This window comes from Amblyomma mixtum, chromosome 8, assembly GCF_055824585.1.
Source record: "Amblyomma mixtum isolate Tamu chromosome 8, ASM5582458v1, whole genome shotgun sequence".
Classification (NCBI taxonomy): Eukaryota; Metazoa; Arthropoda; class Arachnida; order Ixodida; family Ixodidae; genus Amblyomma; species Amblyomma mixtum.
In genome coordinates this window covers 143512378-143584466 of record NC_143019.1, presented here as the reverse complement: position 1 = coordinate 143584466, position 72089 = coordinate 143512378, and the positions used below count along the sequence as shown (strand labels likewise).

The window sequence follows — 72089 nt, the reverse complement described above, 5'->3', positions numbered from 1 at the left end:
AGCTGCATCAATTTATCCAAAAGTCTTTTGTTTGGTAATAAGAGTAGTGATACCTCCGGTTTAACGTGTCGAGTAGAAACGGGGGCTATATAATGGACACTGTAGTGGAGGACTCCAGATTAACTCAGATCAGCTGAGGTTTTCGAGCGAGCCATGTTCAAGCCATGTTTCGCCATGGCCGTCGGGCGTTGCATTTCGACCTTCAGCAGGAGGAGCGCCGGAGGTGTGGCTTTGACGTAAGAGCGCGTGACGCGCCGCAGCTGCAGCCGTGACTCACGGCAGCTGCACAAAATTGTTTGGTCGTTGAGCTAATGTTTCATATATTTGTGGCAAATGGCGCAAAGAAAGGGAAGGTATTCTCAATCGGTGCTTAAAGAGCGACACACAACAAATTTTATTGCGCGTTTTCTTTTTCAAATGATGCCCTAGATATTATAATACATGGACCACCGTGTGGTATTCGCCTACGGCCGCGAGGGTCTTCCTCGAGTGTCGACGAGAGCAGACGTGCTTCGCATGGGCTCTGTGAATTTCGGCCTCTGGACCCGGAACACCTTATCCCGCGTTCTTTGTTGCGGTCTCGCAAAATCTGTGAATGCGCCGGGACCCGGCAGAGCCAGAATGTGTGAGCGTGCTAACTTTTCAGACCATTTGACACCACTTTTTGTGTCGACCACGTGCGTGCTACGCTACGGCTAACGCTCAAATGCGAGGAACGCGGCGCGACCATCCCGTCGTCGTCGACTTTCCGGGCCTGCAGCGGAACTCGTCACTATGGAAGTAACAGTGGAGGAACAACCCGTTGGCCCCGAAGAGCTGAACGACGGTGCCTGGATTACTCCGTTCATGTAGCATGAGATCTACCGTATAAGCCTAACGCCTCAAGCCCGAATGGCGGTGGCGTCCCCGACGAACGCGGCACCTCGACAGCGCTGGGGAAAGGTGCCAGCGGAAACGCAGGCCCCAACAACAACGGTGAGGGAGGAAAACGGCAGAAAAAAGTCAGGCCGCCACTCATGAAGAAGCTACAGCTTCCGCCGCTGCCGACCGACCATTTTAAGTTGTTCTCAGACCGCAAGTTCCACTCGGCTCCCCTCTCAAGGGAGGAGCCGACCTAATTCAGGCCCTCAGCAATGCCTCTGGCATCAAGGACGGCCAAGATATCGCCCAGCGGTACCCAATAAACAAAACTATTACAGCCAGCACCCCTAAAAGTGCTCGAGCAGAAGCCTACAGACGCCGCGAGGCCTTCACCATCAACCTCAAGACGTATCCCGTCAAAAATGTACGTACCGGCCCCGGATCTCCCTATCAAAGGTCTTGTGCTCAACGAATACAGCGGAGAATCCGACGAGCAGCTAAAACTGAACAAACATATCAACCCGGATGTAGATATCATATCCGGAAGAAGACACGGCAAGTACAACCACGTTGTGGCCACTGTGGCTGGTGCGACGTTCCCCAGAGTGCTGCGGTATCCGGGAGCCTTACATAAAATGGCCCTGCTTCTCAACAGGGCAGAAGCATGCTTCAATTGCAGGAGAACAGGGCATAAACACAGGACGTATGTCCTCAAGCCAAAAAAAGTGATATGCCACTGATGAGGAGATAATCACCCGCACCACCGAAAGGCCAGAAGCCGACCTACCATCGTATGCAAAGGGCCCCACAACACAGGCAGCAGCAACTGCAAATTCCGCTTTGTCAAAGGCCAGACACCAGAGACAAGTACCAAGAAGGCCGCCACCGATGACTCCCAGAAGTCAAAGAGAAATGTCAAAGACCCGGAACGAAGACGGCTACCAAAGATACACCTCACCTTCCTTCCCGCATTTGCAAAGGAAAAGGAGCGAGTCCAACCAAAGAAGAATCCAATCTGGAGCAAGGTCAAGGGAGCCCAGCCAAAAGAGGGACCCAAGTAACCCCTTGAACACCTCGAAGGACAAGACCATCTCCTGAAAGAAGACAACGATTATAAGGTGAGAGATGAGGCGAGAGTAATCGAGAGGCTTCTTTCACGCCGAGATAAGCTAGAAAAATTGGTAAAATCCCAAACACAACTCATCGAAACACGCAGAAATCAGCGCTCTCAAAAGGACCTCGTTGCACGCACTCAACGAAACTCACCTATAGAAACAGATAATTTCTCTCCAGGAAAACGACCGGCTCCCAGGGAAGAGTCGGAGACCCCTACCCCTAAGAAAAAAAATTGGAGGCTTATCAAGGTTAAGCCCAGTGGATGCGAAGCATGTCCTTAGCGTTTGGAGGCATCTTGACCGCATACACGCCCGGCGCAAAGACGCTGGCGCGGTTGCGGGCACAGAGACTGACGTGACGGCGGCGCGCGTCGCCTCATCCCTGGCGTGACGTCACATATCACGTGATGCAGTGATGGTGGCGCCGCCGCCGCTTCGCGCGCGACGGCGCGAACCGAAGCGTGGAGGCCTCCGCCAGGCGACGTCCGACGGCGCGATATGAGGCCCCATCTGCAGCCGGTGTGACGTCATCACGTGCCGTCACATCATGTGATCTCACTTCAAGGTCAATGGTGGCCACCGCCGGGAGGCGACCGACGGCGCAATATGAGGCCCCATCTACAGCCGGTGTGACGTCAGCACGTGACGTCATGTCACGTGACCTACTTGAAGGTCACTTGAAGGTCAATGGTGGCCACCGCCGGGCGTCGCGCGAAGGCCCGAAACCTACGTTAATATGCTTCGCATAAAAAAATGAGGCTAGGTCCTCGGAAGGTGTACCAAAAGGCCCACTCTCTAAAAGAATGACCGAGATAGAAGAGCGCTGAGGAGTCGCACCCAGATCCTACGAGAACTTATGATTGCGCATGAGAGCACAGAGCAGCAGATTAAGCAGATCGGATCGGTCCTAGCCGGCATGATGGGCCACCAGCAGATTACCGCAACATCCAACGCGGCAGGTACAGACCGCGGTAAAACATGGATTCCGCCAACCGGAAACTAATTACACTCTGGCAGTGGAACTGTAGGGGGTACGCACGCAACAAGGTCAACCTGCAGATCAACATCCAGAACACCGAAGTCAAACTAGACTTTAGGAGAGTTTCAAATTGGGCTAGTTGGTGGTTGTTATTCTCGTGCATTGTTGCGCTTACGAAGGAACTTGGACGCAATCAGGGACGACACAGAACAGATGTGCGCAAACTATCAACTGCAAGTTTATTTCTAGTGCATGTATATATAGGCATTGTCAAGACAAAAAACAAAAACAAAAACAAATCCGTGATCACATCGTCATGGCAAGATATCTTTTAACGTCCTGTCCAGCAGTAAAAAACATGCATTATCTTTCTGACTTAGCTGTTTGTTTTTATTTTTCCAAAAATTCTTTTTCCTGATTTGAGAGCTCGATAGAAGGCACGCTTACACATGGCCCTTCTTTTCCTGATTGTATGCAGTATGCTTCCCAAAGTTCCCTGATTAGCTTCTCTCTTGAACCGAGCAGTATTGCTGTCTGCTTAAAGTGAGGTGTGCAATTTTTGCATCTGGCGCAAAGCGCTGCCAGATTTCCCGGTGAGTTGACAAGACTGCAGTTGCGCCTATGTTCTCTGAGCCTCTCATTGAGGCACCTACTGGTCTGGCCAACGTACGTTTGCCCGCATGATAGCGGTATCTTATACACAACACCTTCGCGGCATTCCACGAACTTTGTCTCATGTTTGACGCCACATGACACCTCTTTCTCGGCATTGTCTTCGTCGTTTACTTTCGCGCACATTGCTTTCAATTTTTTGGGTGCTGAAAAAACAACTTTTACGTCGTGTCTTTGTGCAACCTTTTTCAGGTTGTGGGAAAGTGCATGGACGTATGGGATAACCACAGACCTCTTCTTTTCTTTGGCATTGCCTTGGTCCTTTGTTCGGACTGTCCTTCTTAGCACTTTCTCTGCCACAGAAACGAGCAAAGGTGTCGGATAGCCTGCTTTTCTCAGGCGTGTTGCCTGCAGATGGAAGCTTTCTTGCATCTTGTGGCTGCATGATTTCTTTATGGCCTGCTCAAAACATGACATGGCCATATTTCGTTTGATCAGCTTGGAATGGGCAGAGTCATACGGTAGTAGGCCTTTCTCATTGCGCGTTTTGTACTGCCAGCATATATGTGGTTCAAGAGTGAGAGCTAGATCAAGGAACTGTAGGTTGTTGTTTGCAGGTAGCTCGTGGGTAAATGTGAGCCCCTTGTGGGCTCTTTTGAACTGCTCCAAAGTTTCTTCCAACACGTTGGGCGTGGCAAAGGTTTTATCTGCACAAACCAAAAAGTCGTCTACATAACGGAAGCACTTTGTAACACCAAGCGGTACCAATGTTTTTTCCAACTCTCTGTCCCCTCTGGCAAGGAAGATGTCACAGAGAACGGGGGCTATAGCAGATCCTATGCAAATTCCGTCATTTTGAGAGAAAACAGCACCATTGAACTCGACACACAATGATGAAAGGTATGCTTTCAGCAGAGCAAGGAAATCTGTGGTACTAATGGCGCTCTCATTCATAAACTTCACGCAGCCATATTCTCCAATGCACTCTTCTACGCACTCAAGCACCTGCTCCCGCGGTACACAGTAGAAAAGGTCTGTCACGTCAATGGAGAAACAAGTCACACTGGGATCATTCTTCAGGTATTCGATGACTTCGTTCGAATTTCTGATGACGAACGGGTCTTTCACCGGAAGCTTGTTCAGATGGCACTGGAGGTATCCCGCTATGTTCCTTTGCCATGTGCCCTTATCCTCAACTATAGTTCGGAATGGTGCTCCTGGTTTTTGCGTCTTAATTGAGAAGAATGGCCTCAGAGTAAGCTTCTTGCTGTCCTTAACTGCTTTAGCGAGTTTTTCCAGGCCTGCGCTCTCGCATAGCTTTGCCGCTTGGTTGCGGTTTTTCTTCAGGGTTCTTTCTTTGAGTTGCTCTTGCCTGGTGAAATTTTTTGAGATTGCATCCAGAGCTTTTGCGTGGTAGTCACCTGCTTCCACTACGGCAAAGCCTCCTGTCTTGTCTGCCATCAAAAGTTTCAGTCTGTTATTACGTAGAAAATCGACAGTTTTCTTTGGAACCACTCTGGCATCCTTTTGCTTGCTTCTTTCATTTATGCACAATAATGCCTCTTTGACGCATGCATTCTTTTCTTCTGATTGAGCTCGGTTTGCAATGGAGCGAATCAAGCCTAGAACTTCCAATGGCTTGAGGGTTGGCTGAACGGCATATTTGGGTCCCTTTTTCAACGTGTCGAGAATCGCAGACGGCATTTCGCGTCCCGAGTAGTTGAACACGTTAGGCACGTCTGAGTCGTATTTCTTTTTCTTCTTTCTTGGCAGATTTCTAAAAGACTCAGCCCACTTACGTTCCGCCAACCCTTCCGCCCAGTCTACAAAGTATTTAATCATGTGCTTACTTTGTCCTTTTCCTAGCGTCGAAGAGCAGATCAATTTGATGTGGTCGCGGTAGATCCTGACTTGCCTCCATGTCTCTGCTCGCAATACCTTGCAAAGGCGTCGACACGTTGCTTCTGTCGGGGTCATCCAGCCAAAGAGTGCTGAAATAACTTGGGTTGTCAATCCATGGGAGACAGCGTAGGTGAGAGTTCTTGTTCGGCATCTTGCCTCGGCGATGAGTTCGATGAAAAACCTTATAGGGGTGAGCGGGGACACTTGTGGTATGTTAAGGCCCGATGTACACGAAATAAACATTAGGAGAGTTTCAAATTGGGCTAGTTGGTGGTTGTTATTCTCGTGCATTGTTGCGCTTACGAAGGAACTTGGACACAATCAGGGACGACACAGAACAGATGTGCGCAAACTATCAATTGCAAGTTTATTTCTGAGTGCATGTATATATAGGCATTGTCAAGACAAAAAACAAAAACAAAAACAAATCCGTGATCACATCGTCATGGCAAGATATCTTTTAACGTCCTGTCCAGCAGTAAAAAACATGCATTATCTTTCTGACTTAGCTGTTTGTTTTTATTTTTCCAAAAATTCTTTTTCCTGATTTGAGAGCTCGATAGAAGGCACGCTTACACATGGCCCTTCTTTTCCTGATTGTATGCAGTATGCTTCCCAAAGTTCCCTGATTAGCTTCTCTCTTGAACCGAGCAGTATTGCTGTCTGCTTAAAGTGAGGTGTGCAATTTTTGCATCTGGCGCAATGCGCTGCCAGATTTCCCGGTGAGTTGACAAGACTGCAGTTGCGCCTATGTTCTCTGAGCCTCTCATTGAGGCACCTACTGGTCTGGCCAACGTACGTTTGCCCGCATGATAGCGGTATCTTATACACAACACCTTCGCGGCATTCCACGAACTTTGTCTCATGTTTGACGCCACATGACACCTCTTTCTCGGCATTGTCTTCGTCGTTTACTTTCGCGCACATTGCTTTCAATTTTTTGGGTGCTGAAAAAACAACTTTTACGTCGTGTCTTTGTGCAACCTTTTTCAGGTTGTGGGAAAGTGCATGGACGTATGGGATAACCACAGGCCTCTTCTTTTCTTTGGCATTGCCTTGGTCCTTTGTTCGGACTGTCCTTCTTAGCACTTTCTCTGCCACAGAAACGAGCAAAGGTGTCGGATAGCCTGCTTTTCTCAGGCGTGTTGCCTGCAGATGGAAGCTTTCTTGCATCTTGTGGCTGCATGATTTCTTTATGGCCTGCTCAAAACATGACATGGCCATATTTCGTTTGATCAGCTTGGAATGGGCAGAGTCATACGGTAGTAGGCCTTTCTCATTGCGCGTTTTGTACTGCCAGCATATATGTGGTTCAAGAGTGAGAGCTAGATCAAGGAACTGTAGGTTGTTGTTTGCAGGTAGCTCGTGGGTAAATGTGAGCCCCTTGTGGGCTCTTTTGAACTGCTCCAAAGTTTCTTCCAACACGTTGGGCGTGGCAAAGGCGTGGCAAAGGGCGTGGCAAAGGTGTTGTGTATAAGATACCGCTATCATGCGGGCAAACGTACGTTGGCCAGACCAGTAGGTGCCTCAATGAGAGGCTCAGAGAACATAGGCGCAACTGCAGTCTTGTCAACTCACCGGGAAATCTGGCAGCGCATTGCGCCAGATGCAAAAATTGCACACCTCACTTTAAGCAGACAGCAATACTGCTCGGTTCAAGAGAGAAGCTAATCAGGGAACTTTGGGAAGCATACTGCATACAATCAGGAAAAGAAGGGCCATGTGTAAGCGTGCCTTCTATCGAGCTCTCAAATCAGGAAAAAGAAATTTTGGAAAAATAAAAACAAACAGCTAAGTCAGAAAGATAATGCATGTTTTTTACTGCTGGACAGGACGTTAAAAGATATCTTGCCATGACGATGTGATCACGGATTTGTTTTTGTTTTTGTTTTTTGTCTTGACAATGCCTATATATACATGCACTCAGAAATAAACTTGCAGTTGATAGTTTGCGCACATCTGTTCTGTGTCGTCCCTGATTGTGTCCAAGTTCCTTCGTAAGCGCAACAATGCACGAGAATCAAACTAGACATTAACGCGCTGCAAGAACGCTCCAGAGTGGCCACTCTTCCAGGATACATACAGTTATGCAACTGCGAACTAGCCGCAGATACCCAGCAACAACTATTCTAGTCAGAAGGCACACTAGCTACGTGCAGCACGAAATTGAGGACAAACACCTAGATTATACACTCATAGAAATTATCCCAGGGTAGAAGGGACAGAGGAGCACCTGCATCCTTAATGTCTAGAGCTCTCCCAAGGTTCACACTCAGGAAACCACTAAACTCATATACAAAACCATGAGGAAGACGAGAAGGAACCAACTTATCATAGTCTGGGATTTCAACGCCCATCACCCGGAATGGGGCTACCCGAAAACAAACGGTAAAGGCACGGCAATGTTAGGGAAGATTCAGGAGCTCATCCTCACGCCGCTGAACGACACTACCAAACGCATGAGAACCGGCAATAGTATATCGACTCAACAGTATCAACTCAAGACGTAATCTGCAGCCGGGCCAGATAAAATCAACAATGAGATGCTGCGGAACGTATATCAGAAATTGGCGACCGCACTCACGGACTGTTTGAATCAGTGCTGGGAGACAGGTAGCATACCCCTATCCAGAAAGCATGCAAAGATGACATTTATCCCCAAACCCAACAAGAAAATAAGGCTTGGTAACTTCAGGTCAATCTCGCTTACTTCCTGTTTAGGCAAGGTAATGGAGCACGTTGCACTTAACAGATTACCAGCCTAAGCCGAAGCCTACTCTTTCCTACCGCACACCATGGTAGGCTTCAGAAGGGGGCTCTGTACAAAGGACGTCATGCTGCAGTTATCTCATGACATTATTAACAGATATATAAGGCAAATACCCAGGCCGTCCTGGATATCGACCTAAAGAAAGCCTTTCATAATGTCTTCCGTTACACTATACTGGAGCAACTATACGAAATTAACCCTGGCAGAAAGGCTTACAATTGTATCAGGGCCTTTCTTAGCTCACGGTAGAACTCCACTTCGGCACTCTCAAATCCAACACAATAAAATTGGGAGGTAGGGGCACTCCACAGGGGGCTATCCTGTCTCCGTTTCTCTTTAATATGGCACCAATCAAGGTCCCAGATAGACTGGACAATAACCCTAGAGTGCAGCACAACCTATACGCAGACGATATCACCATAGGGGCAATGGAGGGCTCCCAGGGTGAAATCGAGGCCGCTCTCCTAGCGGCCGCAGACGTCATCGATGAAGAGGCCAGGGAGGCAGGCCTCGAATGCTCCCCTGAAAAATCGGAGCTTATGGTCTACAACAAACTCAAATTAAACGCGCCCTTGACGACAGTCATTATACAAGGCATGGAAATCATAGGAGTCCAGGAGATTAGGATCCTGGTGATCAGGCTGCAAACAGACTCGTGCAACGCCTCCATGATCAATAAACTTAAATGGGTAGTCCACCAAACTGCCAGACTAATTACTAATATAATTACACAGTTACTAATAGAAAAAGATGCATGAAAGAACACGACCACTTCAAGCTAATATACACCTTTACCATTAGCAAGATTACATACTCGCTTCCCTACCTAAGACTAAGAAGAGGCGAGGTGGAAACAGTCTACGCCATCATCAGAATGGCTTATAAAACAGCCATGGGCCTGGCTCGCTCGGCTCGCAACGAGGAGCTACTCAAACTCGGGGTCCACGATACCTACAAGGGACTCAAGGAAGCGGAACAAACTGCCCAAATTAGGCGCCTGTCTAGTACTTGCGCCGGCAGGAGAATACACGACAGGCTGGGGATTGAAGGTGAATCCTGACAAGTTCTCCCCAAGGTTATCCCAAGGAACATCCGAAAGAGGATCACCGTCAAACCGCTCCTCCGAAATGTGAACCCTCACGCGCGCCAAGGCCGAAGAGAAGCAAGATCGAAGAGCGTGCACAAGACACTGAGCCGGCTGGAGGATGTCCTCTACGTCGACGCCGCAGAGGACGCGGAGAACCAGAACAAGTGCTCTGTATGCGGGGTAACAAACCCCGGCAGTCAACCAGCAAGACTGGCTATGGCGGAGGTGGTTTCACCTCTAGACCGCTAGTGGTGGAGGAGGCGACCATCGCTGCGGCCATCGCCTTTACAGACGATACTACAAAAGTAATGGACTCGAAGTTGGCGATCAGCAACTTCGCTAAAGGTGAGGTCTCCGGTCGCAAAAATATGAGAAATACTCCCAGAAATAACAGACTACCATCTCTTGAGAGATACTGAGCTCATATGGACCCCAACTTACGCGGGGAAGCCAGGAAATGAGGCTGCCCATCAACACGCTCGACAGTTAGCCGGCCGAGCGGGGACGCAGTCAGGAACCAGAACCTTTCGGTGAGCCACTCATATCATACCCCGAACTCACTCCACACTACAAAACATTAAGAAGAACACTACCACCACCACCCCACAAAACACTGACTGGAGAACAACAGGTCACGTGGAGACAACTACAAACGGGGACCCTCCGCAACAAAAAGTACATATCTAAATTCAGAACTAAGGATATCAATCCCTGCTGCAGCTTTTGTGGTGAGAAAGATAACTTCGACCACATAATCTTCGCGTGCCTGTCCGTAAGCCTCCCCGAGAACTCTTGTCTGATCCCTCCAAAGAAGCATGGGATAGGCTATGTTTCACCGATGACCCCGACATTCAGTCCAAGGCCGTAGAATGGGCTGGCGTCGCCAAAGGTCTCCATGGACTGCGGCACGCCAGCTAACTTGCCTTAATCATCTACGCTTACGCGCAATAAAGTTTTGTCAGCCTCAGCCTACAGCCGCTGAATAAATAACACATGAATTTATTTTCCCAAGCTGTTCTGTTTTGGTTTCATCAATCGAACGATGGTTGTGACGTGTAGTTGAATTTTAGTTCACGTGAGGCTCGAGAAAACATAGATATAAGCACGGATACGTTGTTTTCACTCACTACTGCCCATAAACCAGCCTGCTTTAAAGGCTAGAATTACAAACGACGCATTAGCAGTTATATTGCCGTTTTTTTCGTTTCTCCCGTAACCTAAATACATCGACACGTCGCAGCCATCGTTCTGTTAAAAAAACCGAAAAAGCGTCAGGAAGAAATTCAAATGTAAATTATTTCTTGGTCGTAGGCGAATACCACGGGGGGCTCCATGTATGCGAATGTCGAAAGCACCGTTTGAAAAAACAAAACACGCAAGACAAAATTTGCTGGAGAAGAAGAAGAAAAATTTGGTGTCTCTAGTCTTTCATTGAGTTAGAGCAGTGCTAACAATTTGATTAAAGCCATACGCAAGCATGTAAAAAGGGAGGAGCAATAACTCAAGATTTCACATAAACCTGGCGTACAATGCTTTAGAATGCGCTTTAGTACTCTGCAGGAGAGTCAGTTAGGTTTCTTCCCAGACACCAGACATCATTCAATTTTGTTGTCACACATACTCGGTGCCATCTTCGTACTTCCCAGCGTAGACAGCTTCGGATGGGTAAACCTATGCACTAGACCATCTCATTTTGTTTAGAAAAAAAAAAGTATGCCGGGTTGCAAAAAAGTTGGGGCTGAACCGAGTCCCGAACCGGTTCGCAACGGTTCCTTTGAATCGTTCCGGTTCGAGTTCAGTTCTAAGATAGCGAAAAAATATGGGTTCGGATCGCAACGATTCCCGTTCCGGTCTAGGGTTTAGGTTCGGTTCCGTTTTGATATCCTGGACACAACGGCTTGTCACCTGCTATCTATGGCTTTCCTAAGGTGCACAAACCGGACGTACCACTACGCCCTATCGTAGACTTAGCGGGCTGTCCATTGCATGCGCTCTCCGGCTACCTGCGTCAAATGCTTCGCCCTCTGGTTGGAAGAACAATGACGTATGTAAAGGACTCCTCCCACTTCGTCAAGAAGCTGAAGGACGTCGCTGTAGACGACAAGGATGTCCTAGTGTCTTTTGGCGTGAAGTCAGTGTTTACGTCAGTCCGGGTAGACTGCAAACGCCTTCTAGAAAACGACGCCTTGCTGCCTTCACATAGCCTTTTGAGGTTGTTGACATGTGTCGTGTGCTCGAATGCTGCTTGCGCAACACACATTGTGTCTTCAGGAAGCAGCACTACAACTGTTTGGTACAACCATGGGTGCTGGGTCGGAAGACAACGCAAAAAACGACAACCACAGGAGAGGAAAAGACACAAAAGAACTATATTACCAACTGATTTATTTGTCATCAAGTCACATTTGTATAACCAGACAGTCACATCACATGTCACATTTTGCGGTGCCAGCTATCTTGGACTAAAAGATATAAAACGTGTTACCACTAGGGCGTCGAACCGGAATTTTTGCGGGTTCGGTTCAGGTTCACGACTTTTTGGTTCAGTTCCGGGTTCGGCTCCAGATCGACATTTCGTTCCGGTTCGAACCGGTTCGGGCCGCATCAAACCGGTCCAAACGGGTTTCAATGGGTTCAGGGCAAAAAAATGAAACAAAAGAAAAAATGAAACAAAAAATGCAAAATTTCCTCAATGCGAGATCTTTCACCGACTTTAATTTAGTGTCCGCCCCGCAGAAGATCGAAATTTAAGGTAAGAGCCGCAAAATAAAATGCACTAAAATTAATCTAAATCGGGTATGTATACGCTAGAATTCATACGGTGAAAAGCTGATGGATTTTGCATCTACAAAGCGCTCCAGCTTCAGCAGGTTTAAGTACCCTGTCGAGGCAAGTTATAGGTCTCCCCTGAGGCTAGTGTCCGTCGAGAATTTCTCCTCCGCAGTGTACTTGAGCGGGCGCCATCTACGTTACGGCACAATATTGCAGCTATATAAAGACAGATACCTTTCCTTCGCCATAAAATATACTTGCCAGTCATACCCACGGCACACTTCCAACATGTATCTTTCGAGCAGCTCCCTCACCACTGTCCCCCCGACCCTCTGTCATATTGTATGCGAATAGGCGAGACCCCCTTACCCGCCCATCTTCCACCCAGCAAAAGCCTCGTGGGAACACTGGCTCCTCCTAACACCCAAGAGATTTCCAAACATTTTACTTAACTCGTGTTACTCGTGTTACACGAGTTGTATCTCATGTAACACGAGTTACAAGGATATGTTAGAAAGATACGTTACACGAGTTGTAACTCGTGTAACGTATCTTTTTAACCTATTTTGATAACTCGTGCTGCACGTCTTAAGGTCGTATATAGCAGTATCTTCAAAAACACATCTAATTGTTGCTTATCGCTAGTATAGTGTTAAACTGAGATCTTCTCCTGTGCTGACGACATCGCACTCGTTTGTTCTGATCGAAAGAGTCACAAAAAAAAAGCATTCTTGAATGAGTTGGGGGCATTTCGTGCCGCACAATCTCCGTTTGTGGCACTGCGCTGCGACACTGTTGCAACTGCTGTATTTTGCGAGGAATAAGTTACATACGCTACATAAAATTTTTATTATTTCCCTTTCGCGATATCAAAGGAAGCCTATGCATTGACAGAATTTTTTGCTCTCTTAATAAAGTTTGGTAATTATGTCGTTCACTTTTTGCGCACCAACTTGTTTCAGGGCTTTTGTTTTTCAACACTACAAACCACCCCTTTCTGGCAGTGCTCACCTGTCTTTTCTGGACATGGTTGTCAGAGAATTTTGTGCTGATATGTTTGGTTTCCTCACTCCTCGCTTTTCTTTTAAAAAAGTCATGTTGTGTTCGTGTTCGCATTTTGCGAAGAGATTTCAATGATGTGGAGTCATAGTGTTATGCATGGAAAATGCGCCTCAGCACACAGAAGCGTTGTTATGTGCAGTTCACAAGAAAAAGGACAGCTTTCCCCGTCCCAATACCACATTAATGAAAACTTTCTTGGCCGTGTTGAAAACTTTAAGTATTCAGGCGTATATTTATAGTCTGACTGGTCGGGAAAAAGCATGTAAGCTATTTGACTAACAAAGCTAGTGCAGTATTAAATTTCTTTAAGCGAAAGTTCCGAAGTGCTCCGCGGACGCTCAAAGAAACATTGCATCTCACTAATATACGCACTATTCTAGAATATGCATGCCTAATGTGGGACCCTCATACAAACTTCTTGATGAAAAACTAAAGCGTATTTAGAACCGCGCTGCGCGTTTCTTCACTTACAATTACAAATTCGGCTCCAGCAAAGTAAACGTTGGAACCGAACTTGGGTGCCAACCCCTGTACCAAAGCAGAAAATTCCTGGGGTTGGAAATTTTTCCATAGTGTAGTTAGTGGTGACACTGGTATAGAAAAAGGTATTTACCTGCAGGCCCCGCACTATATTTCCCTTCGAACCGATCGCTGGAAATTAGTCCGGAAGATTGGATGACATACTACTGCTCATTCATCCTTTCCTTTCACGATAACTGAATGGAATCGTTTGGTCCAAACAGTAATCAATGTTCCACCCACCATGTTCCCTCGGCTTTGCTAAACGTCTTTTTTTTCTGAGTTTCATTGTATATTAGTTGCATAATATTTTCCTGTTTGTTTTTTGTTGTCGTTGACTTTTCTTTTTTACGGATGGCACACAATGTTTGTAATCCCCCCGCAATTGCGTCCCATGGCCGGTCCACGCAGGTATATACAAAAATAAAAATAAATGAACACCTGTACGGCCTCTCCAGAAGGCAGGTGACAAAGGTTGTACTCCTGTGCCTGAACCCTTACTTAGCCTTTCTTTACACCAGTGTTTGGAGCTCGTTGGAACTTTACATTTTGCTGGTACCACATTATAGCCCCTTTAAAAAGAAGAGCCCTGGCGTGTGTCTGCGTGGGTGCGCTTGTGCGTGTGCATGTGCAACCTCCCCCCTTGATGCACACTCCGGTGGATGAACGTCCGAGCACTCACTGATAAAAATGCATCTTAACCCACCTGTAGCCGATGCAGACGAAGGAATTGCTGTGAATGCCCCAAGCATAACGTCGCCCAAACAAAGAAAGCCAACAAGCATCAACCTTTCGACGCAGACACGAAGAACCCGAAGTGCGACAGTGAGAGGTTGATATAAGCCACCCGACAAAGAATTCAAGATCCAGCAGTCCTAGAAAAGCTTGACGAGCAACCCACTATCGTTTGGCATCTACTTTTTTTTTTAGGCAGAAGAATTTCTGCGCATGGGCATAAAAGAAAATTATTTATTCGCAGCTACATTTCATTCCTGCGGCATCTATCTGGGCATAATCATTGTCGCATGCCATCGAGCGCAATACCTTTGTGCAATCGTTTTGAGCTCATGCCGCATTTCCCCTTTCTGTAATCGCTATTTTTTTCTTCTCTTAAATGTCTCTACAGCTGTCACAAGCCCATGTTTCCTTACTTATTTCCGTCGTGTGCAAAAACATAAGTTCAGATTATGAAAAAAAAAACTGCACCAGTCCTTTACTTTGTACTAATAGTCTACAATAATATTTGGAGTTTAACGTGTCGAAGCGACACGGGGGCTGTCAGGAACGCTCTAGCGGAGGACTCCAAATTAACGTGGACCAGCTGAAGTTCCTGAACATGCGCTGCCGTCACAGAGCACAGGCGTATTTTTGCATTTCGCCGCAAACGAAATGCGGCCCCCACGCCCACGATCGAACCCGCAGCCTTGCGATTAACAGCCGATCGCCACAGCCGCTGAGTCGTTTTGTGGGTTTTATTTAGTATTTGCTGTGTGAGACAACGAATTCCTCCGAAAGTAAATGTTGTGTAACGTGATAGGGTCGTTGCGCCTATGTTTCGCATATTTATGGTGCATGACATAAAGAAAAGGAAACTTTTTGACTCGGCGTTCAATAAGTTAAAACAGTGCTAACTGCTCGAACTCTAATAAAAACTGTAATAATTAACTCAAGATTTCCCATCAGTCCGGACACAATACTTTAGATTTGCCCAAAGCACATTACAGAAACACCATTTAGGTTTCTTTCTATACAACAGACCCCCTCCAATTTTGTTGCCGTTACACTGGCTGCCATTTAAGCACTGCCTAGCGCAGACAGCTTTCGGGGGGAGCTCTACGCACTAACATATATCATAATGTCGAAAAAAAGAAAAACAAGCCGTGTTGCAAAGAAATGGCTGAGGCTTAGCTAAGGTTAAGCCTTGTCAGATGCGAAGCATATTGATTGCTAGGCTTGGCAATACATGGCTTTCCTTGGTTGACGTTCATCCCGCTCTTCATCGGTCTCTGTGGCACGCTGAAGCTTTCGCTTCTCGTTCAAATCAGCCCTGCTTCTAGGCGGCATCCCAACACCTGGCCGCCTCGTAAGTGCCCGGAGAGCGAGGCAAGCTCAGCTTTATACCGCTGCTGTAGCGTCACGTGGTCAGCTGTAGCGCCTCTGATGTGGAGCCTCCACCGCCGCGGCCGACCGCGCGAGCCGGCAGCCCATATCTCCTCTGCTGTGACGTCATGTTGTCACGTGGTCAGCCGCCGCGCCTCTGATGTGGAGCCTCCACCGCCGCGGCCGACCGCGCGAGCCGGCAGCCCATCTCTCCTCTGCTGTGACGTCATGTTGTCACGTGGTGTCACGTGGTCACGCTAAAGGTCAATGGTAGCTCCACCGCCGCGCTCGACGGGCTGTAGTGTAGCTCTAGTAATATGCTTCGCATAAAAAGTGGGGTCGAACCTAGTTTCGAACCGGTTGGGAGCGGTTCCTTTGAACCGTTCCGGTTCGGGTTCAGTTCCAAGATGGCAAAAAAAAATACGGGTCCGGTTCAGTTCCGGTTCCGGCCAAAAATACGGGTTCGGTTCCGGTTCCGGGTTCAGGTTCGGTTCCGGTTCGACACCCTGGTTATCACCTCTTCAGCTGTAAAAGTATCTATAGTCAGATACAGATTGCGAAAAAGAAAAAGAATATGGTTGGTTGGTTGGTTGGTTGGTTTAACGTCCCAAAGCGACTAAGGCTATGAGAGACGCCGTAGTGGAGGGCTCCGGAAATTTCGACCACCAGGGGTTCTTTAACGTGCACTGACATCGCACAGTACACGGGCCTCGAATTTCTCCTCCAAAGAAATTCAGCCGCCGCGGCCGGGATCGAACCCGCGTCTTTTGGGCCAGCAGCCGAGCACCATAGCCACTGAGCCACCGCGGCGGCTCAAAAAAAGAATAAGAATATGAAAGAACCGCGCATGACATAGGACCAGGCAAGTAAGAAAACTGCTGCAAAGATTGTTATAAAAATTCCTCCAAAAAACCGCTCTCCTCTGAGTACAGGCTTATAGACGAATCGCTAACGCAGTGGTCCGCCTTCTTGTCGATATGGAAAGCTTCAAGCAAAAGTCTTGCTTTTGTGGATGAACTCCTGCCCAGAATCTTCGGCCCTTTGAAGTCGGGTACGCATTTGCATGCGAAAACATGCTTCATTAAAGTGGCGAGCTTATCTTGTTTTATTATATTTAGAGAATGCTCCCTTAAGCGGTCATTAAGGCAACGCCCTGTCTGCCCGATATAGCATTTTCTGCAGGACAAGGGGATCAAGTAAACCACTCCTATGGCACATCTAAAAAATGCTTCATCATGTTGCTTTTTGCAACCGCGCTCGCCCTCAGCGCATATGCGGGGGCACAGCTTAGCCAACTTGTTTGGCGCACAGAAAACAAGCGGAACATTGTGCCTGCTGGCCACTTTCTTCAGGTTGTGACACACCTTATGAATGTAAGGCATCACCTCAGGTATGGCTTTCGCGCCTTCAGAAGCAGCCGCCTTTTGACGGGTACCATGTTTCTTGAGGAGTGTTTCAGCCACAGCCGTTAAGACCGAGCAAGGGAAACCAGCAGATAAAAACGTGATAGTCAAAGCCATCGCCCACTTTATGCGGACACGACTTCAGAAGCGCCGACTCCAAACCGAGTGAAGCAACAGCTCTTTTTACAGTCTTAGAATGCGACGAGTCATAGGGAAACAGTTCTTTTTTTGTACGTGGGAAATACGACCAGTAAGTGTGTTCCTTTGAGACCCTCAGCCTCAAGTCTAAAAAGCGCAATGCACCATTGTGGGGGAGTTCGTAAGTGAAGATGAGGCCTTCACCATGCTCATTAAACTTGCATAAAACCTGTTGAACAGTATTTTCAAAACAAACTTCGCTGCCATCCTTTAAAAAGATAAAAAAAATCTACGAACCTAAATACCTTTAAAACCGGACCTCCAATAAAAGATTGATCCAAAAGACGCTCAACATGAGCTAAAAATATATCGCATGTAATGGGCGCCACACATGAATCTATACATATACCATTACGCAGCATAAAAGGCTGCTAGTCAAAAAGGATAAAAGTAACGCCCAAATAGAATTCTAAAAGCTTTAAAAAGTTGTCGAGAGACCTGTTGAAGACCGAAACGAAAGCTCTCCCGAAACCTCGACAGATTCTTTCACGGCAGCTAAAAATTCAGTTTGGAGAATGGAATAAAATAAATCCTCAACATCGACAGAGAAGGCATATCCCATGTTGTGGCGATATGCCTATGGGTGCTGTGGGAGCGATATGGGTGCTCCCGTCTCTGTCGTATGCGCAAACATTGCTCTGGTACGTATTGAAGCAGAAGCACTTGGCTCTTTTCATCCAGCCCCTAAAGTGTTTCTCCGGTAGGTCGATGACTGTTCCTGTGTGATTTGTCGACAGGGTGCAAGCCGTTTCCTTGAACACCTCAACTCCTTTCAGCCGACAATACAATTCACCAAAGAAAAATTGAGATATTATCTCCCGGCGTCCATAAAGCGGCAAATATGCCATTCATTAATACATTCCCCTTTAAGCTACTGTTCATTTATATGGTTAACGACGACACAGACAAATCCAGATTCCCTCCTTGTAATTCAAAAGCGGGCATTACGAGCTATTGGGAAAATACAGTTATTGCACAGCTGCCGGCATTTATTTAGGTCTTATGGAATACTAGAAATAAGTAAATTGCACACATACAAACTATGTCTCGAAATATTACGTCAGTACAAACTAGACAAAATAAACTTCGAGACCACCTATCACACTGAACTTAGCGCATACGAATTTCGGAAACAATGTAGGGAAACACCTCGTGTACGCACATATTAATTATGGTATTCAGAGGTTAGGATGGCAAATTCCTGACCTAATTAATCAATACCCTATTATTCTGGATACTGCACGCAGCACCCCTTCTATACGTCAATACAAAATGTTAATTAAAGGGAGACTGAAGCACTTTTTTTGAAAATCAGGCTGGCAGCGGCGTGCTATAGTTTTTCATGCTGTATACTGGAATATCGCATCTAAATAAGGCAAAAACAAGCGCGGATGGCCTTTTTTAGCAGAAATATGCGGCCTGTGCCGCGGGGCAAGCCGTGCGGCGCGCCGCCGCCCGTGATTGGTCAAGAGAGGTCGTGACGTCACTTTGAGGACTGGAGAAGCTGCCGTTGCGGATCCGGCGCTGCGTTGAGTGCAGATCGCCGCTTTCCCTGGGGTTGTAAAAGCGAATATGGCGACTATTTTTTTACTGACCTCAAAAGAAAAGTATACTACAGTTTGTTCATTCCACGTATCACCTTAAACCAAGGCGCAAGCAAAAAATTCTACGCCTAGCACAAGCATACGCAAGCGTGAAAGACGCGTATGTAGACCATGCGTAAAAGGTGCCACTACAACCTCGGCTCGTATTCTCGGAAAGGAGGGGGTGCGAACAATACTCAAGTCAATACCACCACCGGACGCCTCCTGGCTGGCTCGAAATAGCGTCATCCTAAAGAAAAGGCCCAAAGCGCTGGGTAGAAAAAATCCTGTTCTCAGTACCCGGCGTTGTAGGTTGGGGCAAGAAGGTATTTCAAGGAAACGATGAAGCAGCACAAAATTGATGTCAAATTAGCGAAGCGCAGTGGCCGAGCACTGCGAGGCATGTGACCAAAGGATAGTGGCGCAATCTTTGTGCGCTGGAAACCAAGCCAAATACGCGTACAAGGCTGCTGCTTCACTCGTGGCGCGTTTAGCAGATGCCAGAAAATATTAATCGCTCCCTCGGAAACGTTCGCCCTTCCTAGATTTGCAGTTTAGGTTCAGTGAAGTGGTGGCCAACTATATGTGCGTTTAAAAGCCAAGCTAGCTGCAACTCGCCCGCTGCCACAACTTGATGAAGATACCGAGTAAGGTTGCGAAACATGGTGTTTTTTTTTGTTTTGCAAAAACTTGGTTGGCATTCATTTCTTTATTAAATTTGCATCCGAAATCGGAACGTCGAACGCTGTCGAATGCTTTCATTTTAATCGCTTAGCTACGATTAAACGAGATGCCGCATATGAAGAGCTTCGATGCTTGCTTGCTTTGCTTTATTGTGCTTTGCTTGTTTCCTTGCTTGCTTGGACACGTCGAACCGAGTATAAAATCACTAACTGAGGGTTGCTGAGCACGCCTCAGGTGGTCTGGCCGCGCCTAAGCTGAGGAGAGCGACACATGCTTGAGCCTCTATAAGGTTTCTGTAGGGGCGAAGTGAGCATGTTTCTACTTATAGAAGAGGCGCTTCTTCCGAATGGTGACACGCCTCTCATGCGCGAGAAAATCGAAGGAACTGTGTCATGGTTAAGCCGCGCCTTTTCGACAGAAATCTCCAGAGAGCACATTAGGGACAAGCTCTGCATGTAGCCGCTCTTACGAAAGTGCTTCGAGCAGAGCACGCTTGCTTTGGTCAGCTTGAATTCGTTGTCACAGCAGCGAGCGCTTGCGCTGCGAGCTTATGGCGGAAAACAGTGGAAGACGACACAGTCGCGGCCGTAGTTGTTCGTGGACACGAACGCAGAGTAGTACCTTGCGTTGAACCTGATTCTCAAGATCAGCTGACTCGCTTTGTACGTCACAACACACACAGTATACGAGGAACAACGCATTCAGCACGAGAAACAACGCGCGCTGAAAGCTCGCTCGGGTGCGCCGAAGTATCCCCGGCTCCTCAACATGACGTCACGTTGGCCGACATCCCTCTCCGCTGTTCTCCTCAACGTTTTTCGATCCCTTTCAGTTTGCAAGCTCCCCCGAGCCGCGCCCGAGAAAGCGGCCCCCGTCCGCTTCCACTGACCACGCGGCGCTGCTGTCGCTGTCGGCCCGCAGCCGCCGGAGCGCTCGCGCTTGGCAGTTGCTGTGACAGCCTGTTCTCATCCGCGATAACATTGGGAGCGAAGACGTCGAACTCAAATTTGCGGTACTTTTGGAGCTGTCATGTTGAAACTTCAGTCTCATGGTTAAAGAACTGTTTCAAGGGTGAGATAAAGAGCAGGCTGATGCCAGTTCGCAAAAAAACAATGGTATGCATTGCGTCTTAGCGCATCGCGTTTGCAACGTTTATCCTGGACGTTTTAGTGTGCGTGTGTATGTGTGTGTGTGTGAGGGGGGGGGGGAATCATGTGACTGCCCGTGAACATAGCCTGTGCCTCGCACCAACCTTCTTGAACCATAAAATCAATTTTCACACACCCGTGTGCGGCAAATTCAGCGCTGCAAATCACGAGGAAGACCTAGCGCTGATGATGTGCGTATGTTGGAGTAAAGCTATCAGTATTTCTTCGGGAGAATGCTGGAAACATTAATGAAAGGTTAAAACTAGCGATGTTCCGCTTCTAGATCAGTCACGAAATTCCGCGCTATGTTATCAACGAAGCACCGCCCATTCGAGCAGCGTTTTGCACGGTTTTTAGAATGCCAATTTCAGTGAACACATGTATAAATGCAGACACACTTAGCTGGATGCAGGGAGGGAATAACTATAGAAGAGCTTTTTATTTGCAATGATCGCACAGACGGGAGCAGCGTCCTCCACTTTCATTTTTAGGATGTTAATTTAATTGAACAAAGACAAGCATTAAATTCAGACACACTAAGTCGGAAGCATGGAAGGAATGGCAACAGAAGGCGAGCTTTGTTATTTGCGATGACAACCTTTTCTCCGTTCTCCAGCCGGCGGTTCACGTCTCTCGCATAGAAGTGCAAGCGTGTCACTATGACAAAATGGCATGTAAAAGTGGCCATATGCTCTGCACATCCAAGCCGAGCAAGGTTTTGCAATTCCAGCTCGTCTAGCACCTCCCAAAAAATGTCCCCAAAAACGGGACCTCCTTTCAAAGAAATCGAGATTGTTTTGTTTACAATGTTGGTAAACTCTAGCATGTTTTTGGTGGGATGCTTTAAGCACCCTTGTTTGAAGCTTTTTCATACTGTACGATACGCGTCACTGCCAACAAATGGCAGAGGAAAGCTGATATCTTCCATGCTGATATCTGCTGGCTGCTCCAAATCAGGCGGCGACGACGACGATGGCGCAGACGCGAAGGACCACGCTGGTCGGGCAAACAGCGTGGCAAGCGCCACCGCGCCCCAGTAAACGGAAAGGCGACAATCCGTGCGCCGCAGCTTTCAAACTGAAAGGGATCTAAAAACGTTGGTTCTCCTCTCCTGCGGTCGCGCTCGGCGCGGGAGATTTAAACATCGCGCTTTCAATTGGTGATTGCGCCATTGTTTTAGCCAAAATCTAAAAAATAATTACACAGACGTGATCAGCAATGACACTGCTTCAAAATAGTAAAAAATTAACTGATTCGAAAACCGCCTCAGTATCCCTTTAAAGCAATGCTCATAAATGAACCTTAAAGATGAAAACTAAACGTATACTTGTGTATGTTTTGTGAAATTTACTATGGTCGAATTGCGGTTAAAGTATGCTGTTTGTTTTTCCGCCGAAATCCAGCGTTTTCTAAGGATGTCTTAATACAATGCGTAAAAACAATGAATGTGTGTTCGGTCATGTAATGCTTTTGTTGATTTTTGTAGCCTGTGATGCCGCCTGTCATCCGGGTGGCGTGGCTTCGTCAGGCAATGTATGCCTTTTGCCACGTCGCCCTGGACAACCTCTCTGTTGTCTGAAATAAATTCTGAATGAATGAAAGAATGAATGAATGAACCAAAGAACAAGAACAGAAAAGCGCCATTCCCTTCCTGGACGTACTTGTGCAAAGAACAAGCAATGGGTTCGCAATGTGCGTGTCCCGCAAGCCTACTCACACTGTAAAAAAAGTCCGTGACTTTACGGAGACTTACTACGTGGAAAAAAAGGACCATTTGCATTTTTAGAAAACACGGAGGAGGAGACCGTACTTCAGTTCAATAACGGAGGAGTCGTCATTATTCACCCGTAGACGTTGCAGGGAAGAAAACTTGAACATTCTGTTAGGCAGCAAAGCTTAACACTACACAGCGGTTGACTCCTTCGGCATTGTGTTACCGCCAAACGCATTAATAACTTAATTAACGACAACAGAAAAAGAGCAAAGGTTGTCATGATTTGACGCCGCTGCTTACTTTCATGCCTGCATGATCAATAATAATTTGTTATTGGAAAGGGGGAAATATCTGTCTCACTGTTTCAGTGGGCCCCTGAGCCGTCCCAGCTAATACGGGAACCATCACAGCAGCGTTACGTTCTTGTTTTGGTCAAACGTTAATGACATTGCTGTTAAATTCTTTTTTTAGAGCATTTGTCAAATGCTGCAAATGAGTGGAGAGAAGTCAATGGCGCGCTTTTTTAATATTAGCTTCGGTTCAGGGCTGCCCACAGAGCCGAAATACTCCAGGCATCTACTAAGACTTTGGAAAAGTGGTGTTTGGGTTACAACACATTCAATTCAATTTCAATTCTATTTTGCATATGCAATATTGCCTCTGAAATCGATAATTACAACTTGAAGCATTTTTGTTAACTGACAGCCTTTTTTTGCACGGTGCCACATTTCCAAGGGGTGCCAAGCGTTACGGTCTGACAGCTGATGTGAAAATGGGCTTACGCAGCACCCTTTCTTTGAAAAATTGGTGCTGAAAAAAAATTTCATGTCTGCTACATTTGCGATCTCTGGGAACGAAATGGGGGAGGCCAGGGGCATGTGCGCAGCCAAGCAAGTTGTGCTGGTGCTCATACACCTTTCATCCTACTCCCTCCTCCTCCCACGAAATTTTAGAGATACTCGCTTTGAACTCGGTAGGTGCCTTGGGGTCACCTTTATACCCCTACGCCACTGAGTGCGCTGCTGTGGTGGCGGCTCCACTTTGCTTCTCTTTTCAACGACAATTTGCGTTCTTGTGGACGCAGTGGCGCAAGTACGCTTTGACGCACGGAAGACCGATGTGTGAAAGGTAAGTGTAACTTCACTGCTCTGCATCAAACAATTTGTCGTGCCGGAGTCATATTTCACCTTTCGCTGCGAAGACAAGTGCTGTCTCAAGCGCGCACAGCTCGGTGTTCTTGCGTAATCAACATTCCAGGTCACAGGTATGCAAAAGCGTTGTCACTAGCCCAAACGAATCTCGCGTTCATTTAGTACTTACTACGGAATGCCCTAATGCGTGGCGTAGATTACCGAGCAGAGTGCAGCAGCTTCCACAGAGAGAGAAAACTTTATTTTGCAGCCGCTTCCAGCAACCTTCGAAAAACGACCTTTTTTTTCGTAACGCAAAGATGTTTCGTTCGCTTTTGGTGAATTATAAATACGACTAAACTTTAACAAACTGATTTAATTAACGCATTGGAAAACAAGAAAGCAGTACGCAGAGAATTGCTCACTACAACTGCTCTTTGAGGCGTCTCGCAGTAGTTACATGCTACTGCTTTGGAGGGTGCGCGTACAGTTCCGTTCTGCTTCTCCTTGGGTAAAGCTTTCTTTTTTTCGCAGGGGTAGAGGCAGCAGAAACGGAGGAATGAGCCCATTGTGAAAAGGAACCTTTCCTACCAGAGAGCAGGGGGCACGCCGCGCCGTTCGGGAGAAGGCATCCTCCTCTCCACCTCGGCGTGAATGCCTTCCCCTGCATTCCAAGGTTGACCGTACCATGCGACTTCCTCTATTGTCGACTGTCGCGTTCTTTGAACAAGCCAAGCTAAGCCAAGCACGTTTGGCTGGCGGTGGCCTCCATGGGCGGTGGACGGTGGTTCATTTTGGCCGTTGTGGTCCACGCCGGCGTACGCCAGCCATTGCGCCACTGTCGTCTTTCCAGTCTTCGTTCTACGCGCAACCAGAGTAACCCTCAACTGTTTTTGCGCTCGTCTTACGCCGACAACGTTTCACCGCAGCTCCTGTAGTGGCCCGAGTGGCTCGTCTTCCTGACGGGTGTGCGGTGCCCGACACAACGTCGGCCATGGCGGTACGTCTCTCGAAGCGCTTGCCTCCCTCCCCATGCTCTGCCGCGCTTCTTCTCTCTTCTCGACATGTTCTCAGCGCACTCTTCTGCGTCGTCGGATTTTGTCCGTGCTGTGCTCCGCGCGCACCTTAGCGTGCCAGCTCGAGCTTCTGCCTGCTTCAGCCATCGTCGCCTGGATTATCGCCGTGCTGTATTGTTTTCAGGAGGGACCTTTGGCGTGCGCGCCTTTCGCGCTCCTTTCCATTTCACGCGCGCCTTAGTGCGCCCGTTTTCATAATCTAGGTTGCTTGCTCATCGGCTGCTCCATGTGCTTGGCTACATCTGCTTTGCGCTCACTTGGATACACTGCTTGCTCGTGTTTTTTGGTAGCGTCGCACACTCGGTGCAACCTATCATGTACCGCATCAAGGCAGTACGTGATCAAAGAGTTGGCGTTTACTGGCGGCCTGGTGCAGAGCGCGTGTGAATCGTTTACGTTATAATGACGACGTGGTAAATTAACTCATATCCTTGGCATTCGAACCTCCGTGTATTTGTGTCGCTGCACTGGCGGGGAGGCTTGCATTCCAAATGCTTAAAGGCTGTCTTCGTAAAAGGAATGACGAGAGGCTGCATGACTAGCATTGCTTATTTCATTGTTTGCTCAGAGAAAGCGTTTGTTGTAAGTGAGCAGTAGCCGCTATTTTTCATTGTTAAGTAGCAACATCAGCCAGCATGCATTATCATTTTTACACTTGAATGACTGAAAGAGTATCACAGCATTGCCTTCATTTTTTTTTCTTGTTGCTTGCACAGCATCAATTGTTGTGCCTGCAGATTGCACTTTTGCATGCGTTTTGCATTTTCGCGAGCAAATTTTAGGCAAGAAGTTTCAAAGGCACCGTGTATTGACCTGAAGTGCTCGCTATTAATGTAGCAGTATTTGCCATGCTGAATATCAAATCTACATACTTCAAAGCGTGTTTAGCATCTTGTCTGCATAGACTCTTGTCTTCAAGGAGAGCTTGGAGGTTTCACTTATCTGCTTAGTGTTCGAAGTAACAGCCATCACTGATAATAATACTTATTACAGACATGTTCTGCATGTACAGTCAGGGCGGAATGAAATGCAAACACATATATGTCGTACTTTTCTACTTTACAGCGAGATATTCATTTAGAAAAGGCTTGTAAATGAGTACTTCAGTAGATTCTTTACCCTGAAACATGAATTAGGCTAGCTGTATACTGCATTTGAAAGCACACAGGCAAAATAATTTGTCTTGTTCATCCGCGTGGCTCATATTTCATTCCAGCCTGACTGTACACTACTCTCCCAGCAGGTACCCCAACTGAAGCATGCACTGTCTTGTGAAAAATGCTGCACATATGTTTTAGAAGGGTGCGTGAAACAATGTGCAGCTGCTAATATTGAACTATTAGTATCTGAGACCTGATACTCAACTGAATCGTCAATCTGTCTCCTGCTAGGAAGGCACAAGCATCACGCCCATGGCTAATTGACTGCCCTTCACCCCTGTATTGGTTTCACTCCTTGAGTTATGGTATTAATTACCAATTTTACTACAAGGATAAATGAGAGCACATTGTGAGCTAAATATAGTTAATGAAGGTCTTACACTCTGTACAGTGATGTGGTTGTTCTTGTACATCTTTACTAATGTCTTAATTTTGCTTTATGCAAGCCTTGCCTTCCTATTGTATCCTATGTCCTGCTATGCTACTGCCTTCCTCCTGGTCCTCTCTTCGGCCATTTCTCCTGTTTCCTTTGCACTAGCTATTGGTCCGGTGCCTGCTGTGAAAATGACAGCCAACACTAAGTCCCTTCCTTTATTTCCATGAAATCTTCACTGCTACTACTAATGCTGATAGTACTATATCACTATTTTTGTGATAATAATGTACAAGATAGTAGCTAAGCCAATGGTAGCTGAGTTGAATATCATGCATATCTTGCATGCGATATATTAACATATTCACTATTACAATACCCTCAATTTCTTTCAGTTCAGACATTTGGGCATAGATATTTTATGCTTTTTTTTCTAGTTTAGTCCACTCAAACAAACTTTGCTTTTTGCATTGCAGGTAGAATCTACAATGAGTGCTGCTCTGTGTTATGAGCAGGAAGCAGTATTTATGGATCCTTTTCTTGGAAATGACAAACCTTCTGTCGCCTTATTATGTGCTGAGCCTTCATCATGGGGGAAGCAAATGTCATGACTTGGATTTGGATTTGGATGACTTGGATTTCAACAGAGGTGAGACATCATACCCAGCCTCATTTTTTCTGCAACGTGCTTAGGGGATTAGCAAACCTTCGTTTAGTACTTCTTTCACCTTTTTTCAGTGCTCCAGCATGGTGAATAGATATGGTACTCTGGCTATAACATAATGATATATGGCCACATTATAAAGGCGTATGAATTGCTGCACTTATACTATTTTGCATGGCCCTCTTTTAATGCTTTTTCAGCCTTGGTTTGTTGAAACGAGTAGCAAAAATGAACACAAGAACGAGAAAGAACTAGGACTTTCTATATTTTACACACATTTTCTGGCTTCAGCGAATTAATGCCAAATAGCCTAGTTCTGCACAATAGTTCTTTCAGTTAAGCACAGCTATATCTGTATTAACAATTCTATGCAGGGACAAAAGGCATTTTGCATTTATATTTTGTACCTCCTCAGTAGCTCAGGCAATATGAAAAATTAATTTCATTTTTTTTGTTTTATACTACAAGACGTCATATAAAGAGCAAAGCTATCAAAACTGAATGCAAAACGTGCACAGTTCGCGTGTACTTGCAGAGGCTTGTGAACAGAGCCCATAGGATTTTTTCCTTTTTACAGAATGGAAGGTCGAAAATTTTTTTGCATAATTAGATCGTGATTGGAGCATGAAGTTACATGTTAGAAGATGAAACCTGCCATATTGTACAGGGTCGTCCACTCTTAGTGCAAACACGCGAGCGCATGGCTGTGCTCTTTGAAAGGCTCATTGGAAGGCCATCGAAACGAAGTGGCAGATGAGGCGAAACACCACATTCAGCTCCTTCTCCAGCGCCACACTGCTGCGATGAGCGGCTGTGTCACTTGCAGTGGCTGTCTGAAAAGAGCGGCCATGTGTTCGCAGTAAGAGTGGATGACCCTTTACATTTTGTATGCTAGAGTGCCGACTCTTGCATCCATCTAAAAACATTCATGCAGGTTATCTGGTTAGCCTCCTTCCTTGATACCACATTTCTAGAAATGATACTTAACTATGTCAGCTTTATTTTGATCAGAATTTATAAGAATGTATCGCATACACCAAATATTGTGATCATATATGACAAAATTCAAAATGTGATTCATGATTGGTATTGTTTAGTCTAGGGCAGTAAAATGCCATGTACCTAGTGCAAAGTAAAATTAAATATGACCAGTCTAACAAAACAAACTCCTTTTTTTTAGAGGGAAATCGTTCGACTGAAATGCTGGAGTGGCTTGACATGATGAAGACATTGACAGGAGTGCACTCAAAAGTACCCATATTTGGGATGGCACGAGAACTGGCAGACAGCTCTTCAAGCAATTGGTGAGTACCTTGGTGCTCTGCTTCTGCTGTTTAGTATGTGACCAGCTTTTATTTTTCACCTAATAAGAGTGCGTATCCTTAAAAATATCAGCACAAATTGAAGAGAATTTCGATATTCTTGCATGAGATGCCACTGCGAGAACTTGGAAATAATGATATCTCGCATGTACACTTCACTGCTGAATACAGTAAGCACTGCTTGATAGCTAAGTGCCTCTGACGTATGAGAAAATAGGTTGCTGCACAACATGTGGAACTGCCCTGTCGAGCACTTTGTCTTCAGGAAGTGGAGGATTAAGTAGTAATTTCTTAAAGAATTTCTAGAAGATAGCGCAAACCACACGACCGGGAAGAAATAGCTGATGCAACACACTGACTCGAATGACACCATGTGCATGAAGGACCTTATGGAGTTCGCTGCTATGTTGCACGAGAAGAAGGTCACGCAGGATAGGTGTCAAAGACGAGCTGATTCAGGTGCCTTGTTTCTGTCCCTAGTACTCACTGCAGAACTCAATGAACAAGCAGCAAAGGTTACAGCTGAGCATGGCCAGACTCTTGCGCTTCCCTCCACAAGCAAGCTGGAAGCACAGTCCTTTGATACCTTTAATGCGTTTGCTCACAACATACATTGTTGTAGCACGTGGCGAGGAAAGGTACACATCCTTGATTTTAGTGCCAGTGCACTCACAGACCCCAGTAACGGATGATTGAGGTATCCTGTCATATCGACAGGCATCTCATGAGGAATGAATTCTCAGGCTTCAGAACTTATAGTGCTCTTTGCAGAAAATGTCCCAAAGTTTGTTGCCACATGGACCTTTTCAAAATAATGGCCCAGAAAGGCGAGCCTTCCTTATGTATTTTGTGAAAAAATGCCTAAGACATGGGTATTTCTGCTTCTTCATGGGTGCTGAAATGTTTTTGAGGGAGAAGTTTTGCTGATATAGAACGGTTTTGAAAAAGACAAAAAGAGACTTTGAGGCTGTGCAAAGAAGCAGGAATAACATTTCATAGCTGATGAAGAAGCAGAAAGACTCATGTTTTAACCCTTTTTTGCACCAGACACATGAGGACACTTCATCTTTTTGGGTCATTTCGATAAGATCCACATGGCAACAGCATTTGGTTAGATTCCTGCAAAGAGCCCATTCTGAAAGCATGAGGATACGCTCCTTGTAAGGCGTACTGCACACTTATTGGAATATCTCAATGGGCAGTGACCGGTATTTATGACTGCATTTTCATTCGAAATCGGAGATCTGTACATTTTCTTGCCCGTGCTGAGATAATTGAAGCTGTGAGCGAGCATAAGATTTGGGGAAGTGCACTTGCACATTGCTTGTGGGCAAGTTTTCGGCCATACTAAGATGTTGCCATGGTTCCTTGCTCACTAAGGTTTGCAGTGAGTACTATGGACAGCAAGAAGGTATCTGCATTGAATTGTTTTTGGCACCCAACCTGAGCTACCTTCTTTTCGGCAGCTCAGGGCATTCATGCACACAGTGTTGTCCAGGTAAGCGCATTGTGTGTTTTTTCCTGGTCCTGTGGATTTTAGTTTCTTTCCTGTAAAGAAAAAATGAATTTGGTCAATGAAATGTAATGGTTTTGTTCTCATTAAATATTTTTGCAAGACCCTACAAAAGCCAGTTGGTCAATAGTGAATAGTTTGATTGTGTTTGCTAAGTGAGGTCTTTCTTATGCTTTTCAGATGAATCTGACAGCAATATGCAGAAGTACAATGTATGCAATTTGTCATGAAAATAAAACGTATGTGCCTTTACTCACCCAAACACTCTTCTTTCATTCTAAGCCACATGCTTTGTATGTACGCAATGCACAACATGCATAAAGGAAGAGCTTGTGTGTAATAGTACTTCATTTCTTCTCCACCTGGACGGCTATTGTACATGATTGAACGTGAGTCAAGACACGTTGATCAGTTACACAAATTAGGAATCTGGATGCAGTTGACAGCTTATATTCAACTTAACACTCCACGCCATCATTCTGGCCGCACCATGCATCAGCAGTGTCAGTATGACTTCAGAGGGCTTGCCAGTATGGTAGTCTGGCTTTAAAGATTTGTTCAAGCCATTGGCGACAAGCCACATCACTTGAGTACACGGAAAAAGGTCCAAGAGAGGTTAAACGTAAGAATACGTAAACAAATTTTTTTACGTTGGCTTACGTATGAGTATACGGAGAAGGGTCCGAAAGAGTTAAACGTAGGAATACGTAAACTAATTTCTTTTTACGGTTGATGTACGTACTGAGTCCTTTTTAAGGACTTGCCGTGTTTCTCAAAGTGTCCGTTTATGAATTGCGGAAAGTGCTCGGCAACGCATTGCCTCCAGGTTTCTACGTAAACTTGAGCAAATTTTTTTACAGTGCACACTGGTCGGTACCTGAGTTTTCATTCGGCGCACCCTGTCGCGCATAAACGCTCCGTTGCACCCGTACTTTTCGGCCGCGCTTTCCGCCTTTGTTCAAGCCCGAAAGAACTCAGATCCACACTAAAAATCGCGAGGAAGAATCTTGCCAACAACGGGTACCCTCAAAGTATGATAAGAACCGCCGAACGCCGTTGTTCACCTCAAAACGTGAAAACAACGTCCACCGTAGAAAGCAAGCGGGCAAGCATCCCCTGCGCTCCAGGAGTCAGCGAAGCCTTGGCCAGGGTCTTCAAGGACTGCAATGTCCATATCGCCCACTTGCCACCAAGTAAGCTGATGCAAAAACTTGTCAAAGTGAACGACCCGGCTGAACGAAGCAGATTTCCCGGAGTGGTGTACAAAATTCCTTGCAAGGACTGCAACGCTTCATACATCGGCGAATCATGCAATTTCATTAGGCGCTTGAAACAACATCAAAAATGACGTCGCCAATGGCCACACGAAAGAAAATGCCTTGGCTGAACACTACCAAGCTGCATCACATGCCATCGATTGGGACAACGCCTCAGTCATCGCGACGGAGAAGTACAAGGTCATCCTAAAATTAAGGTCTCCACTTCATTTATAAATCGAGAGAAGTGTTTCTTTTAAGCAATTTACAAATAACTTAAAAGGCAGGCCATTCTTCTACTTTTCCACCTAATCGTCGTTGTGGTCTATCCATTTTTACAGACGCTGGGGCAGTTTTTGTACGCCCATGTCATACCAGCTCGCCGCCATGCCGTTGAGGAAGCGTTTGACCGCATCTTTCACTTCGTCGTCATCGGTGAAGCGCCTCCCAGCGAGATGTTCTTTTAGTTTTGGAAACAAGTGGTAGTCACTTGGTGCCAAGTCCGGACTGTAGGGTGGGTGGCCGATGACGTCCCATTCAAACTGTTGCAGGAGAGCGATGGTTTACAAGGGTGGAAGAGCGGGCTGGTTGGTAGTTCATCTTGAGGAAAAAACACAGCGCACTCCTAAGACACGGACAAAGAAAGGCAAGACGATACAGCGCTGTATCGTCTTGCCTTTCTTTGTCCGTGTCTTAGGAGTGCGCTGTGTTTTTCTTCAAAGCGATGGTTTAGCAGGCAACGTGGGGGCGAGCGTTGTCGTGGAGAAGACTCACGCCTTTGCTCAGCATTCTTCATCTGCGATTTGGAATCGCCCGTCTGAGTTTCTTAAGGGTCTCACAATATCTGTACGCGTTTACTGTGGTGCCAGGAGTCATGAAGTCTGCCAACAATGCCCCTTTTCGATCCCAAAACACAGTTGCCATGATTTTGCCGGCAGTCTGTGTTCGCTTGAGTTTTCGCGGCTCGGGCGAACAGGAGTGCCGCCACTCAAGTGGTTCTTGTATGGCCTCAGGTGTGAAGTGGAATGCCCAGGTTTCGTCACCCGTATCAATGGAATCTAAAAAGGTCTCCTTTTCATACCCTTAACGACGAAGAAATTCGCGGGAGGAGTCAACGCGTTGCCGTTGATGGTCGTCTGTGAGCTTTCGCGGAACCCATCTTGCGCACACCTCCCGATATTTGAACTTTGCTGTCAGAATCTTATGAATAGCGCTTCCAGAAACACCAAGAACCACAATTCAGAGTTCGTCGATTGTGATACTCCGATCTTGCCGCATCATTTCTTCGACCTTCGCGACTGTCTCATCAGAAATTGACGGTCTCCCGCTTCTTTCTTCGTCGCGAATTTCAATGCGACCAGCTGCGGACTCCCTACACCACTTGCTTACGTCTTTAACATCCATGTACGACTCTCCGCACACTTCCGTCAACTTGCGATGAATTTCGATTGGTTGAACGCGTTCAAAAATCGAATAACTGCGCGAACTTCGCACCTGGCGGTAGCGACAAGCGGGAGCTCCATTACAAATGATTGCCGTGCCAAGACTGACGGTCCCTTTCGCACTGAGTCATGGCTTGTTTGGAAGACGAGGAACAATGAACAGAGCAGTGCGGCGAGCAGCCACGCAAATAGTTTCCCTGCGGCCGCAGCCCTTTGGAGACCTTACTTTTGGGATTACCCTCGTATTTATCTTCCCGCCTACTTCTAGAATCCCTTCACATCCAAATGGCACCACATGCTTTGAACCGAGCGCGAAGTAATAATCCTGAGATTTACGCATGTTCATTACGCCACCTGCACCGAACATAAGTCACATATTGTGGTCCATCTTCTGCCATTGTGAGCAAGGGTCCCGTAGGGACCCCGAAACTCAATTGGTTTTCATTTTTTCTCTTTTTTTTGGCCAGAGCTCCTCTTTTTTGGTATTACGCAAAAGTATACGCGCTGCGAGCTGAGTTCATAGAATCTGACCATGAAGAAGTTTTTACAAGAAAATTATATCTGCACTTACCCGGCGACCGTTAAGAAGGCAGCTGCAGTGATTTAATCTGTCTGCAACCGGAGCTGAAAACGCCATTCCAAAAAACAACGCATAAATGAACAAGTAGAACTTTAAGAAACAAAGTAGAGCTCAGAACTCTCCAGAAAGCCAGCTGAAGAAACCGAGTGTGCGCAGAGCCCGTGGAACTAATCTTTTAGTATGAGAGGACAAGCTGATGGTACAGCCGAAAACTCCACCGAGGTCTTTAATTTCATCAACCCTGGACAACAACATACAATCCACAGAATAAGAGTTGAGAAGGCTGCGTTTTGCGGGCAAATGAGACGACCTTGCTTTTGAAAGAAATGAGAGTAAGCTCATTTCTCGATCGCCTATTAAAGAAGGCTGGTGTGTCCGGTTTCAATGACGAGCAGTCTTGAAAAGATTCTACTGCCTTCAATATCTCGAAATCACCAGCAAAAAGGAGAAACGCCTTCGTGACCACGGAGTGCACGTATGTATTAAAAAAGTGCAGAAGCGGGCCGAATAGAGAGCTCTGAGGAACTTTACTGGTTGCAGTCTGAACAAATGAGGTATGCCATTAGTACTGACAAAGCAGGATCGATCAAGGGGGTAGCTGGGTAGGAGGGGTACAATTGAAACTTCTAATGTCATAGAGAGCAGAAGCTTTCCGAGAAGTAATGAGTGAGCAAAAATATCGAAAGCCTTGCTCAAACATCAGCACACAGCGTCACATTGACCACTCTGAAAGACTTCAAGTGAGGTATACGTCGTGAACGAGACAAGGTCATAAACGACTTGTTATGAAGCCATGCGGATTAGATGTGATGATATGTTTGCGGTGGAAGGAAGATGCTTTGCGCAAAGCATAAGATAAAAGGGACGGTAGCCCGAAACTGAGGATTTTTTTACTGATTTGAAGAGAGGAAAAACACATACTGTTTCGACCAGGGGACAAAGATGGTCTCAAACGCTTAAGTCTCACTTATCAACTTCTCACCACAAAGGACGGAATTAGATGCACCAGCTGGAAGGCATACGGAATCGCAAAGTGGAGATTTGTACACGGAGGAAAAGTGCTGGGGAAAAGTGGCAGCGATATCCCGGATTTTATTCCCGTGAGAGTCAACTAAGTGAACACGCCCATCAGATTTATTCGAACGCTTGTGAACATGTCGATAGAACTCATTGGGACGCTTAGAGGCACTACTTTCCAATGGCTCGAGATAGCAGTCATGATACCGCTTTTACAGACGTTTGCGAAGGGAACGCGAACGGCGAAACTCATCTGCCCACCTATCATGCCAAGGGCGTTTTGCTTTGTGGCGGGCCCGCTCCATAAGTTTTTCCGCCGCTCTTAGTTCCCAGGAAAGCCAGAACGGAAACATGCTGCGAGTAGGAGTATGCAACGGTATGTACCGGTATGTACAAGAACTGTTCAGTGAAACGACTGACTTGTTCGTCGACATCACTGATTTCGTTTAAAACGTACCTGTCGACAGAAGAGATGAAACACTAGAGACCAACATAGTCACAACGTGCATACAACGAAACGGTTGGATTTCCCCCGCCATCTGAATTAGCAGAAAGTGGGGCAGAAAAAGAAATCTTTATTAGAAGTGCAGGATGAAGTTTGTCAAAGCGAGTCACTACTATTTCGGAGCTCTAGACTCGAAGACTTTCAAAAGTAGGTAGGCAAATATCAAGAGCATTACCGCAACAGTTTTGAATGAAATTATGTTGCTGCAAAGAATTAGATAAAAGGTATGAAATCTAATAGCATTTTGTACTTAATACATAATGATTGTTGTGAGAATATGTAAAGGGGTTCCAGTTATTACCAGGAGTATTAAAATAATCGAAAATGAGTAGTTTTTACTTGCTATTAGAAGTGATCACATGTTCACAGAGTGGAGTACATCATCATAGGCAGGAGGAGGCAGACTAGGAAGAATGTATTATGTAGAAACAGCGCGAAGCACAGCGGACAAGAAAAAAAGATGGGACGAGCGCTGACTAACAACTGAATTTAGTCGAGAAAACAAGCATAAATATACAGAATGGTCCTGCGAACAAGTGCGCATGTGCGTAGATTAAACGCGACAATGAAAATCATTCAGATTAGTCAAAATACGAGATCTCACGCGTATTATTTTTTATTTTATTTATTTATACAATACTGCAGGCATTGGAGTGGTCCAAGCAGGAGGGGCATACAATAATAATAATAATACAGCGGAACAATTCAAGCAGAGATATAGAAAAGTTCATTAAACAGTGCACAGTCAACCAGCTGTAGAACAAATCACGGAATCGGATGGTTAGCTAATATGATAAAGAAATTCCCAAAACAAACAATGCAGGGAAGATATGTAGAAATGAGTCACCGATATAATATGAGTGAAGGAAAAGAATAATATTGCAGAGATACGAATGGATATATCATTCACAACAGCACGATAATGTCAATAATTCAGATGCTCAATAGAATCAACACTGGTTAGTAGCGACTGAGGTAAATTGTTCCAGTCTGTAATAGTGCGTGAAAAAAAAATATTTAAAGACGTTAGTTCCCGCATTGTAGGGAGTTAGAGAGTCAGCGTGACGATGTCATGTTCGGCGTGCAGTCTTTGGCGTCATATAAAGTTCGGGAGACACAACGAGGAGGTTATTTTTAATAAGGAAAAGAAATATCAGCCGTTGGATTTTTCTTCTCATTTCCAGTGTCTGAATGTCGTGTTGCTTCATTAGAGCTGTCGGGGAATCTGTCATGCAGTACTTGAAAAATATAAATGTGACTGCTTTACTCTGAATTCTTTCTATTGCATCTATGTTAGTTTTGGTGTAAGGGTCAGAACTCTACATGCGTACTCAAGTTCTCGTTTTATTAGTGATGTGTAGGCTAAAAGTTCAGTTTCGGGACGAGCTTGTTCAAGTTTATGGCGCAGAAGGCAGAGTTTACAGAAAGCCGAGTCACATACGTTAGTAATGTGGGTGTTCCAGTTGAGGGCATTTGTTCTTGTGATACCAAGATATTTGCATTCCCTCACCTCGGTTAGTAGTGAGGGCCCGAGGGCATAAGGAAAAGACAGACTGTTTAGTTTCATCGTTATTTTCATATGTACTGTTTTGTTAGCATTCAGTTCCATATCCCAACGGCTGCACCAAGGAAGAAGATTTTGAAGGTTTTCAGGGTTATCTAATCATCGCGGCCGGTTACATCACTGAAGAATACGCAGTCATCAGCAAACAGTGTGATCTGAACGGGTTCCGTAATTACGCTCACAATATCATTAATATATATTAGGAACAATAAAGGCTCTAAAACGCTACCCTGAGGGACACCCGAGGTAACTGGGAGTTCATGGGAACGGCGAGTGTCGATACTAACAAACTGCTTTCGATTAGTGAGATACGCAGGAACCCAATTAACAACGAAGGAAAGAAGGTTAATTAATCGAAGCTTTTCAATGAGTTTGGAGTGTGAGACAAGGCCAAATGCTTTCCTGAAATTTAAAAATATTACATCCACTTGGCTAGATTTGTCAAAAATAGACGCAAAGTAATGACGCAAGTAATGAATAAGTAATGAGGAACGCAATGACTCTCAAAGTGGACAATCCAGGCGGTAGAATTCTGCCCGCGAGTCGTCTCAGCGGGAACGTGTTTTTCTCTGCAAAGACCCGAAAATCTCAGACTCCCTTCCGTGCCATAGTTTATGAATAGGCCGCCGCAGTGGCTCAGTGGTTATGGCGCTCGGCTGCTGACCCGAAAGACGCGGGTTCAATCCCGGCCGCGGTAGTGGAATTTAGATGAAGGCGAAATTCTAGAGGCCCCTATACTGTGCAATGTCAGTTTACGTTAAAGAACCCTAGGTAGGCGAAACTTCCGGAGCAGTCACAAATCTTTCACCTGAGCAGTATCACAAGGCCCTTTCCTTATTTGAACGATGCATGCCTCTCCCTTTGACGCATGAAACATCCAATGACCTATCAGTGAGATTTCTTGACGAGAGCCTCCGATTTTCCGGCACCACATCGGCTGGTCCTACCAACCTAAAGGCAAGCCAGCCCACAAGCCAGCCCACGCGTCAGCCCACACAAAACTTGTCAAGCGGGACACCGTAAAACTGGGCTTGCAAAACGCGCTGCAAAAATCATGTGGGCATTTCTTCCAGGACAGCATCAATAACCAGACCTTTTAGCAGGAGCCTACCCTTTACATCTGCTAGTTTCCGTACCTGGCTCCATAATCAAGAAGTCCTGGCAGCACGTCGAATCTCATACTTCAAACAATAAGCGCAGAAATGTTGTGGTGGTGTCCTATGTCCACACAGTCAGCCATCGTCTCGAGAAAGTCGCACAGCGCGCCGGTGTGGATGTCGTCTTCACGGCTCCCAACAAGCTTTCCGCCCTCTGTTCCAAAGGGAATAATCCGCGGGAAACCCGAGGGTGCAGGGTGACACACTCTGACCAATATGTCCCCTGTGATTCAGGAACCATTTACTCTGTGTCAGTGTCATGCGGGGAGAGGTATATCGGTCAAACGAGAAGTTGTATCAATATCCGACTCCAAGAACATCAAAACAATGTTTAAGGTATAGTCATTTCTGGGCACCTGGATAAGCACGGTAAGAAGTGCAAAATTGGGGAAAACAGCCCTGAAAGAATCTGCACCCCTGACTAATCGCTGCATCACTATCGGGCTAGGACGAGATAGGTTGACAAGGGAAATCGTTGAAGGCCTCAAAATCCATTATGCCGGTCAAGAATGCTTCAGCACTCCATCACTCTCCCTGTCAAATAAAGAGCTGAATTTTCTGGGTGACTTTACAAACACCTACGGCTTCTTGTGTGCCACACACAGCTGAATATTTCACGAATCCCTCGTTGGTACTGGTTTTATCTTGCTTTTAGTTCCCCCCATTCTGGCACATTTTAGAGCGCAGTTCTTTGGCGCCCGTTTCTGCGTTTGGCGGTGTCGCAGTCGCTGTTGGCCGTTGTAGCCAGTAATGGACACCTTGGTCGCGCTTTAAGCGGCGAAACTAATAGAGCGGGAGCTTGAAAAGCAAAGGAAAGGCGCATAACTGCCCTCCTGGAACAGTGGACTTCTCAATCGTGCTTTAAGCCAAGTGGCTGTAGTGACAGATGTGTGCTGCATGCGTTGGCATCGACAACGTTGCGCCATAAACGCGGCGCTGAAGCCATATGCCGTCGGCGTTCATTGGCGTTGGCGTTGACAGGGTTTTACTTACCGATCATTTTAAGGAAAGGAAGTGCGCATAACTGGCTCCCGGGGTCAGTGGACGCCTGAATCGCTCTTATAGTGGGGTGATGAGAGAGAGATGTAGGCTGCAGGGCATCGACAATGTTGTGCCAGAAACGCGGCGCTGAAGCCATAGGCCTTCGGCGTTCATTGTTTTCATTGGCGTTGGCGTTGACAACGTTTCACACTCCGATCATTTTAAGGAATGGAGGTGTGCATAACTGGCTCCCTAGGTCAGCCGACGCCCGAATCGCGCTTATAAGTACGTGGGGTGATGAGCGAGAGATGTAGCTGCATGCGTTAGCGCTGATAATGGTGAGTGAACTCTCGCGATCAACCATGGACTGCCACATGCCAGGGTGGCAATGGTGGTGGGGACTTTAATGTATATATGAAGACAAACAAGAATTTCGTACCACTTATGCAGGAGAACATCCCGGTCCTCTAGCTCGTAACGCCTCCCACGGCTGCGACAACCTCGCGAAATACTTGCATAGACCTCGTCTTTTAGAACCAGGCATTGGTGCAGCAAGTCGACCGTATATCCATCTATTTCTCCGACCACAAAGCTTCCTTCATGACAATCAAGAACTGTTAGTGGAGTGTTTCGTGAAGAAGGAAAATGTGTGAAAAATAACAAGTTGGCTGTAATTGTACATACATGTATTGCTAGAATTCTTTGCCTCAATCTATCGAAAACCTGAAACTGCTGATGAGCTGCGCTCACATTTCGCATTAGGAAGCAGCGTAATCGTCGGAAATTCTTTAATTCTATCTTCTCCTCGTTTTTATGTTTTCTGTTGGGCAATCTCGTCTGTTTTCTTCATGGTTTTAATGAATTCCCCGCCATTTTGGGCAATCTTTCATTGTTTTTTGCTTTTTGTGAATGTTACCTATCTGACCATCTTTTCGCGGCCCTTTATCGCTTTATCGGCCTTTTTATCGCTTATAACTTTCTTTTGTTCTATGTTTTTTGCCATCTTGTGACGCGACCACACTGATTGCCGGTTACCACTGCAGCAGCCCTGTTACCCAGCCTCTCATCTTTTGTATTTAAACGCCTTTCCACCAGAATAAAATTTCAGTTGTGAGTCAGTGCTCGTGTGTGTCGTTTCTTCGCACTGTTTCTTCCTTTTAAATGCATTACCAACTGGCCCGGAACCTTACTCTTCTGATCATCTTGAACCGCTACCGACTGGCCGCGTGGCGTGTGAAAGCATACAACCGTGACACGCAAACGCGTGGGATTTAGGAGGGCGCGAGTATGGAGGAAATTCCGGAAAGTGTTCGCCAACTTTCGCACACGAATGTGGGCCCGTTCTCTGCTTCTGCGCGTAGAGGTGAATTATTTGGCTCAGGTGCAGTGACTGATCAAGTTTGTGCACTTATGGAAGGTGTTTCACAGCCCGTTTAAGCTGCAAGCGATGTCGGACCAAATTCTTCTGGAGCATTTAGCATTTAGAAATGGGCAGTACTGTTGGCAGTGTAAGCAGAATGCTAGTGCGATCTTTCCAAATGTTTGCCTGAAGGCAAGTGGGCTGCTACCTGATGCAAGACAGCTATGTAATCAAAATTGCGGCTAAGGCAGTCTTGCAGTGATTCACCTCGCAAGCAGAGGCGGCTACAGCGCCGTGGCAACTGAGAGTGGGCATATCGCGTTTCCACTCTAGAGGTCAAGAGACTGTGAGCTATTTCAGATTTTGGCGAGCTTCAGTACTATGTCATGTTCCAAGCCATCAGCCCTAATTTATCCCGTCCCCTCTATGAATAAAACAAAAGACGGTCGCTTGGCGTGGGTCATCTGCCTGTCTCCGTCATGACTGCTCCGCTTTGGTAATGATCCAAATGTGCTGCCTGACGGTCGCGTCATCCTGCAATAAGTCTACGCACAGAGTAAACGTACCACTGGAAGAAAAAGAAAAAGAAAGAATTGTTCGCCTCCTCTTTATGGAGGCACACTTTTATGTAATTTGTTGATTTAGCATCGATTCTAAATAGAGCCTAATGGGTAGGCTGGAGGCGATTCTTACTATGAAAATGCTGCAAAAAGTGTGGGTGAGTTTCTCCCACTTTCGAATATACAGGCTTTAGCCGCATGCGTAAGACCCTGTGCAACGGGCCAACGACCCAGTTAGTCACATGCGACCCTATGTGTAAATGCGCGTTGACGTCAACCATGGCTGCTTTTGGGCCAGTGGCAGAGCGCGCGGCTTTTTCAGGAGTTTGCATGTAACTAACAAGATATCGTCAGCCAAAAAAGCATTAGGACTCTTAAAACGTCATCTACATCACGCGCCTAGGCACGTTAAGTAACTAACCTATAATTTTTTTCGAGACGTCAAAACTAGAATCCGCATCACCATTTCGGCATCAGCATCATCAAGCTCAGCTCAATAATCCTCTCGAGTCAGTTTGAGATCACGCTGCAAAATTCATGCATGCCACGTAGCCTTATGACATCAGCGTTTCATCCTTAAACCACCATCCTGGTTATCGCCCTTTGCCGCCGCACTTCCAGCCTACCTTTATTTTGTAAAACCTTCAATAGCGTACCGCGCCCTATATTCTTCCTCCTCTAGCGCTTCTAGCGCATATCACCGCGCACCCGTCATCATTTTCACGTTGCCCGTCCACTCTCCCGCACTGTCCATTCCTTTTTTTCCCTGCACAGCTGCAGACTGAAACGGCAATCCAAGCGACATTGCTGGCATCACTTGCTCCTGCAAGATAATTGAAACTGAAAAAAAAGTGGAATTTCGTAAGAATGTTTTTCCTAATAGCTCCACCCCTGAAGTAATACCCCACACCTGAGGTCTTCAAAGAAATAAAATGAAATGAAGAATGTGGCTCCAGCTTTGCTCAATGTGCTCTCGATGCGTCGAACATTTGCGCGAGTAGAACAAATCACATGAATGCATGGGGCTTGCATTGACGGTAGGATATTTTGTACGCATCGAATACGACGATATTGAGTCTTCTTGCTAGCTCGCAAAACTATCAGTGGAGAAAGTTTTTGCCTAAAACCGCACGCTCGCAAAACGAAAGCACAATTTTTCAGTACAAATTTTATTAAAACATAAAAAATGCGCATGCGATCATGCGATGTGACGCGACTAATCTGTGTCAGCAGTATTCAGAATTATGTTTATTCAACATCATGTCGATGTTGGGTGCGCAGACAAAAAGCCAGTGAAAGGCTTGACGAGGCCGACGCACCCCACAGAGGCATTGCAGTGGTACACAAACTTCAGAGCACTTTCGAAGAACAAACGATCATACAAACAAACAAAATAAATAACAGATTTGGCATTAGCTATGCATCAATTCGGACTCCTTGTTTAATTGATGCGGGAGGGTGTAGCTCAGCATTTGATAGCCGTAATTGGTTCTCATCCTAGGCACATACCATTTGGGTGTCGCTCGTGTAGAGTACTTTGGCTCTTTGCATTGTAAACCTGAAAGCTTTGCCATAGGGCAATTATTTTTATTAACACTGGATTTATAACGCAGTAGAAGTAAAGTTTCATACAGCTGTGGTAGGCGGGTGATTCGAAGTTCATCGAACATCGGTTCAGTGTGTCCTAGCCGAGAAGCATTCATAACATTTCGTACAGCTTTCTTTTGAAGGAGATACAAACGGTTAATATTTGTATAAGACGTGGTACCCCACACTAAAAAGCAATAATTTAAAACAGAAGAAAACAGCGCGCTATACAATATCTCCTTAATACTCTTCGGCATGAAATACCTCAATCGACACAAAATACCGACAACCTTTGACAGCTTGTTCATCACCATGTCGACATGATCGTTCAGCTCAGATTCTCATTAAAAATAACACCTAAACTTTTAACCGCTGGGACCATTTCGATAAGTGACTTACCAATCCTTAAACTGAGTGGTGGCACATTAGTCAGCTTGTTACGAGGCCTGAAAAGCACAGCTTTCGTTTTTGCAGTGTTTATGCTTAATAAATTATTTTGAGACCATTCTTGGAGTGACTGTAAACATTTTCTGGCTTGTTTTTCGAGATCTGGCAACTGTGCAGCTCTAAAGAATAAAGTTGTGTCGTCAGCGTTAATGACAAATGTTGGAAGATTACTAATACAAACGATGTCGTTAACATAAATAAGAAATAGTAATGGCCCCAAAATACTACCTTGCGGAACGCCTGAAACTATGCGCTTAATATCAGATAAATCATTGTCTATTTTTACTTGTTGGGATCGAGAACTTAAATAAAACTGAATTATGTCAAGAAACTGTCCGCGGAAACCGTAGTGCTCGAGCTTAGTCAACATTATTTTGTGGTTTATGCGGTCAAACGCTTTTTAAAAATGGATGAATATACCAAGAGTAAGAAGTTTCTGCTCGAAGGACTCTAAAATTAGCTCTTTTTGTGTTAGCAGCGCGGTTTCCGTCGAACAGTTCTTCCTAAAACCATGCTGACTGGGCGTTATTATGTTATATTTGTCACAAAAACTAGATATCTGTTTGAACAAAATCTTTTCAAAACACTTCGACAAAGCAGGTAGAATAGATATCGGACGATAATTTGACAAACTGTTCTTGTCTCCACCTTTGTGAATAATTGTGACTTTGGCAAACTGCATTCTATTAGGGAACACTGCGTGTTCGATACAGCTGTTGAAAATAAATTCTAACACTGGGCTAATTACATCAGCGACGTATTTTACTGGTGAAATTTTGAGCTGATCAATATCAGACGACTTGCTGTTTCGTAAAGCTAGGAGACAGTTTTTGATTTCGTTAGCATCAGTTGGACACAAAAAAGCACTGGAAACAACGCGCGAGTCAAGACACTTAATATTCGAAAAATTGTAACTCGTATCTGCCTGAGACACAAAATAATTATTGAAATCGTCTGCTAGTCGTTTCCCACTCAGTGTTTCATTGTTGACTAATATTTCAAGCGCACTAGTGGCAGTTTTACCTCTGTTTAAGATTCTGTTAACATTTTTCCACACAAGATCACTCCTCTTTAATAAGTCGTGGTTGAACAGATTTTCCATGTACTCTTTTTTGCCTGGCGAAGGAAAGATGTAACTGCGTTCCGGTATGTTTTAAATTGTTTAAGGTCATCTAGTGACCTGGTTGCGATAAAACGGTTGTAAAGGTTCGTTTTTGGTTTTATCATTTTGAGGCATTCGGCGGTTATCCATGGTTTGCGGGCTTTGCGGGGTTTCTTGGAAGTTACGAGAGGAAAGCTTTGTTCATATATTGATTTAAATATCGTAATAAAGGCATTGTAAGCATCTTCTGGGTCCTTTTCGTTTTGCACAGCACTCCAGTCAAAATTGATAGAGAAAGTTTGATAGAGCTGCCCTAAAGTGATTCAGTGTGTCATCATTAATGCGCCGGTGTGAAATGCTTGGGAGTACACCATTTTTAGGGGAGGGGGCTCTTTCAACAATCCGGTATATTGGTAGATGGTCACTTATGTGGCCATTAATTGCTCCAGAAGTCAGATGATTTGGTGGGGAGTTAGTAAAAAAGACATCAATTGCTGTCGCTGCTTGTAATCGTGTAGGGACATTTATAACGTTAATAAATCCACTGCATTGCAATATCGACTCAACTTGTAATTTGTTAGCTGAAGGTGAAAGAAAATCTCTGTTTATGTCACCCCCTAAAATAAGGCTTAGATTGTTCTCTGTGGTCCATTGTAGGTATTCACCAAGGAAGCTGGCAAAATTCGAAAAGTTACTTTTGGGTGGTCGGTAAAACACAGAAAAGACATTTCTACCACTTTGTAAGGAGAGTATTTCATAGTCATCATGAGTTAGAGTAAACTAGGCAAGAAGGCTGCAATTAAATTTCTTTTCTATCGCTATCATCACGCCCCCACCTCGTTTATCAATACGATTTTGAACGTACGTGTTATAGTTTGGCAACTGTAAGGCTTCACCGCTGTTTTGGTACCAAGTTTCAGTAGCCATTATTATGTTAAAATGGAAGGGCAGAGAGAAAACATTCGAACTCGTCGCCTTTGTTGCGCAGGGACTGCGCGTTCACGTGAAAAAAGGACATGCTGCTCTTTTTCCGAGCAGGCGCAGTGTTTAGAGCAGATGGCAGGAAGAACTGAGACTTTGTTTGGCTTAAAAGGGGAGGAGACAGGTCCAGTATGGGTGCGAAGGGGTGCACTTCCTAGCAAGGGCCTAACCCCTAGAGCATCGCACCAAGTGTGCTTTCCTTTGAAATGACTATCTATGGCATGCCATCAGATTTCCGCACCAGCACTTTCCCATTTGTGTGCCAGACATATTTGAAGTCGTGTTGCTTCGCCCATTCCTTCGTTTTCATCAGCAGTTCGCGTTTCTTTTTGGTCAGGTTCTCAAGCACGTGGACATTGCTGTCATCATATGCAATCTTTTTCCTGTTTGCCCACCACAGGTCCCGGGTTTTTTGTCTTGTGAACCGGCAAATGATACCAGGAATCTTATCTGGTTGCGAGGGCAGTCGATGTATGGCATCCACGTCATCAGAGGACAGTTGCGGCAGCTGAACCTCAGCAGCGATGGCATTTTTTCCAGTAAGTCTTCTTTCTCGGAAAACGATATTCCATGAAAGTGTAGGTTTGCTCGCCTATTCCGCCCCTCCAGTTCGTAAAGCTGAGTTACCAGGGATTCAGTGCATTCACTTCCTTCTAGTTTTTCAACCCTCTTTCTGATTTCTGTTATTTTTTGCTAATTTTTTTGTACACGTTCGACTAAACCAGTCAACTGATCAGACATAAATTGCACAGCTGTTTCCATATCATAAACAGTACGTTTCAGCGGCATCAACACTTCCAGTTTTTTGTCAATGGCTTGCAGCATATGCCACATATCCTGTAAGTTTGGTTCTACTGCTGATTTCTCAGGCGGGTTGGATTTTGATCCTCTGCATTTAGGACATCTCCAAGTTTTCCGATAGTCTTTTTTGGATTTTAGTGTCGCTTCAGACACGCCAGCACATTTGCCCACATGGAACACAGTGTGGCATACGCTGCAAGACACACCATTTTGATCTTCTACTACGGACTCGCACTCGGGACATTCTTTGTCGTCACCATTCATTGTAATACACTTGGCAGCAGCAGCGGTCAGACAACTGATTAAGAGGTATGCGAAGAAAAATATCACCAACCTGCGATAGTAGAGGGGAAAAAATGTGTCACAGGGATGTCGCCGTGACCACCGCTGCCGCCAATGTGTCCAATTGATTGTATTGATTGACTGTCCAATTGATTGTATCAGTATCAAAAATGAAAAATCAGTTCCCACAAAAAGGCGAATTTTTGGTTAACTTTCTATAAAATCTGAAAATGACTTTTGCATATTGCCGCTAAACAATGTAATGCTCATTCTCTCTGCTGCAACCGGCACACTGCTTTATCATTTGTTTGTGACGCAAGATGCGACCATATCTATCTGAAATGATCGCAACCAGGCGAAATCAATTCTTCGTTGTTCGAGACATGCGGCTACTTTGCACGCTTTATCTCGAACGTTCGCTGTCAACTTTTAATTGAGCGCGGTCGAGAGCGTCGTGCACACAGTTCGACGACTCCCGAGCACGTTTGTTGCTATTGCCACCGCCGAGTCATTCAGTCCTTTGTAGGCGCTAGTCAGCCCCATAGTTTATTTTGAAAGCTCTCCTTGCTGTTCTCCTGACTGCCGCCCCCACTACGTGCACCAGGTGGAGTGGCCGCATCGTCAAGCCACCATGGTTACGAAGCTGGAGTCTGGCGCCCAAACCTCGTGGAGCGCCAGGTCATATCAGGAGCGCCACTCCTGATATGACCCAAGAAAAGTTCATTTTTCTGGTGCATGGCGCAGAGAACCACCCATTCACCAGCCTGATCCGAGTTCCACCAAAAATCCTCCGTGACTGCAGCGTGGTCAACGGGACATTCAAGAAGGAAACCCTCACGGACGCAACATGGCGCTGGCACACTACTGAAATCTTCATTGGCTGACCAGTCGGAATAAGCACCCCAATGGCGACCAGAAATTGAATGTAATGCACACAAGTCATGCAGCGGAAACAAAAAGTATCCAAACAAATGCCTAAGAGAAGCAGACACGTGTCGACATTCGCATTGGAGCTAACGTTTTTCTTTGTCTCAGAGCGATATAGTGGGTGCGCTAATAAATTCTTCGGGGGGAACTGCTATCATGTGTCCTTCTATAATTTTTTTGCCATCGAGTCGCGGTTCCTGCCTATAATTATGCGCTCGTTGCACAATGGCTAGCAGGCACTGATTACATATTCACCACTTTTGTTCTTTCTGCAGTGTTTCGCTACGCGACCTTTAATTGGGGCACGTGCGAATATATAATCGTGCTCTCTTAACCTTCCGTTGATACATCGGCCATTTGGCGGATGTATTGCTCCCCACATGATAGCGGCAAAGAGTAGATTACTCCCTCCTGGCAGGGGACAATTTTTTTCAGCCGTGTGGTTCACTCTTTGCCGAATTAGCTTTGCTCATCGGGCTGGACAATCGGTTAGACGCCGTCCACACTGCCGTCCACGACATGCTCTGCGCCATCACCCGGCAGCTACGCAGCGGCTGTCAGGGACTGCCTCGTCGCCCCCGTAGGGGAAACTAAACAGAGCAAACCTGCGGAGGTCAAGTTTCTTGCCGTCTAGTGGACGAAGATGCTCCATCGACCACGGTGCATGATTGACGACGACACGATACGAATTCGGAAAGACGCCGCCACCCAGAAGGGCTCCGACGACACTCCCTGCCCATAAGTCAAATACTCGACGAAGCCGTGACCGGAAGACGAGGACGACCTGCAATGCAAGAGGCAGGACATCCGACTTGGAAGTTTCCATCAGGGGCCGGAAGATTATTAATGCGAAAGTATTACTAGACTGCGTCGGCGGGGTCGTGTCCGCATTATGTGTCGGCAGCAGCTGTGGGCAACTCAGCACAGGTAGCATATAACGAATGGTTGCAGTCGAAAGAGGATGCCAGGATGCTGAGCGAAAAAAAAATATTCGAAATCCGATGAATAGTCAATTAGAGCCTAAAATATTAAAAAGTGGGCGGGGCCAGAGCAAAGGTGGCGATAAATTTGAAAGCGCCGGAAGTGTGGGACCTCGTGACCGGAAGTATGGGCGGAGCCAACTTGTGGCGCCAAATCTGAAAGTCCGGAATGAATGTCAACATGAAACGAGGAAAAATGTGCAGCTCATCGGAATCAAGTCAATAATTAATGATTATAGAAAAGGTCAAGAGTGAATTAAGGCGCACTAATTGCGGATAAAGGTGATTTCATTATGAGAATTAAATTGTTGGGAATTAAATTTGAATTTCTGGTACATTAAGGTTAATTAAGCATTATTTAAGTCAACATACTGGTAATTATTTGCAAATTAAGGTGATCTAAATGAATTAATTGTGCATGAAGTGCATTAATTGTGCAGTAATTGCATTGTGCATTCGGCATTAATTGTGCATTAAGGAACCAATTAAAAACAACAAAGCAGCTTGAAAAGAGAAGCCTTCATTGCTTTCGCTTTGCTCCAGTGTGGGTTACTGCAGTGATCTCGAATTTTCGCTCTAGTCGACGTATTAGCCGACTATTTGGCGATGAATGGAATTTTCACTGCGCAGCTGAAGAGAGTCATGAGCGCTTGGGACGGCTCACAAATCCGCACCGTAAGAGGCCAGCTTACTGCGCAATCGGGACGATGCAAAGCGCGAGTGAAGGTAAACGGACATCCTGCACTGCAACTTTCTTACTTTTACAGCAATGTCCCTACGAAGTGATATTGTGCATGAATGCTCTTAATGAGCATTATATAATCATTGACCTTCAAGCTGTTGATGATGACTGTGAATTTTTGTGACTGAAGGGCATCTGGGGCCAAAGAGCGCCATGGCACGAGGTGTTTTAAGACCCATTTCCCAAGAATTTCCCCTTAGAGAATCTGAGCACCAGGCCGGGAGAAAGGTTGCACCGATGTATCACGGGTGGATACCCGGCGGAACTGGGGCTCGAACCCCGCACCTCCCGCATGCGAGGCGGGTGCTCAGACGACTGGGCTACTGGTGCGGTGTCGACCTTCGATCTAAGCTCATCACGCTTTCGACGGAAGGAGCCGTCCCCTGATAACAACCATGGAGCATCATGTTGCATTGAGCGTCCTGGGTGAACAAGTGAGCATCCCACCCTGATCAGCGTCATGGTCACTGTAGGTCCCACGGAAGCTAGGAACATTGAAGCCATCATTGAGTTAAACACGAAGTTGCTTCTAAACCGAGGAGTCGGCATCTCAAGAGGCATCGCCTATTTCCTCAATGGCCAAGCTGGAACGCTGCTTAGAAACTTCGGCGATGAACAACGACGTCCCAACAAAGGCACGACGATTGCATTTCATGACGAAATGAAAGACATACGAGACGCCTTCGCCCTCTCCGACTCAATTAGAAAAGGCCTGCTCCCTAAAGACCACACACCTACAATAGACATCAACCGAGCGCTGCCCAGGGACAGACAAGACCAGATCCGCAGTTTCCTTCAGAGTTAGAGCGTCTATTTTTCTGCCTCATCAAAGGTCCGACGAGCACATATATTTCAAAGCATCGCAGTGTGATTGATGATGGCACCTGCAGTCTTCGTCAAAGCGCTTGCCCTGTCTTCACGCGTGAACGCGAAGACATCCGAGACAAATCAGGAAATACTGCTAGACGACGTCATCCGTCCATCGGAGAGACCCTGGGCAGCCCCGGTCGTCCTCGTGAAGAACGATGGAATGCTCTGGTCTGGCGTCTCATGACTGCTTATTGAGCAACGCCACAAAAAAAAGATGTGTACCCCTACTCCGCATCGGAGGTACCCTAGGCCACCTCTGCGATACCAAATACTTCTCGTCCATGGATCTAAATATGCGGTATTCGATGAAAGGAACCGTGCGAAAACCGCCTTCATAACACCCGAAGACCTATACGAGTTCCATTTGGAGTTTGTTCAGCGGTGCTTAAACATTTCAACCCATCCTTTGATGGCGCGTCCCAGTTCTATGGGGAGGAGGCTGATACGTTCCACATGTTTTTGGCAAACTAATCAAACATATCTATCCCCCCACCCCCCCCCCCCCAGACCCATCAGAGAGGGCTGTGGGGCGGGCCTACTCAGCTGTCAAGACCTCAAGACCCAAAAGGCCTTGGTTCAACGGACGCGGGCGGCGCTATTTGCGAATGCAGCCCCGGAATAGGAGCTCCACCTATATTGTTAATTGGAGAGGGCCAATAAGGTCCCAGGTCAGTCACTTCTATGATCACGGAAGACAGTTAGGCTAGTTGGTGTGTATTCGTTAGTCACTGCGACATTGCAACTAGCGTGGAAAGCACAAGGACAGCGACACAAGAAACCGACGGGACAGCACGCTAGACTTCAACTGACGTTTTAATGCACACATAACAGATTTTTACACTTGTATTCGGCGCCTGCTGAGGAGACTGTACCCCCGCCCCCTTCTATTTATCACGAAGTAGGTTGTCATAACCAAGATTAAACATTTAAACCAAATTGACGCGCAAGTTTTTCGACAGATAGATTATCTCTTTTTTCGTGAGGGCTACTGAGGGTGTGCTTACGCACTTGTCCCCTGCCTTATCAATGCAAAATGCTTCAAATATCTCCCTATCACCAGCCGCCGCGGTGGCTCAGCGGTTATGGTGCTCGGCTGCTGACCCGAAAGAGGCGGGTTCGATCCCGGCCGCGGCGGCTGGAATTTCTTTGGAGGAGAAATTCTAGAGGCCCGTGTACTGTGCGATGTCAGTGCACGTTAAGGAACCCCAGGTGGTCGATATTTCCGGAGCCCTTCACTACGGCGTCTCTCATAGCCTTAGTCGCTTTGGGACGTTAAACCCCATAAACTAAACTAAACTAAACTCTCCCTATCACCCTGCCTATGAAGCCGCCTCGGCACTCTCGTGTGGCTAAAGAGTGGAACGCATATTTCTTCATTACCGCCTGTTGTTTCTACTTTGCATTTGCGGCAATGTGCGGCCAAATGGCCCCCCGCCATCAGAGCTGCGACTGTAGTCCGGTGTTTTCGTAGGCTTTCATTAAGGCACTGGCCTGTTTGGCCAATATAACACTTACCACAGGTCAGTGGAATAAGATACACCCCACCGATGGTGCAGTTCACAAAACGCGTGGCGTGTTTTGTTACGCAGGTTTTTGCCTGGTAAGGATTGTTCACCATTCGGCACATCCTAGGCAGCTTTTGTGGGGCTGTCAAAACGACAGGGATGCCGCACTTTCCCGCGGCATTTTGAGGCGATGGGACAAGTTGTGCATGTAGGGCACAGGCACCGGACGTCCCCCGAGCCGTCATTGCAGCAGCCTGCTGTCTTGCGTCCCTGTCGGAGCTCTTTAATAAGGCTCTCAGCGACACACGCGAGTATGCTGTCAGGGAAGCCAGCGCTACGCAGACGGAGGACCTGCTGCTCAACACTCACGTTCACTTTGTGTTCACAAGACTTCTGAAGAGCGGCTCTTAGGCAGTTCAGTGCTATCCCTCTTTTTACGGTTCTTGAATGGGCCGAATTATAGCTAAGAACAGGCTTTTTTGAACGAGGGAAGTATGTCCAGCATAGTGAGCTACTACTAAAGCTAATGCTGAGGTCAAGGTAACGTAAGCAACCCTCATCAGGAACCTTACGAGTAAAACTCAGACCCTTACCACATTGTTGGAAAACACTAAAAACACTCTGCACAATGTCATTTCTTCCATCACGCGTCACAATTTTTAAAACAACAAGATAATCATCAACATATCTAAAAATTTTGGCAACAAAAGTCTTGTCCAGACGCCAAAAAATTTCTTCGTCAATAGACGCTAAAAACAAGTCGCCTAAAACCGGTGCAATACTCGAACCTGTACATATGCCTTGCTTCTGCAAGTAAGAAGCATTGTCAAACTCAACAAGTGTAGAAGAAAGGTAAAAGCTAAGCAATTCTAAAAAGTTATCTACTGAAATCCCAGATGAATTTTGGAAGAGAGTCACACCCAGCGCATCAATTCGCTCTCTGACAGCTGTGCAGAGTTGTGTCTGCGGTATAGAGTAAAAAAGATCTACTACGTCAGTGGAAAAGGCATAAAACGCATCACAGGTTTTTTCCTGTCTCGAAAGGAAGTCAATTACCTGATTGGAGTTCCGAATTAAAGACGGATCATCCGGAGTCAACAGGTTAAGGTGTTTTTGTAGAAACTTGGAAAGGTCTCCCTGCCAGCAGTGTTTTTCAGTATCTATTGTCCTAACAGGTACCCCTTCCTTATGGGTCTTAGCAGAAAAAAACAAGCTCAACCTATCCCTTTCTGAGCCCACAATGCTTTTTCCGAGGTTTTCGAGGTTCACATTTTGGCATAGGACTGACGCTCTTTTCTTCACTTTAGAAGGATGGCTCATAACGCGGACGAAATTCTTGCTTATAGCTGCGGCTGCTTTCTCACCAAAACTGACCTAGGCATAACAACAAAACCGCCCTCTTTATCAGAAACAAGCAAAGTCAGTGATTTACTCTTTAAGAACTATACCGTATTTTTGACCGCTAATTTTTTGAAGATTTTAAGGGACCTGAAGGAAGACAGTTGACGGCATCTGACACACACCTACACTTTCCTTCACTGCTAGCACGGTTCGCTATGTTCCTTACAATACCTAGAAGAAAAGCAGGGTTCTCTTCGGGCTCAATGCAAAATTTTGGACCAAGTTTTAACACTTCTTCGACCTTATTAGGTAGCTTCTCCAGACCAATAGAAGTTACCGGTGCAGCCCTAGCAGGCAATTTTTTGCTACAGTTCCTCCAAGCAGTTAAGCTCGGCAAGCACTGCTTCCACAAAAGTTCGCAAACATTTGAAGCCTCACGAGTTCTCGTCCTGAGCACAGCCTCACAGTCCCGATGTACACTCACTTGCGACGAGGTGACGACAGGTAGGCACACATGCAAGTGCCTCACTTGTCGACATAGTTCTGACCGCATAATTTTGTCGATGCGTCTTGCATGTTGAACGGAAGGGGCGCATGGAGCAAACAAGGCTTGAACCTCCAAGGGAACCAGACGGTTGTTGAGCGCAAAGGTAAGAATCCTGGCACGGCACGTTGCGATGGCGATCAGGTTCACATAGGTCGTTGACAGGTCACGAAGAAGGAAGTTGGAAAGGACAGGGCCCAATGTACTAGAAAGGAGTATGATCATGGAAGACAGTTGGGCTAGTTGGTGTGTATTTGTTAGTGACTGCGACATTGCAACTAGCGTGGAAAGCACAAGGACAGCGACAAAAGGAACCGACAGGAACACACTTCAACTGACGTTTTAATGCACACATAACAGATTTTTACACTTGAATTTGGCGCCTGCTCAGGAGACTGTACCCCCGCCCCCTTCACTTTATCACTAAGCAGGTTGTCATAACAAAGAGTAAACATTTAAACCAAATTGAAGCGCAAGTTTTTCGACAGATAGATTATCTCTTTTTTTGTGAGGGCTACTGAGGGTGTGCTCACGCACTTGTCCCCTGCCTTATCAATGCAAAATGCTTAAAATATTAGTTCAGGAGTGCAAACTGCTGGGCCAGTTGGTTGATATTGCAAAGAAAGGGAACCAGCGAAAATAGACGCAAGACAAGAACAAAGAAGGCACACACCACAACGATGGACTTACAACTGATTTATTGCGATGAAGCTCGGACCAAAGTTCTCCCTTGAACCAAGGTCCCGCAAGCACGAGCTTCTGGCAGTGGTTCACAGAGTAGCTGACAAGGCCCCTTTTGAGGAGAAAGCTCGTTGCGTCTCAGAGGGAGTTGACTGTCTCATGAGAACCTGGACGGGACCACGTCAACCAAGCTGGGATCTTCGCCCTTTCGTCACCCACTTCCAACAAGAAGGCCTCAGTCTCCTTCAAGCTGACAAGGAAGGTGGGTTCGTGGTGCTTCCCTCTTCACTTTTTAAGACCAAAGTGGCCGAAGCTATAGAGAAGAAGTTCAAGAAGGCAGAAGTTAAACCACGTAAGGCCAAGGCGTTGACCTTAAAGCTTCTCGACAGGTTGAATTTGGGCAGCATTGAGAATCAAGTTCGTAAATGCCAACAATACGCCCTGCGTGTGTTCTTCACAGCAAAGACACATAATCATCTTCGAAATACGTAGCGCGAAAAACAAGACACAGGCAAGGTGAAGACAGGACACGAGCAAAGACACATAAGCCTGATAACCCTTTCAGGGCGATCGTCACGGGAGAAGGTTCGTGGCAAAAAGTGGTTTCAAACTACCCACAGGATTTCTTCGAGGGCCTGGTGCCTGCGGAACCTTTTGTTTTGCAGGGTTCAATGAGCCTGGTGGAGTGCCTCAATCGCGGTTTCGCCGGTGCTAATGCAGCCTTCTCAAAGGACATTGTGGACTTGTTTTATTTTGTGCCCCATGACGAACTTTTTATTGCTGTGCGCGAATTAATTGATAGATCTGGGACAATTTCCTTCCAGAATAAGTGTGGCATCACTTTAGAATCCTTCCTCGAACATTTAAAAGTGTACTTGAATTCTACGATTACACAGCATTAAGATGATTATGTTGTGCAAAAACATGGAATCTGTATTGGCTCCTGTGTTGCGCCTGTGCTGTGCAACATTTTTTAGCAAAATTTCACTCGATGCTACAAGGCTGTCTAAACGACACACGTGTTTTAAGGGTTTTAAGATATGTTGACGATTTTTTAGTAATTTTGAACTTACCCGAAACTGACCAGCTTACCCTTGTGGCAGACCAGATTTTAAATATTTTTAGCACATATTCTAAGAACCTTGTTTTTACGCATGAGATTCCTTCTGACAAGACCATTAGGTTCCTGGATTTAGAATTGACTTTTTTTACCCAATCAACACGTGTGCTGGAAATATGCGCCCAGGTCTTCCCTATATCCCACGGCACCTGGACAACCGGCAACATATCTAAGCCACCAATCCTGCGGTTACAGGTCCTGTTGTGGATTGTTGCCGCAAGCATTTCCACCTGTGGAACGGATGAAACACCATTTTTCTACGCGACCCATCACGACAGCGATATCGGCGATAACCTGCTCAAGGGGCGTCTTCCGTCGATGACACTGACGTCACCAGTGGCTAGCCTACAAAAGGTACTGCGCGACGTCGGAGCATTCAGAGGGCACGGCACCTGGACAACCGGCAACATGTCTAAGCCACCGATCCTGCTGTTACAGGTTCGTTATTTGACTAATATTGGAAGTGTTAGGAGTGACAACCGCTTTCTGTTAGTTCTGCCGTGCCCTGGAAGATTGTTGACTGCTTTGACTGTTTTGAGTGACACTTGGTCTATGTTATTGTCTTTGTTGGTTTCTGGTGATATTGAGGAAAACTTGGGGCCAAAGACTGCTGAAATGTTGCAGTTAATTCTAGAAAACCAGGCCACGTCGGATGCTAAAATAGATAAACTGAGAACAGAAATGACCGAACTTAATGCAAAATGCGATAGGATGACTGGATTTCTTGATATTATTGAAGAAATGAACAAACGAATGCAAACTTTAGAGACCTTTGTTCGTCAGCAGGAAGATAAGTTGACTGAATACGAGAACAGGAGCAGAAGTAATAATCTTTTGGTTTTTGGTGTCAAAGAAGCAAAAGACGAATCAGATTCCGATCTGAGGGGAGCTGTGGTTCAGAAGATATTTAATGAAAAATTGGGCGTTCAGGCGAAAACTATAGACAGAATTCATCGTATGGGCAAGAAAAAACTGGTAGCCGTAGACCTGTCATTATGCACTTCTTCGACTCTAGAGAAAGAGAGTTGGTATTTAAGAATTGCGGGAAGTTGAAAGGCGGCCCGATAAGTGTAAGCCCAGGCTATGCGAAGGAAACAGTAGCAGTACGAAAAAAACTGTGGCAAAGTAGTAAAGCCGAAAGAGATAACGGAACAAAGGTCAAACTGATACATGATAAACTGAAGATTAACAACACCATTTACGCATGGGATCATGAACGACAAGAGCGTTGTCTGTACCGAGCCCACCAAGATAAGATAGGACAACCCAAAGTTAACGATGAGTCTGCTGGTCATAGTTCGCTATCCCCGACGAAATCAACTGCAGATCTGATGATCATAGCGATTGCTCGCAAATATAGCTCAGAATTATTCTGTTAAACGCCCGCAGTGTAGCAAACAAAACAACTGATTTATAACATTTGCTAATTTTCGAGAACCCTGACTTATTGTTAATAACCGAGACCGGGTTACATGAGGGAATTAGTAACGATAGCATTTTCCCACCAGGCTACCATGTTTTTAGATGGGATAGAAATTCTAAAGGAGAGGGGGTGGCTATTGTTATGAAAAGCACAGTATCTGCAGTCGCTCTTAACTGCAGCCTTTCTGAAATGGTGTGGTGCAAGGTTTCTTGTGGGAACCTAGTACATTTAGTAGGTGTTGTGTACTGGCCGCCTTCTACATCTCCTGAATTTTTGGATGAATTGCTTTTGTTCCTTAACTCTCATGTAAATAAGAACACCAGACTGATAATGGCTGGCGACTTCAATTTGCGACATATTAATTGGGAAACTTTGTCAACAGGTAATGTAGAAATAAGCAGTGCGAATAAAGTAATGGAAATTATGTTTACTCATAACCTTAAGCAAATAGTAAAGGATTTTACAAGGGTTACATCAAGGTCCCAGTCATTGTTGGACTTGGTTTTCTTATCCCCTAAAGTGGCATAACACACTATATCTGTCAAGCCGGGTTTATCTGACCACAAGATGATCTGTTTGAATGTGCGGTTGAACACACAAGTCCGCAAAAAATCGCATGTTTTAATACGGGTCAAAGACTACAGCCGGGCAGACGATACGTCTATCTTAGACGTCTTAGAAGAAAAGTTGAATCAGTTTGCAACTGCATCACACCATGAAAGTGTCGAGGAATTGTGGCAACGTTTTAAGGGCACACTAAAATATTGCATTGATAGGTTTGTTCCCACTCGCTCAAAGAAATCGAAGCAGCTCAATCTTTGGATCACTAGAGAGATCATTCAGTTAAAGCGCAAGGTAAAAAGGCTACGAAAGCAAAAAAATAGAGCGACAGGACTTTCAAACATCAAAAAGAAGCTCAAAACAGTGTTATTAGATTCGAAAAAAACTTTCTTCAATACAACACTGACTAATTTTCTTACAAGCTCACCACAAAAGTTCTGGCGATATTTTTCAGCGAAAAAGAACGCAATCACACAGGTAATGGACGGGAACGATGAGGTGACTGATAAAACCGATATTGCAAATCTGTTTAATGATTTCTTTCAGTCGGTCTTTAGTAGGAATGATAATGACATTGAGAATGATCATACAACAATTTACACGTTGCCATACTCAATGCACGAGATTCGCATCAATAGGGAGGGCATCTGTCAGCAGCTGCTGTCTCTGGACCCAAAGAAATCGAGTGGTCCCGATGAAATACCGACGGAATTCCTTAAACGGTATGCTGAGTGGTTATCATATTATTTGCAAATTTTATTTGAAAAGTCATTGCGAGATCATTCTTTACCTCGTGACTGGCACAGCAGCGCAATAGTAGTTCCCGTATTTAAAGGCGGTAATCGACTTCTTGTAAAAAACTACAGGCCAGTTTCACTCACTTCCGTATGTTGCAAGGTTTTTGAACACATAATGGCTAAACACATCCTTCATTTTTTGGAAATAAATGACCTATTGTGTCCATTTCAGCATGGTTTTCGGACCGGCCTTTCGACAGTGACGCAGTTAATTGAAACAGTGAACGACTTTTGCAAGGCTATAGATGAACGTCAGCAGGTAGATGTGGTCTGTGTAGACTTCTCGAAGGCTTTCGATAAAGTTCCGCATCATAAGCTTCTTTTTAAACTACGCAGATTAGGAATCGCTCAAAATATAGTACTATGGATTCAGGCCTATCTAAGTAACCGCTGTCAAGTCGTCAAAATAGAAAGTGCAGTATCGAATAGGCGTGGCTCCGTTTTAGGTCCGCTTTTGTTTTTATTGTATATAAATGATACTTCTGCTATCGTCGAATCTCCTGTCAGAATGAAACTTTTTGCCGATGATTGTTTAATTTACTCTCCTGTGGCTTCCCCGGCAGATCAGATGAACATAAATAGATGTCTTCAGTCGTTAAACTCGTGGTGCCTGAAATGGGGTATGGAAATAAACTACCAAAAATCTAATTACATACAAGTAACAAGGAAGCAGAATGTTATGATGTTTCGATACAATATTTTTTTTTTCATATACTGCAGCCCCGATGGGGCTATTGCAGGAGTGGGGGGAAGAAAAAAAAAGGCAGAGAGGGACAACATATTCAGAAGCGAACACCATTAAAATACAGAACAGAAATGCAACAGACTAATCACAGATTTGCAACAACATTGAAAAATAGGTTTGGTTCCAGGGAGCGTATATCACCGGGTAAAGAATTCCATCGTTCGATAACACGAGGAAAAAAACTAAATTTGTACATATCAGTGCGCGCGTGAATGGGTGTTACATTCAAAGGGTGGTAGCTCCTTGTAGATGAAGATGCTGAAAAATGCAAATACTCAGACAGTGAAGCAAAGCGGGATGAATTAACAATACCATGAAAATATTTTAAACACTCATTGTCGCGTCGGGTACAAAGGAGGGAAAGGCCTATGGCAGGAAGAGTGGATGAAGGTGAAAAATGTCTGTCATACCGTCGGCAAATAAACCGTACTGCTTTCCTTTGGACGGATTCCAGCTTACTGATATCGGACTGTTTATGAGGATTCCAGATTATTGACCCATACTCGAAAAGTGGACGAATTAAAGCTTTGTATGTTACCAGTTTAGTTTCTTGTGGGGCAACACTTAGTGTACGTTTTAGATAACCGAGCCTCCGCATTGCATTATTGGATATTGTGTTAATATGCTTTGACCAGGACAAGTTAGAAGAAAAAAGAAGACCTAAATATTTGTACTCGGACACTTGATTCAGAGAGTTATCTTTGAATGAGTAGGTGTAAGAAGATTGTATTGTGCGATTACAGAATGACATGTATACAGATTTACGAAAGTTTATTTGCATTTGCCATGTTTCACACCATGAGCAGAATGACACGAATGACTGATTTAGTTGCGCGTGATCCTCAGGGGTGTTAATTGAACTGTATATGACACAATCGTCTGCATACAACCGAATTTTAGAAATAATAATTTCTGGCAAATCATTAATGTATAATAAGAACAACAGTGGCCCGAGCACGGATCCTTGCGGTACTCCGGATGATACATTAACAGTTTCAGATGAACAGGAGTTGAAAGAAACATACTGTGTACGATTAGAAAGAAAGCTTGATATCCAGTCTACCAGTAACGGGTTTTTGAGTATTGCATTAAGTTTACAAAGAAGTTTGCTGTGGAGAACGGTGTCGAAAGCTTTAGAAAGGTCGATAAATAAAGCGTCGATTTGTGAGCCGGTGTCGAGGGAACTAGCAATGTCGTGCGTGAATTCTACAAGTTGTGAAATGGTACTGAGCTCAGTACCATTTCCGAAACCCATGCTGAAATTTGCACAAGATATTGTTAGCTTCAAGAAATTCTGTAATGTGCTTATGAATGATATGTTCTAGTAATTTGCATGAGTGTGAAGTTAACGAAATGGGGCGATAGTTGGACAAGATTTGGGTGCTGCCAGCTTTAAACAGGGGAATAACTTTTGCAAGCTTCCAGGCTACGGGGACGGTTGCGGATGATAGCGATTTCTGGAAGATGGTAGTCAAATAGCGGCTGGTCCAAAGAGAGTAACGATGCAGAAATACATTAGGGATATCATCAGGACCACTGCATTTTTTCACATTTATGTTCAGAATGAGGTTCAGAACACCTTCAACGCTTATTGAAATATCTTCGACAGAACATTGAGAGTTGCTAGGAAAAGTAATCATTTCAAGGTTATCTCTTGTAAATACCGACTGAAAATATGTGTTGAAATTAGTAGCTATAGATAATGAGTCACAGACCGGCTTATCATCAATAATGAAGGTATTGGGACTGGTGCTCTGTGGCAATATGGATGCCCAAAATTTGCGGGGATTGTGTTTCATTAATTGCGGCAAGGAATTTCTGTAGTAAAAATCTTTTCCCGAGTGCACTTTGGCACGGAGTTCTTCTTTAGCGTCGCTGAACTGTTGCAAGAGTTCAGGGTTACCATTGCGCTTGGAAACGCGTAGTCTGGCAACACGGCGAGAAAGATGCAGTATGTCCCTTGTTATCCAGGGCATACTGTGGTTTTGCTTTTTATTTTTTAATGGAACAAAACGCTGAATACAGACCTTCACGATGTTTTCGAAAAATGTTACTAAAGAATTCACGTCACCTGATATGCTAAGGTGCTGAAACTGTTCAAATGCGTCACTTAATAAATCCAGGATAGCCACGTCGTCTGCTCTACTGAAATCCGGAAATGTTGAATAAGTTAGTTTTGAGGAAGGAATAGAACATGGGATCGAAACAAGAACAGCGTTGTGATCGGATATCCCCTCGACGACTTCGCATGTAAAATTCGTCGCGAAAAGAGAAGAGCTTAAAAACACCAGATCCAGTATTGTCGAAGACCTCGTGGACTTATCAACTATCTGTTTTAATCCAAATGACAAAGAAAAATTGACAAGTTCATTACTGATTGCAATGTCGGGACCAGTAATGGATAATGTATGCCAATGAATTCCGGGAAGATTGAAGTCTCCTAGGATAATTATATTTGGATTGCTGATATGATGAGAATGCAAGAAGTTACTTAAAGGATGCACGTGGTCTATGGAAGTGCCTGGTGGTCGATACACCGCACCGATAACAAATGATTTGTTACCTACGTAGAGTTTGCACCAAGTTGACTCTATTTCGACAGGGACCGAAATTGCAACAAATTTCAGACTAGACTTAATGAAGAGAGCGACACCGCCTCCTTTCCCATGCTGCCTGTCCGCCCTAATTACAGCGAAACCTGGAGGAGTTATTTCAGAGTCAATTATACCATCATGTAGCCACGTTTCGGTGACCGCAATGACATCAGGCGAATGAGTTAGGATTAAAGAGATAAAATTTGGAAGCTTGTTTACTAAACTTCTGGCATTAATGTTCAGAACACGAAGGTTGGCGGCGGTGTCCCGTCAGTCAGAATCTGCGGGTGGCTTGGCAGCAGTAGCATTAGCAGCAGCAGTGTCCGGGGGCGTTGATTTCGAATCTTTGACCAAACGTTTCTCAACATCATCACAGTTGTACCGCACGCTATCAATAAACACGTGGTCATAACGCAAATGAAACGGTGAAAATTCCTTAGATCAAGTAAAGTGTCTCAAGTACTTGGGAGTGACATTAACAAATAATCTTGACTGGCGCACCCATATTGAAAATGTCTATTTAAAAGCCTACCAGAAGGTCTGTTTGCTGAGGAGGAAGTTGCCGAAGGCGACTAGAGAAATTAAATTGATTGCGTACAAGACGTTCGTGCGGCCAATCATAGAGTACGCAAGTGCAGTGTGGAGTCCTCATCAAAAGGGTTTAAAACGGAAACTGGAAAGATTGCAAAGGATGTCAGCACGTTTTATGTGCTCTAAATACCGCCGCACTGATTCAGTCACAGCAATGCTAAAAGAGTGTCAGTTAGAATCACTAGAAGTAAGAAGACTAAAGCAGAAATTGAAACTTTTTTTTTCTGATAATGAATGATAAAGTCAAAGTTAATAAACATCACTATGTTACACCTCCCCTGAAGCGTTGCCCTCGGAAAAATCGCAGTAAGGTATTACAACCTATTATTACACGTACTGATGTCTATCGCTACTCCTTTTTTCCCGATGCTGTAGAAATTTGGAATCAACTACCAAGTGACGTTGTGGACCAAACAGATGTAGACAAATTTGTGATAGGTGTGAACGCGTTCCTGGAAGATCGCTGTGCAAATCTGTAATTCTGTGCATTTGAGAGTTTCTTTTTTTAGCGAAGAGAATTGCACTTGTTATATGTTTCCCTCCCTGTAATGACCCTCATGCAGAGGGTTAACAGTATGAATAAATAAAATAAATAAATAAATAAAATAAATATCCCTATATATTCCCTACATCCACAAGATATCACATAATTTGAAAAGTGTTGGTAAAACAGTCGGAGTGGATGTTGTTTTTCCGGCCCCCGTTAAGTTATCAAGCTTGTGTACGCGTGCCAACAACCCAGTGAAAACTACCCCCGATTGCCCCAAAAACCATGAGTGTAAATTTGTGAAGTGTCAAAAAAATGTCGTGTATTCTATTCCTCTCACTTGTAATAGGTTTTACAATGGCCAGACTGGACAGTGCTTAAACGATAGGCTCAGGCAGCACCGCAACAACGTAGATAACAGAGTCCCGTAACCTCAGCATGCACTGCCGTGAGTGTGATTGCGCCACAAATTTTAATTTTTGCCGAATTGTTGCTAGGAACAGAGACCAGCTGAGCCGGGAAATTATCGAGGCTTCGAATATTAAGAAGTATGGTGATACATGTGTAAGTGCTGCATCAGTGTCTTTATCGCAAAAAGAACTTCACTTCCTGAATCGCACATCTTAGTTTGTGTTTGCTTGCAGGGATCCTGGCGCATGAATAGCTCTATGCGTTATTTTCTATTTTCGTGCCTGAATGTATTTATACGCACAGCGTGCCAAATAAATGTCAGCTGCTAGTTCAGCGCTGTGTTGTCCATTTCCTCTTTCTTCCGCTCTCTTCTTTGGTCTTCGCCCTTGCGCTGTTTCAATCATATCTTGTACAACCAACTCGCCCATAAGCTCGTGCTTTAAGGTCTAAGAAGGCACTGCTGCGGTATGATTCGGCCCATTCTAAGTTAGTGAAGCGCAGCATTGCAAACTTGTGTTTTTTCAATGCCTTAAAGAAGAGTTGCCCTCATGTGATGCACCAAAGTCTGGCGGCGCAGGTTGAACGGCGACAATGTTCTGGGTTTTGTCCCTCGGTTTTCCTGTTTGCTGGCGGTGGCGGAATCCTTGGGGAAAAGACTGAAGTTATCTTCAAAGGCTGCCAGGTCAGTAGAAGTGCAAACAAGAAAGTTGGAAGTCATGCCTTACTTCCACAAGACTTCACATGGTCTGAAAAAAGTGGCTCAGAAGTTTGGTGTCACTATGGCATTTTCTGCTCCTTGCAAACTGTCCGGTTTTCGCGCCCAAACCTCTGCAGACCTGCGCAGAACTGTTGTTTGCAAGACGAAACACCAGACTATCTTCACCACATGCGCAGTGGGCGAGGTGTATTCAATCCCATTGTCCTGCGGGAAAATTTACATTGGCTAGTCCTGTGCGGTCCTCTCTTGTATTCGTCTTGGTTGCGCTACTGTTCCTTCTTACGCCAAACCGGAGCATGCTTGAATGAGCGGCTGAGGCAACATCGCACAACTTTGGGCACTGGCACAGGCAGCAATCTAGCCTTGCATGTAAAGGACTGCAAATGTTCTCCTAGTTTTCACACTACCAGCATTATCGGGCGGGGGAAATGTAAACGTGAGCGTGAGCTATTGGTGGCATTCCTCATCAGAAAGAATAAGCAGAAATGCGTCAGTGAGCCGTCTGTGATCATCACCGAAAAGCAGTGCAAGTTTTTATCAATATAGTGGCCATGTCACCATGTGGTGCGCGAAGTGTATTGTCTGTACGGTGTGTGCGCAGGTAGGAAATTCTTTTAAAGTGAGCAATTCTTCATCGCAATAAATCACTTGTAAGTCCAGCGTTGTGGTGCGTGCCTTCTTTGTTCTTGTCTTGAGTCTATTTTCGCTAGTTCACTTTCTTTGCTTCAAACATCTCCCTATCACCCTGCCTATGAAGCCGCCTCAGCACTCTCGTGTGGCTAAAGAGTGGAATGCATTTTTCTTCATTACCGCCTGTTGTTTTTACTTTGCATTTGCGGCAATGTGCGGCAAAATGGCCCCCCGCCATCAGAGCTGCGACTGTAGTCCGGTGTTTTCGTAGGCTTTCATTCAGGCACTGGCCTGTTTGGCCAATATAACACTTACCACAGGTCAGTGGGATAAGATACACCCCACCGATGGTGCAGTTCACAAACCGCGTGGCGTGTTTTGTTGCGCAGGTTTTTGCCTGGTAAGCATTGTTCACCATTCGGCACATTCTAGACAGCTTTTGTGAGGCTGTCAAAACGACAGGGATGCCGCACTTTCTCGCGGCCTTTTTGAGGCGATGGGACAAGTTGTGCATGTAGGGCACAGGCACCGGACGTCCCCCCGGGCCGTCACTGCAGCAACCTGCTGTCTTGCGTCCCTGTCGTAGCTCTTTAATAAGGCTCTCAGCGACGGTGGCGAGTATGCTCTCAGGGAAGCCAGCGCTGCGCAGACGGAGGACCTGCTGCTCAACACTCACGTTCACTTTGTGCTCACAAGACTTCTGAAGAGCGGCTCTTAGGCAGTTCAGTGCTATCCCTCTTTTTACGGTTCTCGAATGGGCCGAATTATAGCTAAGAACAGGCTTTTTTGAACGAGGGAAGTATGTCCAGCATATTGAGCTACTACTAAAGCTAATGCTGAGGTCAAGGTAACGTAAGCACTCATCAGGAACCTCACGAGTAAAACTCAGACCCTTACCACATTGTTGGAAAACACTAAAAACACTCTGCACAATGTCATCTCTTCCATCAGGCGTCACACTTTTGAAAACAACAAGATAATTATCAACATATCTAAAAATTTTGGCAACAAAAGTCTTGTCCAGACGCGAAAAAATTTATTTGCCAATAGACACTAAAAACAAGTCACTAAAAACCGGTGAAATAGGCGAACCATTACATATGCCTTGCTTCCGCAAGTAAGAAGCATTGTCAAACTCAACAAGTGTAGAAGAAAGGTAAAAGCTAAGCAATTCTAAAAAGTTATCTACTTGAATCCCAGATGAAGTTTGGAGGACAGACACACCCAGCGCATCAATTCGCCCTCTGACAGCTGTGCAGAGTTGTGTCTGTGGTATAGAGTAAAACAGATCTACTACGTCAACAGAAAAGGCATAAAACGCATCACATATTTTTTCCTGTCTCGAAAGGAAGTCTATTACTTGAATGCGAACCTTGAAAACCTCGGAAAAAGCATTGTGGGCTCGGAAAGGGATAGGTTGAGCTTGTTTTTTTCTGCGAATACCAACAAGGATGGGATACCTCTTAGGGCGATAGTTACTGAAAAAAACGGCTGAGGCTAAGCTAAGGTTAAGCCTAGTCAGATGCGAAGCATATTAAGGCGGAAGCCTTTAATGCCTCATCGTTGTATGCAGGAGCTGTCGACAGAAATGTCACGCTTTTCAATAGGTCGAAACGGTCGTCACGTCACAGAGCTCGAATTTCAAACGGGGTCAATTGTACTTTGGCTAGTAACCATGCAACCAATTAAAGGGATCGTATAGTGATGCTCCAAGTAAGTGAGACTGAGCTTAGTTAATTGCTGAATTGCCCAATTAGCCTAATTAGCTCTTCTAGCCAGGCAAGATAAATAAAGAAAACCGAGTAGGAAATTGGTCGACTTCTGGAATCGAACCCCGGTCTCCGGAGTGCGAGACGAGCGTGCTAACCGCTCGGCCATGCCAGCTCTTTTTTTTCTTTCGATGGTGTGGAATGAACAAAGGCGCGTCTAGTAAATAGGATGTCCTTTCACTCCCATCTTCTTCCCTTCTCGTTAGAGCGAGGTTTAGGTGTCCACATAGATATGTGAGACAGATGCATTTCCTGTCCTCAAAAACCAATTTACCGACGAGAGAGGCGTACAACCGAACGGGCGATGGCGTTCTGTGGACTCCCTGGCAGCGTTGCAAGACGCTGTCGCGTTTCGCTCTTAGAGGCTATGCCTACATCTTAACAACGCATCAGTGGCAGAAGCAGCAACACTGCGCTTCAGGCTTTCGCCTCACAGCACTTTAGGTCAACAAAGAGCCCCCCTGAATTTTGATGGCTAGGCTTGGTAATAGATGGCTTTCCTTGGTTGAATACTTGGTCATTTTAATACAACCACTAGAAGCCTTCGTCGTGGGGGAAGACAACGGCTTGGCTACAGCGGAACGCCGACTAACCCCGAGACGCGCGCTGGGTGAGCGCCTGGAATGCCAAGGAAGCTGCGTCCGCCTGCCTGGTGGAGCGAGCGTTTCACCTACACCGAGTGTGAACGCGCGTTCGAAATGCGCGGGAGTATGACGTCACCATACCACGTGATTCACATGGCGTGCAACCGCAGCGACGGCACAAGTTGGAGCCCCGTCTGTCATCTCTCGTGACGTCACTGTGTCACGTTGTGTGACGTCACCATACCACGTGGTCTGCACGGCGTGCAACCGCAGCGACGGCACAAGTTGGAGCCCCATCTCTCATCTGTCGTAACGTCATTGTGTCACGTGGTGTGACGTCAGCATACCACGTGGTCTGCACGGCGTGCAATCGCAGCGACGGCACAAGTTGGAGCCCCGTCTGTCATCTCTCGTGACGTCACTGTGTCACGTTGTGTGACGTCACCATACCACGTGGTCTGCACGGCGTGCAACCGCAGCGACGGCACAAGTTGGAGCTCCGTCTCTCATCTGTCGTAACGTCATTGTGTCACGTGGTGTGACGTCAGCATACCACGTGGTCTGCACGGCGTGCAACCGCAGCGACGGCACAAGTTGGAGCCCCGTCTCTCGTCTGTCGTGACATCATTGTGTCACGTGGTGTGACGTCACCATACCCCGTGGTCTGCACGGCGTGCAACCGCAGCGACGGCACAAGTTGGAGCCCCGTCTCTCATCTGTCGTGACGTCATTGTGTCACGTGGTGTGACGTCACCATACCACGTGGTCTGCACGGGGTGCAACCGCAGCGACGGCACGAGTTGGAGCCCCGTCTCTCATCTGTCGTGACGTCATTGTGTCACGTGGTGTGCACGGCGTGTAACCGTCACGAAGGGCTTGGGTACCTATGGTAATATGCTTCGCATAAAACACTGCTGGCAGGGAGAGCTTTCCAAGTTTCTACAAAAACACCTTAACTTGTTGACTCCGGATGGCCCGTTTTTAATTCGGAACTCCAATCAGGTAATAGGCCGCAGTAGCGGGTTTTCTTGTCACTTGTGCATGTGATAGTCCTATTTGCCGTCGAGTCTGGCTGTGATCTGGTCGCTCAGGAACATGGACCCTTTTTACTGCAGGACGAACAGCCGACTCGCACGCAATGAACGCTGGCGTCTTGCTGGACTCAGGTCTCTTAGGGACATTGTTGGGTGACGCAACAACCTCAGACTCCAACACTGGGAACTCGTCAAGTCCTGGCACAGGCTTCTCAGTTGGTGGGTTTAGGACCAGCAATAAAGGATATTCGATGGTGCAGAGAGCTCATACGGAAGCCTCCGAAACATGCTGGATGATCACCACCGCAATTGGCACAAGCAAAATCGGCCTTGCAGGCTTTAAAGTCGTGGTCGCCACCGCACCGCTAACAGCGTTGAGCCTTTGTGCAAACTTTTGGCCACATGCCCAAACCGTTGGCATCTAAAACACCGTGGAGGAGCTGGAGTGAAATCGGCCACTGCGTGTTTTGTGAATCTCAGATCAATATTTTCGGGGTGCTCTGAGCTGGGTGCGAATGTCAGAACGATAGAGTTGGTGGGTTTCAGAGCCCATTCCTTTTCCTCAGACTCCACACGACGCACGAGCCGTTTCACGTGCAGAACACCTTGTGGTTTCAAGTAATCAAGTAGGTCACTTTCTGAATACCGCTTTGGGACGCCGTTAATACACAGGTGTTCTGTATGTAGGAAAGGGGGAAATGCACTTTAACCTTGATGTCACCAATCTGAGAGCAATGCAGGAGCTTGTCAACCTGCTCTTCCGTTGAAACATCCAGCTGAAGAGCCCCTTGAATGATGAACCGACCCCGAATCGGAGCTGAACCCAGCAGTGATTGAATGGCCCGCAAAAAGCAAGATGGGATTCCTCTCTCTTAAATCAACCCCTTTCTCTGAGGGCTCAATCACTACCGGAATCACACCGTTCGGTGCTTGCGGTGACTCACCAACTGAAGCCCTCATTGTCCGCGTCATCCATATCGGCCACGGACTCGTCACCTCCCACGATCATTGACTCATCCCCACTGAGCGAAGAGGTCTCGCTGGATGGGTGGTCGTTTACATGGCCTGGTCGCTCCACGCCCTGGGAAGCCATGGCCGCCTCTTCCAGCTAGCCTCCTTAGATTGGCGTGGTCCCTTTAACGCCGACGCCGGAGCAGCCGTACCCTTCCCGTAGGGACAGTACCGCCTTCCAGATGCAGCCGTCCTTGAATATTGAAATAAATCTGGGTAAAATAGGCAAAATTAGTTAAATAACTATAGCTGATGCGAGAGTAGGTCGAACAACCTTGCTTGTACACTCCGTTTCGCTCACTCCTACCACGTTGTTGTCGACAGCGTCCGTGTCTTCGGAGTCGGACAAGTCTACATCACTTTCCTCCAGAAGTGCATCAATCTGCTCGTCTGTGAGGCACTTCTCTGAAAATCGTAAAAGCTCAGTTAAGACCCAAAGTACTCAACCGTGTATTCCAAATGCGAGAAGCTCTTTGGCCTACTTGTCAGACAAGCAGCGATTTGAAATTGGTCTTAATATACACGTGGGACAAATAGACCTGTTAAATCATGCAATAATAAAGGACAACCGTTTTGCTTACGACGAGCGCTCTGCAGAGCGCGCAAGTCGGCCGACAGCATATTTGTTTACTTCCTGTTAGGAGAAGGTAAGTGACGCCAACCAAGTAAAATACAGGAAAAACACGACGTTTCGGGACCGGCTCGGCCCCTTCTTCACGGTGTGACTACGGGCGAGCGCAGCTTGGCTTTTTAAGCCCCTGTGTGGAGGACCTGCGGGTCAATGGCCGCAGCCCATGGACGTAGGATGAGGGGAGAGTCCCCAGGGAACGATTAACATTCTCTCGTGTTTGCTGTATGTGCCACGACTCGAGTAGAAGCCTCCTGCGTGGGTTAGCTTCCGTTTCCAATACAATGATGCTGTCGAAGTCAATTGGGTGGTCACACCCTTCACAGTGTTCGGCCACGGCGCTGCGTTGACCAAGGGTGTGACCACCCAATTGACTTCGACAGCACCATTGTATTGGAAACGGAAGCTAACCCACGCAGGAGGCTTCTACTCGAGTCGTGGCACATACAGCAAACACGAGAGAATGTTAATCGTTCCCTGGGGACTCTCCCCTCATCCTACGTCCATGGGCTGCGGCCATTGACCCGCAGGTCCTCCACACAGGGGCTTAAAAAGCCAAGCTGCGCTCGCCCGTAGTCACACCGTGAAGAAGGGGCCGAGCCGGTCCCGAAACGTCGTGTTTTTCCTGTATTTTACTTGGTTGGCGTCACTTACCTTCTCCTAACATTAAATTTCCCAACCAGACAGACTTCTGTCGAATGTTTTCTTTTTGTTTACTTCCTGCTTGGAGATGGCTGGACACTTCGCGTCCTCTCTCGGGACTCAGCGAAAACAACGAATACCCCGTTTGGGCCATCGTTTATAGCATTATAAACGGTGGTTTGGGCAATGTGGGTCTTGGTGATACAGAACCACGGTACCCGATTGGGTACCCAGGGGCTGAGGAGGCTAAAGCTGGAACTTTGAGTATTGGCGGCTGTTTTGTTGGTATAACGCAAAAAAATATCTGGTCCAGTTTCAAGCCTTTCCTAGCTCCTGCTTCGCTGAAGCCCGTCGGTTACCGTCTAATTAGATCTTACGGCACCAGGCACGAGTTATGATTGCCCGGGGAACTGCAAGCGTGGGCTGCGTACCAAATGTGAGTCGAAATGAGTCGCGCTGGCGTATTTTGGACCGACTCCACGCCTCCCTCAGTCACGAGTTCATGCTTTGACGCCGGCGGCCGAGCAAACTGTCGAAGAGCGCTGTCGCTGTGGGGGCCTTTCCCCCGGCCCAGCGGTTACGCAGTCCGTGCCGTCGCAAAGCGTTTCGACAGGGGCTCATAAAACATTGTGTCGCGCAGTTGTAAATATGGGCGCCAGGTGTCGACATCGTGGCCGCGTTCGGGGTGAAAGGGGAAATATTTCAGGCAGCACTAGAAAAGTGTAGTTTGGTGTAATTTAGCGCTTGGACAGTTCTGGCGCTCCGCACGCAATCGTAGCGTGCGCCTCCAAAAGCGTTTTCTTCTTGCACACCTTTTGGGACGCACCCATAAGTCGTCTGCACGGTAAAACTTGCAGCCGCTGGTTGCGCTTTACTTCATGCGCAAAGAGCCAAAGCCCAGTGGTGAAGAGCGAAAGGCAGCACAGACTAAACGAAAAGAGAAATTCGACCCATCTGTTATGGCGAGCTAGAGCGAAATCAAGCGACACGTGGAACTGGAGTAGAGTGTAGTCAAATCAGCTGTGGGGAAAGAGTGTGGCGACAGCGTAGGAACGCGCAAACGGTCGGAAGTTTCCACGAAAACCGCCCGGAGGGTTAGCGTGCGGAGGACAAGGAGGGTTACCGTGGAAACAGGCTTTATGGCGAGAACGTAGGAGGCGTAATGTTACTAGAGTAACCGTCTGGAAGGTGGCTACCGTGGAAGGAGGAGGGCTGGGCGAGATCGAGTAAATACCCAACCGGAGGACGCCTGCCGTAGACAGAGGAGGGTATGATAAGAGCATGACAAGGGGCCACCGGTTCATGGCTGCCATGGGAAACAACCGAAGGGTCCTTGGAAGGAGGAGGAAGTTTTCGCGAAGAGGAGGGTACGGCGAGGCTCACCACGGCAACCATCCAGAACGTGGTTACCGTTGAAACAGAATGGAGGGTATGGCGACAGCGGAGGAATGAAGCACCGTCCATCTGTGGTAGCTGCTAGGAAACACGGCGCCCGGGGAGACGATCACCGGTGGCGCTGCGCTGCTAGAGCGGCGATCTCGAGAGGAGGCCTTCACGAAAAGCGACTGTGTGTGGAATACTAAAAAGAGTGCCAAATAGCTACACAGATGTGAGGTTGCTCTCATATTCTTTACCAAAACACATCGTAAACTATAAATACTTAATTAGCTACCCCTCAGAATCTCGCGTTAACCACTGAAAACCGTCCTTTTATTTCTTTTCTCATTTTGTTTTTATCTTTAATGTACTCACAAGCAGTCATGCTTGTGCCAACACAAACACAAAAAGGGAGAGAAGTATATACTTGTTTATGAGCAGCAAGTCCTGTTTAGCGCCGAAAAATATCAGGGAGCAGTCGAGTCCCTTTTCAAGACTGGCTATTCTTTCGAGGAGTTTCCAAGAAGTTATTGCAGGTTTAGTCGCGAGGTTCCAGTGATATGCTTTTCATGCTTTGTGCTTTCTTCGACTATAAAGTGGGGCTATTTGATTGTTGCGGCAGCCGGAATTGTGGGCCAGATTTTCGGCGCTTGAGCGAAGTATTTTCTTTACTCGGCGATGAGGGGTGGGGTGTAAATGACGGGTCTCGTTGTACAAAATAAAATCCTCCATTTTCGGTGCGGAGGTCACCAGGCTTGAGATTGTATTGCTGGAGAGTTTTACAGAAAATACTCGTCTTGCCTGACGCTTGTCTGGGTGCAGGTTCTATGGCGAAACTTCATTAAAACATTTATGACAGGTAGGCTTTTTACCCTATGGTACGGCTCGAACCTCCCACCCCATTGTAAGGACTGCAAATGTCTACCGCTGCTGAAAAGCACCTCGGTAATCGGGAGGCATCAAGGTAGGCTCGAACGTGAGCTGTTTGAAGCCGCTAAGATCGCTCAGAACGATCTATGCATCAGCACGCCCTCAGTGCACATGACTCCAAAAGAACATAGATTTTTGTTATAATGTGTATATTCTTAACTATTTTGAACCATGTATGCCGTCACCACTTCCTGCACACTCGCTTCAGGGTTTAACAACAGCAAGTTTGGGAGACAAGAGGTTTAGCGCATGCGCGCCGGCCCCGCTAGGTTCCCTTCCTGCACTTCAATAAAGCAGTTGTTGAAAGGTATAGCTTGTCCCGTCCACGTCTCCACTTTGTCTTTGTTTTTCGCACTCTAACTTCCTCATCATGAACTACCAACAGGTTCAAATTACTACTCTGCTCACTTTCTAGTCTGGACACATGATACGAACCGATTGCAGACAGTCAAATAATAGCAATGTGTATTAGCGAATACATCCTAATCTTCTTCATTGCACAATGACACGCGTGTTCTGCGCACCTTCAAGCAGCAGAACACGATGTACACTTCTGAGACCCTGGCAGTGCTGCCCCTAGATGGCGCATTTAGCGAATGCCTGATTACTGCTGCGGAGAAAGCTACAGTAGTTACTGATCTTTAGAGCTTCTATTACAAGGGGAGCTCCATCTTTCTTGACTCAATCACCGACGAGTAAACGATAAAATTAGTCAAAAATTTAAACAGCAGGCTCTAGTAGAGATGATTGTTTCCAAGTCGGACCAATAAAGAATGTTATAGATGCGCTCTCACCTTGCCTTACGCACATTTTTAACCTGTGTCTATGCCAGTCTGCCTTCCCGTCTAGGATGCATGTTTCACATATATCAATGCTGTTTTAAAAAGGCGGTAAATGATACGGGGAATTACCGTCCCAAAGCAATACTTCTTGTGCTTTGTAAGGCTTTCCGGACGGCTACTTTGAAGCGATTACTATATTTTGAGCATAAACATCACCTCTTAGTCGACTGTCAGCTTAGCTTTCGGGAAGGTCTCAGTACCGAATTCGCGCTGCTTGCCCAGAAAGAATTCATATT

General features: G+C 46.0%; 1 long non-coding RNA gene across 1 annotated transcript; it reads left to right on the top strand.

The window, feature by feature from the left end:
- Nucleotides 1-24410: 24410 nt before the first annotated feature.
- Nucleotides 24411-30009, top strand: LOC149334682 (uncharacterized). The gene is made up of 4 exons (XR_016285012.1): nt 24411-24639; nt 26725-26897; nt 28093-28216; nt 29928-30009. It is a non-coding gene; the product is annotated as an uncharacterized LOC149334682 (long non-coding RNA).
- The last annotated feature ends 42080 nt before the right edge of the window (nt 30010-72089 follow it).